The following is a 67,213-nucleotide window of genomic DNA, read 5'->3' as shown; positions in this document are numbered from 1 at the left end:
GTATTTGAGTTGACAGTGTTATCAAGTGCTAGTTTTCACTCTTGGCTCTCTGTTCCTTTTTGCTCCTACATCGTTCTCTGCATCCACACCTCTTTTCCCTTTTTCTTCTCTTCACATCACAACTTCTCACTTACCTCAGATTTCTCTCCCCTCGCCTGGCTGCGAACTCAGCCATAATCATGACCATCATCACACGACATCGTCCCTGGTGGCGATCTCTGTATCATTCTTAAAGAACCAAACACACAGAAAGTTCTGCCAGATGTTTCTCTTCGCCAACAGCAGTACACTTGGCGAGACTACTTGCCTGACCATGATCGCCTCGATGTCCCGCCTATGACTTCTCCTCTTCCCTATTTCAAAATCCACGGTAAGGACTTCATCACCTCAAGAAACATTGAAACTGATTTGAGAACACAGATGAAGAACCCGTCGAAATCCGCCTTCGCGTTTCTTCCGCTCATATGACTCTCGCTTCACCCGTGATCAAGAAAATGCTTCAAGGTCCATGGACCGAAAGCGCTGAACCTGGTTCTCTTGACTCTGTCAACGCTTCCTCTGCCCCGAGCACGTCAATTCGCGAAATTTCTACAATCGGATGGAACGCAGATGCTCTGGTCGCTGTTCTCAACGTCATCCATGGCCGCCACAGCGATGTGCCACAGGAAGTTCATCTCAGATTCTTTGCTGACTTTGCAGTCATTGTCGACTACTACCAATGCGACAGCGCCGTTCTGTGTCTTCCACTTCTTTGGTACAAATCTCTCTACGAGGCCCCCAAGCGACTCGGGAGGAAGCCCATCCTGTGGCTGTACATCAGCTGGGTCTTCTCCTGGCATGAAACCTTTGCCGATATGGCAATGTTGATCTGGAAGAATGGCGAGGGTCCGGACCTTGTCAAGACCTACGATCTCCCTATCGCTGAGATCCTCGGTAAGTAATTAATTCTAGATATAGCATAGCTTATGCGAGGACACTTCTAACATTGTGGATAGAGAATCTGGACAACAAAAGACAAGAGGCTATCAAGACAGTCTTAGAGGAGCTTGACAACATGATTGTTGAACTTCAAGAGGACCATGCCGACGACACAGTCTGGGATGGTTGGGGCCCTCTTCCAACTGACCACGCACGCCGTTGCATGGCTCTGGGCTCAGCGCTACGAGAGAAACGCCGACTGGACAAACTAAACCCCCCTCTCGCAGCTCCATACACGGGATACTCTTTTTCTAAGATCAACAGCATGGTCCATGGGTTTCGTTCACTAGGGAGGCACATGGAGCAACACGACACTTATGTATCCGATGGCGAAAATGAATGGGTTGCAGCGCCAGCAGAACAGGAAGACAGTCCCAAACAGCGACTGAAGAACAAAATCGACATCATCCTGAGTGATATCGAATGGCTCAACTTGGCAAACTTCAGAGATTAAGGCGGGAAATACAAATTTCATGGTTCACTACGGGTACATGCAGTTCTTTTTGGTAGATGGCCATCTAAATGAATGGTGAAATGGTTATGCGGTAGCAGTTACATCAATGATCAGATCATACTCAGTCTGTAAAATACTATCTAGCTTAGAGTCTAGCTAGACTCATACCGTCAATTTGCTGTTGTACTTGGTCTTTTGGTCTGGCCCCGTGATATGGATGCTTGCTTTTGCCAAACTGAGAGGCCTTGATTCCGTTGTCAGTGACAGGCAGTGGGCAGCTCACGAGGTATCAGAACCCGAACCACCACCCGGTGGGTTCTCTCCTTTTCCACAACAAGCCTCTCCTCTCACGCGCGGCTCATTTCCCCCCCCTTTACTTCTTTCCTTCACCACCCAACTTCAAAATTTTCAACCGCCTATTCATCATGAAGACTATCTTTTATGTCATAGACCCAGATGGCGATGTTGAGCTCGTTTTGAGAGAACCGAATTCTCACCAGATCATCCCTGAAATCCACTCCGATGATTCCTCAACTCACTCTGATCTGCCGGACTGCTGCTTTGACAACCCGCCTGTATCTGGCCGTTACAACGTCTTCAATGAGCTCTACAGCAAATCGACGACCGCTGTTGGTACTCAGAAGGATAAAGAGGATCATGAGCCGCGGGAAGTCCGCATGCGCATCTCTTCGAAACACCTGTCCTTCGTTTCCAGCACATTCCGCGATGATCTACTCGCTTCATCCAACAAAGATGCTCCTGTTCAATGTTCTGCTTGTTCTTCTCCTCCTTCTCGACCTTTTACCAGGGTTTACACGATCGGCTGGGATGCCTTGGCCCTCGCCATTGTGCTTGATGCCATTCATGGACGTCACGCAGAGATCCCTCGAGTCATCAACCTCGGACTTCTTGCCCGCATCACAACCGTAGTTGACCACTACAAATGCCAGGAGGTAATTCACGTCTTCTTCGATCATTGGCAGAGCGATATCTTTCGTCAAGCTGGTTTCCCTACACTTCTCTCTAAGACAGCTCTTCTGTGGTTGTACATCTGCATGGTCTTCCCAGGACTGGAGGGCATCTTCGCATCCATAGCTTGCACGGTGGTGTCGCACTTCAAAGGCTCTGCTCAAATCACTGCTCGAATGCTTCCAATCACAACCACTCTCGGTGAGTCGATAACGTATACATGATCTTGTACCGCAGCTAATAAATGAGCAGGAAAGCTCAACGAAAAAAGACTCGAGCTCATCAAACAGATCAAGGATGGTCTTCAAGACGTGCACAATTCACTCCTCCAAGAATCAGGATGTGTCCGAGGCGATCGTCTTTGCTCTTCGCTCACGCTTGGTGTGTTAGTTCACATGATACACCAACACGAACATGCCGAGCCTCCCTTCATCGCCCCCTTCGACGGGTACAGTGTTTCCACGGCGCTGAAGCTAGTTCAAGAGTGCTCTGAGCCGATGCCGCGACATGGCAATCCCAGACACATTGAACCCTACGATGGTAGAATCGACCCTTGCAGCATCAGAGGGAGAATGACGCCAGTGATTCAGAAAGTTGAAGCGGAGCTCTACCGTATGCGCCCGGCTGACTTCAAAGACTAGAGTTGTTTATGATAGGAGTCTGATGTTTCGCTGGTTGTCTGGCAATGTTTTGAGTTGCTTGCTTGGAGAGTTATTAGAGGATGTAAATGGAAATCATGCATAACACATCTTGTGGAACAAGAAACCAGAATGGGATACCTACTTAAGCAAACTTATGTATAAATCATGTAAAATTCTTTCACCTCTATGCCTAATGCTTCGCATTCCTTGGTGTGTCTTCAGACCTCTTGGTCCTGAATCAAGGCTGTAATTCAGAAAGCTTTTAGGAGTTTTACCGTTGGTTTCTATCAAACATCGCAATTCCATGATATCTTTTTACCTCAGTACATGAACTGTGATAAGGTTATGGGTAGTTAAAAGAGGCTTTAGCCCCCAGCGCACAAAGGTAAAGAACACCAATAAACACATACAGGCAAGATACTCATTGCCCTCACTGTTGCCTAGGATCTTGGTTTTGGCTGAAAAGTTATTCAGGACTAGGTTTTCAGTTAAATAAAGCTTCATTGAGCCACAAAGGTTTTGAACACAAAGCAGTACATGAGCTGTGCTTGGCCGAATGCTTCTTTTGTATCGATAATCGGTTACAACTATGAGTGGGCGACTTGGCTATCATCTGAATGCCATCACTATTGAACTTGAGGTAGATAAAACAGCTGTGTCTTTGTACTATCGAATCAATTTATCGGGTATGCATTCACTTGATCTTCTTTTCTGGTCCACTTGAACTTGTTGTGCCAGCCTGTGACAGGTCTGAGCTGTTAGTGACAGGCTGCGCTGAACTACAGCCATTTCGTCCCATCTCCAACGCACGCCCGAGGCGAGTTCTCCCTTTTTCACAACAAGCCCCCTCTCTTATCTTCACATCGTCTCCTCTCCTTCACATATTCTTTTCTTCACCTTCCTTCGCGCTTATAAGCACAGCGTGTCACCCCGGGCACGATCATGAAGTCCGTTTCATACGTGATAGATCCTGACGGGGACATTGAACTCGTGCTCAACGAGCCGAATACCCAGCGTATCCTCCCAGAAAGAGTCCTGTGTGTAGATGCATATGTCGCCAGCGACTCACCCACCACCGACTACACCGATTTCACCTGCTTAAACAACTCAGCACTCCAAGGACGATACACGGTCTTTGACAACTTCGATTCTCCTTTTCTTGATGACTACGGTGACTTGGACTTCGTAGAAGAGGCTCCAGACATTGTGCGCATGAGAGTGTCTTCAAAGCATCTTACGCTTGCCTCGAAGGTTTTCAGAGCCATGCTTCGAGGCTCATGGGCCGAGGCCTCCTCGTCATCTTCTTCTCAAGATAGGCCTCGCCAACTTGCGACCTCTGACTGGGACGCCAAGGCCCTCGCAATCGTTCTTGATGCGATACACGGGCGTTTTCGTCTGATCCCGAAGGACATCAACCTCGTTCTTCTGGCTCGTATCGCCACCATCGTCGACTACTATCAATGCTACGAAAGCATGGAGCTCATCAGCAACTTGTGGCTCTCTCAGCAGTCTGTTACGCAGCAAAACATCGATTTGTACACCGAAAACTCATTGCTGCTGCTATACGTCGCGTGGGTCTTTGAGAGTGATGTTCTTTTCACTGCCGTGGCCCGCCGGGTTTTGAGGTACGGTCAAGGACCTTCGGAATTCGATTTGAAGGACCTTCCTGTTGGTGGCGTCCTCGGTAAGGATATTCCACGCAGTCACAAGCCCAACATAATATGCTAACGTTGTGTTTTAGACATCCTGAATGACAAAAGAACGGAGCTTATCGGACGGATCTTGGACGGTCTCGATATCCTCCAAGAAACCCTCCGCACAGAGAATGAATGTCCAGGTTTGGGCTTGTCTGACTGCTCATCCACATTGCTTGGAATGTTGATGCGAGAAACCTTCAGATGGGAGGAACAATATGAGCCCCTCGAGCCTCCTTACGACGGATACAACATCGTCACAATGCGAGCCTTGGTCGATGGGTTCCCCCGACCCAAGCCATTGCAGCCGAAATACGATAACTCCGGGAGCAGTAGCTCTGGAGAACTCGACGTGTTTCATCGACGGTGCATGTGCACCATCCAGGGGCGGATGCAGAAATTGATGAAGGGGGTAAACAATGACATCAAGGCTTTCCGCCCTTCACGCATTCAGGGCTGGGGATTGCGTCAGAAGGAGGGTGACTAGAAGTTTGGGGCTTCATTTGTGCCGTGAAATGGTCTGCGGGAGACTGAATCGATTGCGAATACTAAAGATTGAAAGAAGCTGGGCTAAGTGGTGCCTGGACGTAGGGATTGGAGTCAAATTTGCTAGCTTTCCTCTATGTATTTGTCATGTAACTCCTTCACCCACGATTCCCCAGTCCCAGGTTCCTGTTTTCTTTCCTGTGACCTTGGTCTGTCTTTAGACCTCTTCTTCCTAAGTCAAGGCTGAATGTAGGACCAGTCCAAGGTCATCAGCGGCACCATTAGACTTCTCGAACCGATCATAACTACGCACAACCCGGCTTGAAGGTCAGCAACTATAACCTAAGTCCTAGCTAGTTGTCCAAGTATCAAAATGGGAATTCACCAAAAGCAGGTTTGAAGTTGTATCCTGTATCTTATCTGTTTGTCTATCACTGTTTCCCTACATACTCTAAGCGTGGGAATCAGCCATCAACTCCCAGGATTCTTTCTGATATCTCCCTAAGGATTATTTTCACTCTTCCCTGAACGGTATAGAGATCATGGACGCCGTTTTCATCGAAGCCAAAGGGTTCTTCGTCAAAGGTAGAGTGCGGCGGCAATGTGGTCCGAAAGCTGTCGATCTCGTCCAAGATTAGCCAAAGATTGATCAAAGTGTTTCCAAGAGATCGAAAGCACAAGATATCCTTCTTGCTTGGCTTCTAACCCATGACACCGACCAATATCACGGTATCCAGCCATCAACCACCTCGACCATCCATCTTCAAATCAAGAGTCCAAGAATCCATCTCAGCCTTGACTCTTCCAAGAACATGCCTCATTCTTCCCCTGACACTGCACACCGACACATCGTGATAGTGTTCATACCCCGGGGTCGTAGCTGCAATCGACTCAGGGATGTCATTGACCAGTTGAATCATGCTCGCGACAGTGTAACCGTTGAAAGGGGGCTCAAGGGGGCGCTTGCTTGCTCCAACACGGTCCAGCTCTCGCTCCAAAATGCCCAGTGCGATAGAGTGGCATGTCGGGTCATGGTAGTTGTGCCAGTCGCAGAGAAAGTCTGAGTTGGGAAGAGTGTTGCGAAGGTCTTGAAGTTCTGACACAATGGTTCCAATGAGCTCTTGTCGTTTGTTTTCAATCTTGGCTAATATCACGTTACTAGGCTTGATCCGAATGTGAAGGGGGATATGGTTACTAACCTAGAACTCCATTGATTGGAAGGTGATCGGTACTCAGCTGAGGGCTTCCCATGTGCTTAAGGATATTCCGGGCCACTCTGCCCGAGATTTCTTGGTTGAGGAAGACCGAAGAAACAGATAGCCACATGAGAGCCTGATTGGAATACTCGTCCTCAAACTCGGTGCCGATATTCTGGTACCATGTTTCGGAAAAGATCTTGACAACCTCATGGCATGCATAGAAATCGACTATGGTAGCGATACGAGTCATGAGCTTGAGATCGACGATGCGAGGCACCACTCCATGCCGGCCGTGGACGATATCAACCACGATAGCAAATGCCACCGCATCCCAACGCGAGGCCGTGACTAGACGGAGCGGTGTTCCGAAAAAGGAAGAAGTCGACGATTTCTCTTTCCAGGGCCCTTCAAGCATAGCTCGTAACATGGGGGATGCAAGAATCAGATGCCGGGAAGATACTCGCATGCGCACTTCACCCTCGAGAGGCGTTCTGGCCTTGGGAGGGCGTCGAGTTTTGATGGTGCTTACGAGGGCGTTGAATCTGTGGCCAAGGGGACTAGGATCTTTTTTAGCTTCAGCAGGAGAGAGAAGATCATCGAAGACGTGATATCTTGCAGCTAGGTCAGGATAAGCGACGGTTGGCTCATTCATAGGATCCTCATACTCGTCGGCATGCTCATCGGAGGGAACAAAGGGGATGAGTTGCTGAGAGTTTGGCTGTTTGAGGACAAGCTCGACATCACCACCCGGGTCGATGGTGTAGGAAACGTACTTCATCATGAATGAACGAGTAACCCGGTGTTGGACTCGGGATGAAGAGTGAGGAGGGGGAAGATCCAAGGGGAAGAAGAGATATGCAAGGTAGAAAGGCTGGTGGGGGCCTTGACGATATGCATCTGCCTACCCACTACGAGCAAGCAGAAGCAAACCACACTGGCAAACAGTTTATGCAGATACAGACAAAGGATAAGACTTCAAACGTATTAACAATAAAAAAATTCAGTTGGTCAAATGTATCTTGTGACCGGGGATACATATCACAATGTTACAATATCTTATGGAATCAGGGGCAAGGTTTTCTTCAGATGTGATAATTCACTCTCCATTTTGGAACAAGAGGCTAAACGCAGACCAAGGTCATAAATCCTAAAGCAAACCACCGAGCCTGGGAAATGTAAGTGAAGGAGTGGCATCATAAACACATTGAGGGAAACTAGCAAATTATGGCTCTGATCCCTGCACCACTCAACTCAGCTTCTCTCAATCTTCCATACTCGCCAACGACTTGGTCTTCTATAATCCGGTTTATGCCCAAACGCGATAAGATTCCTAGTCTTTCTCATTCTGGCGCAACCCATGTTTTGCAGTCGTCTACTGCGGAACTAGACGGTCTCGTCATTACAAAGACCCCTTTAGACGGCGATGATGCAGCCAAACACTGTGTTGAGGATGTGTATATGCCATGAGCGAAATTTGACGCTACAGGAGCGGATGGCCATAATAGTGAGCAGTTTCAATGGAATGGTTGAGGCATATGTGGTGTCGACAGGGGGAGACGCTGAGCTGTAACCATTATCACAAGTTGGAGTTTATGCTGTCAATAACTTGCTAATCTCGTACGAAATCTATCTCTTGTTACCAACATTGATCTCTCTGCCTCGCCCTCGCAGCATAGGTGTTGGGAACCCAACCCAAGTCCCCGAGGCTCCTTTTCTCCAGACACGCTTTCTCTGATCAACTTCGCAATGCTTGATGCCTAGCTCATTTCTTCGCCCTAACCTCCTTTGCGTCCTCTTCTCGAGAGAGGCGTGAAGGAAATGATAAGACCCTTTTCTTTTTGTGCCTTCCAACTCCATTCCCTAATACTCACTCATGATCGCGACCCGTCTTTTGCCGACATTCCGATTGAAAGGGATAACATCATAAAGGAACAGCTGTGACTGAAGATTCGGCACCCCCTCTCGCGAAACCTGGACCAGTTCGACGTTGTCTTTTCCTAACTGTAACTCAGTAAGACCTTAGACCAGTCGATTCTGGCACCCTAGGTGAATGAGGAGGAAACAAACAATGCTCTCGTCTCAGCTGGATTACTACCTGGTTGGCAGTGCCGGTCAGCTTTATTCTCCTTGGCAGTGACTCAGCCTGGTAAAACAATATACCATACCTAAAAACCACATTTGATCCTTTTCTCCCTTTCATCTTCCTTTCATCAACATCAGAAGGGCACGAAAGCAGACTCTTTACAGCATGAGGTCGATCTTCTACGACATAGACCCAGGCGGCGACATCGAGCTTATACTGAAAAGCCCGAACAAGCAGGACATAGTGCCAGAGGATACCTTTTATCCTTTCCCTTCCCAACAGTCCAATCCTTCTGAGTTTCTCAACCCGCCATGCCTTGGCCGATATGAGGTCTTCGGCGAGCTGTCGCCCGGTGACGAAGGCGAGACTCCAGAAGCCGAAGTTCGTATGCGGGTATCTTCCCGACATCTAATAATTGCTTCTCACACATTCCGAGCTATGCTTGAAGGGCCTTGGATTGAAGCAGCTCTATCACCTCAACCCATTCGGCAGATATCAACCGAGGACTGGGATGCCCTTGCTCTGGCTATCGTTTTGGACTGTATTCATGGGCGTCACTTCGAGATACCAACCAAGATCAGTCCTGGATTATTGACTAGGATCTCAACCATTGTTGACTATTACCAATGCCGTGAGGCCGTACAAGTTCATTATCACACATGGACCGAAGACAGTGTCTGCAGACTGCCAGACGAGGAAGATGATGAAGAAATAAAGGTCATGTGGCTGTTTGTCTCATGGGTATTCCATGATGAGATTCGATTCCGCAAAATGGCGGATATGTTTCTGCGTTACAGCAAAGGAATGTCCCAATTTGAGACCAATGATCTTCCTGTCAGCGGCATTCTCGGTAAGTTAATCAACATCGCGAATATATAATGGCTATTCTGACAATACCTTGGCAGGAAAACTCGACAACATAAGACAAACCCTATTACAGAAACTCTCAGAGGCCCTAGACTCTCTCCAAACGAAGTTGATGGTTGAGGAGGGCTGCGATGAAGAAAACAACTCCAACTGCAATGCCGTCCTGCTAGGTATATTAATTCGTGAAAGGTACCACATCGCGAACGAGTTCGGTCCTCTCGTTGCCCCATTCCATAAATGCACCTTAGACAAGATATTGGGATATATCGAGTGCGTGGATCGACCAACGCCGCAACACCATAAGGACTTCAAGAAGTATGAGGGCAAATTCGCCCCCTGCACTATTCAGGGAATATTGAGGCCAGTCTTGGAGGAGATAGATAAAGCGACAAAGGTTATTTGTCTGGCTGATTTCCAATCTTAAAGATTGCGACCACACAGGGGTAAACGGTGATGGACAAAAAGACTAAACTCACCGAAGTAGTTTCATTTCTTGGGAAGTCCTAAATTTTGTTCCCAGAGTCCGTTAACGGAGATGAGAGTATGCATTATTCATATAAACTATCCATCTTTCAACTGTAGACATAATTTCCTATATCTACTATTCAGCTAACTATACTGGGTATCTGTCCAAGAATGTAATCCCAGATTGAACACTATATCCAAACTTCGACACCTTCTGCCCAAGACACTCTTCAACTCAACGGTAGGTATCTCTCTGTCCAGCCTCGGCCTCTATCTGAGCCTTACGCGCAGCGTTGAGAGCCTTAAGCTTGGCAGTTCCGAAACCCAAAACACCATCCTCCTGGTTATCACCCAACCAAGGCTTCTTGGAATCACTGAGCATGCTACCAGTGACAAAATACACGAGCTGACCAATGATGATAAGAACAAAGGCAATGGGGTACAGGAAGTGAATTTTGTATCCAAAGACCCGGATACCAATGATGACACCCCAGAAGTTGGCAGTCAACAGGGAGATGTTGAGGAAAGCCGCACTTCCCATGCGGAGCATGACTGGTACAAGGATGTAGAAGATGTTCAAGCACAGAGTATAACCGATAATCCAGCCGATAACCTTACCGTTCCAGGTTGCGTTATCGAAAGAGTTTCGGTCAAAGATGGCAGCCTGGACACCGTTGATACACATACCAAACAGGCCCAGGAATGATAGGACGTGGTACAAGTGAGCCCTAGACACGAGCCACTCCTCGAATACGTTGGTAGTACCGTAGAGAGTGGCACCGAGCAGAGCGAACAAATCACCCTTGACCATATCAAGACCGCTGCCGCCATTGGTACCGCTGATGTGGTCACTGGCAATGAGAATACCCATACCACCACAGCAGACCACAATACCGATGATCTGAAAGATCCTGTACCGAACCTTGAGCAGGAAGAACGAAATGACAACAACGCAGACAATAGCCCAAAAGTTAATGAGCTGCGCCGACAAGACGTTCGTGTATCGGTAGGCCAGAACAGTAAAGTAGTTTCCCTCGACGTCCAAAAACGCCATGATGAGGTACTTCCACCCATCCTTCACTCCAACGCGCCACCAGCCCTTGATGCCATCCTTCCACAGGAAAATAGGCGTGTAGATGAGGAACATAAGGATGTAGTTGAAGACGGTCTGGAACGCGGGAATGTTGGTGCCCGCGTTGGCGAGGAAGCTGGTGAAGGTGTTGGTGGCCGTGATGCACAGCGCAAGAACTTGGCCCAGCGCGAGAACGATCCAGAAGTCGAGGGTGGTCAAGTAACTGTACCAATGCACGGACTTGACCTCGAGGGTGTGGATGCCCTGACTGACGGCGGCATCTTCGTTCGTGGCGATGGAGGCCTGGGTAGCGTTGGCGGTTGGACCCTTGGAGTCACCCTCAGAGGAGGGGTTCTCGGAGGTGTTGACGGCGATGGGTTGAGTAGCCGACATGATGAAAGGTTTATTCGAGGGGTATCGTCAAAATATCTATCTTCGGTTAGCGATCCCATCCTAAATTGCTGGTAGCGCATTCAATTGCGCTGGTGTCGCAACATACCTCGTAAACCAATCGCAAAAGTAATGAATCACTGAGTAGGAATAATTCTCTCTTCAGATGAAGTCTTTCTATCGTCTCCGGGTGCAGCAAGCGCAAAGACTCAAAGTCGCTCACTGATGTTCTTAAGAACTGACGCGGCACATGTACCAATGTGCCGGTGTATAGTTGTTGAAGGAAGCCGAGTTAACAGAGGTCAACATATGAAGTCGCAAAAGTGTATCGCGGGGGATGGGTATTTGAGTTGCGCAAGAATGTCTTGCTCTGGAGGCGAGTTTGTCGATCGGCACGGAGACACCGTTAAAGACAGCGATGATCTTTTTGGAACAGCGAAACAGATCAAGAGCTAGAAAGACTCGAGAGGTCCAGGTCCCTTTTATTCTTCGATCATCTGCAATTTTTTCCCTTTCTTTTTTTCACTAAAGCGAGTTCTAGCTCTCGTTATTGGATCAGCTTGGAACCGGGATCCACGATTTATCGGGAGCCAAGAGCACGAGCTAGACTTGGTCGGGTCAAACGTCCTCGATTGAGCTTCCAGTGGCGTCTTGTTCGGTGGGGGAGGACGGCGGCTGCCGGGGGGTCAAAGCTCCCGTTTACAGGGGATGTTACAGTGCTTACAGAAGGGTGCAGCAGATGGAGGAACATGTAAGGAAAAGGCATATCATGATTCTTGCCTACGAGTTCCAGATGTGCAAGTAAAGAAAAGAAATAACTCGTAAATTTGAAAGGAATAGAACTCAATTGTCGATCTTTACTAACTATCAATGCTGTTGTGGCGTTAGAGAGCTGGCCTGAAGGAGGGTCACCAAAGTGCTAGGCTTGTCCTTGTGGTTGGGAGACGGGAACGAGATGAGGTGAGGATGGTGGGTAACCACGTGGGGGTAGGCAAGACAAATTGGCCGAAACTATTTCTTTGACTCGGTCTCGAATCATTTCTTTTGTCTTGGTCATATTCTAAGTAAATATCCCCTTTCCATCGACATTTGACAGTGAAATCAGTGCTTGGATTCACTCAATATCCAGTCCATTAAAGTTATGCGGAACGAGCCGCAGTGTGTGTTGTCCGTGCGTGATGTTAAAGCGGCAGCCAAGCTGAAATTCCCCGACCAGTGAAGCGATTGCTGCAACCAAGTCGAGAACGTTCGTGGTTGATAATAGCGTGAAGGCAGTGGAGGCCGTATCGAATAACCAACATGCTGTACTGTAGATGTCGACAAGTCGTCTTGGTCCCTGCTGGTATTTATGGCTTGGACAGAGCGTCAGATATGGCTGCTCGTATTGTCTTTGCTATCCACACATTGGTCCTTGTTGTACTATCCGTTGCTGAACTTCTCTCTATTTCTTGTCAGCCCTATCTTGATTCTAGAACATTGGCATAAGAATGACATACGCGATATGAGCGACAGTTGAGAACCCATTGAAGGAGGAGCTGAGCTTGGCGCCAATACTTCACGCTCTGGCAAAGCTGTAATCTCTTGAAACAGAAGATCAAAACAGTCTTTCTCTGAGTTTACGTTGAGATTCCGCGATATGTTGGCCGCACTCAGCTTCCCTATACCGTGTTAGTGAGACACTTGTCATTATTGATGCGTATGCAGTTCGGTGGGCAGATTTACCAGAATTTATCAACGAAGACCCCAAAGGGTCGGTATTCGACATATCTCTCTATATCTTCTTCTTGTCTCGTGCCCAGTGGCTATGAAGAAGTCAAAGTTTTGGGTGATGCATTTGCCTAGGCCTGGCCGGGACATGCAGATGCTCCGATGTCCGATATGCTGACAGGACTAGACTTCAGACGGTTGAAGGGATACTCATCAAACAATCCCCAGAGTTGGATTTGGAGCAGAGTCAAAGATGCAGAACTATATGCTTTATAAGTTAAATACTTGAGACCCGGGCTTTGAACCGTTAACTTATACCGGCAAACGGGAGGCACAGCGGCCGGCGGTGGGGCCTCCGGCGCATCTCGTATTTCGTACCGGCGACCATAGATCCACTATAAGAAACCGACCTATCGTATGCTGCATTGTTCAATGGCAGCTTGGCCTCGCGGTATCATACCAGATTCGGAGGCTATTTAGTTTGAGCTGCCGATAAGGATGTGCGCGGTGCGGCCAGATCTTCCGGTATCAGTGAACCAACAAGCTGAGGACGAGGCTTGCCCGAAGGGAAACTGATCGACGAGAGTTCTTGTTCGTTGGTGTTTACAGCATTGCCTGGGTCCACAGGAGAAGATGAGTTCAATGGAGAGTCGAGTATTCTCATGAGTCTATGCAACTTGTTGGGTTGGATATAAGCCGCCACCTAAGCTTTTCTTATTCCTTCTCTACTAACTCAAAATCTCTAGACAATCAAGGAGACCTTGGGCTGAGTCCTCAGGCATTCTCTCATGACACCAGCTGAAACTCATGTCACGGGTTGAAGCCTCGGAATGCGCGTCCTCGTGGCCCAGGCAGCGGACCCGCTGATGTGCGCTATCGACTGGTCGTGACCCCTTGCGGGGAGACATCCAACGCTTCCTATTTGCTGATACGCTTCTATGCCAACGGCATCAACCAATCACGGCACTCGAAGCCTTGTTGTCCCTCAGGGTCCTCTCCAACGTCATTCTCCCGGGCGCCGACCTTATCATGCCTCGTCCATTCGAGCCGAACTCGGCCGCCTTCTTTCTTCTTCATCCATCAAAACAAGACGGTTTCACCCTCTTGTATAACCACTACCAGTCTCTGTCTTGTCGCATAACGCCACCATGATTCTCAGGAGTAAAACACTCGCCGCCGGCTCAGCGCTGGTCGCTGTAGCTTGTGCGTCGCAACCTGGAGCTATCGAGCCTATCCCTGGTCCCATGAGAGCCCTTACTTGGGGTCAGCTCAACTTTATCCATACAACTGATACTCACGGCTGGATTGGCGGTCATTTTCAGGAGTATGTCTTGCCTGGTCACTCTGATGAATTACAACTAACATAACAGGCCCCAATACTCCGCCGACTGGGGAGATTACATCTCCTTCACTAAACATATGCGCAAGCAGGCCGATGAGCAAGGAAGCGACCTCCTAGTCATCGACACCGGCGATCGCATCGAAGGCAATGGTCTCTACGATGCATCATCCCCCAAGGGCCTTTTCCAGTACGACATCTACGCCGAAGCTGACGTCGACATCCTCTGCACCGGCAACCACGAACTTTACAAGGCCTATTCGGCTGATAAGGAGCACAACACCACTGTTCCAAACTACAAGGGCAAATATCTTGCTTCCAACCTAGACTATATTGACTTCAAGACTGGCGATCGTGTTCCCCAAGCTCAGCGCTACAAGAAGTTCAAGACAAAGAACCAGGGTCTCGAAATTGTAGCTTTTGGCTTCCTTTTCGACTTTACAGGAAATGCCAACAACACCGTTGTTCAGCCTGTGGAGGATACTGTTAAGGAGCATTGGTTCCAAGAGGCTATCCGGGAGAAGCCGGATCTCTTTGTTGTCATTGGTCACGTTGGTCTTCGCATGGAGGAATTCAAGGTCATCTTTACCGCCATTCGGAAACAGAATTGGCATATCCCCATTGCCTTCTTCGGTGGCCATGCACACGTTCGTGATGCTGTTCAGTACGATTCCAAGGCTTTTGCGATAGCCAGTGGTCGGTATTTTGAAACAATCGGATGGATGTCAATCGATGGGATCAGCAAGGGCAGCACTAAGGAGGTTGAGGCCGCTGCTTCACCCACCTTTACTCGACGATACATCGACAACAATCTTTACGGACTGCACTACCACACTGGTCTGAATGAGTCAACCTTCCCCACTGCAGATGGTAAGAGAGTCACTCAGATGATCACTCGTGCTCGCAAGGCACTTCAGCTTGATTACAAGTTTGGCTGTGCGCCAAAGACCCTCTGGATGACACGAACAAAGCATACGGATGAGGACAGCATTTACTATTGGATCTCCAAGCAGCTTCTGCCTGATATCATCACTCGCAAGGATCGTAAAGATAAGGCTAGACTGGCCATCTTCAACACAGGCGGTATTCGATTCGACATCTTTAAGGGTGGCTTCACACGGGATAGCACATATGCTGTAAGCCCCTTTACCAGCGGTTTCGGCTACATTCCGGATGTCCCGTACAAGGCTGCTTCCAAAGTCATCGATCTCCTGAATAGCGCCGGGAGGATCTTGTCAGAGAACGGTGCAGATGTTAAGTTTTTGGCCATGCCCGAGCAGGCATTCCCCGCTCCAGCCATGAAGGCTATGTTTGAGGCTAATAAGGAGGATGAGGACGAGAAGCGTCTCGAACTAAGGAGTTTCCTTGACAAGCCTGACCTGACCTCTGGATACACTACCAAAGACGACATTGGTACTGACGGCGATGACACTATTCACGAGCCTCTCAAATTCTACGAGCAGCCCAACTGTATCCAAGCTGAGATCAATATGCCTGAGAAGGGTGATCCCGAGACAGTTGACTTTGTGTTCCTGGACTTTATCCAGCCTTGGATCATCCCCGCCCTCAAGTTTGCTGGTGCAGGTGATTACAGTGATGCAGATGTTCAGCGATACATTGATGGTACTTTTACCTACCATATGGCGCAGTGGATTAGCAAGAACTGGCAGGGTGACTGCTAGATTATTGTGCACATAGATGAATTGGGATGCCCCATGGAGTTTTGACATTCGGGATAGCATAGTTAGAGCATGCCTTTTTGGTCATCATTGAAATTAGATTGAATACAAGTAGTCATATACACCGCCCTCTCATTCCAGCCTCAGCCATGTCAAGTGGAGGATTATTGGGGCTCAGACAACGTACCGGCACCTACATCTAGGATCAGAAATTCTCTTGCCCCCTGAAGCGCCAGTTAACAAAGGCCAAGCCAGGTTATATTTATTCACAGTCGTAGTCCGAGCAAAGGTCAAAGGCAATATAGTAGATTTCAGATCCATGCTAAGTGCCTATATATGTATGTATACCCAACCAGCTATGTCCCATATCTAATATTTGTTCTAAGGAAAGGACCTCATGCAGGGCATGAAAACAGAAAAGACCAAATGCACTACCTCAATCCCAATCCAAACCCAACCTCAAAAGCCAGTATCAGACCAAGATAGAAGATATTGTCGAGAGTCTCCAAGCGCCCAGTGACCCCCATAGCTATCAGGTCATAGATCAAAAGACCACTTAAGCCTTGGGGAACTTGAATCCAGGGGGAACACAGTAGGGGCTACCGCTAGGCTTGTAGAAGACACAAGAGGTCTTGGGGGGGCAGACACCGGCAGCCTTTTTGAAGGTTCAGTAACTTTTGTTGCAGGTATAGAAGAGGGGAAGAGTGGTGATGACTTACAACATACTTGCCGTTGACATCGCAGACCTGCCAGCCAGTCTTGTCAGGGGTGCAAGAGTAGGTTCCGGGCTTGCAGCCGGTGCTGGAAGCGTCGAGGGGAGTGGCAGCAGCCAGGGAAGCGAGAGCAGCGAGGGCGATGGTGAACTTCATGTTTGCGTTTGGTGGTTCTTGTAAGAAGAAAGATGTAGTAGAGCGAAAGTGTTTTTTGTAGTGAGAGATGAAAGTGTTTGAGTTGATGAGGGTGAAGAAGAAAGTTTGGGATCTGGAGGTTAGGAAGGGGAGTTTATATACTTGATTTCACCATGTATGTTGCCCTCTTCTCGAGTACGCGGTTTCTATTCTTACCTCACAAGTTTAACTTGACTTATACGAGCTGACGGTGGAGGCCATGCCCGGCCTCAGTCCTAGATTCATGCTATTTTGGTGCCTTTTCCCCGTGGAGAGACGGGAGATCGTCTTGCTATACGAGGCTTACTCCAGAATGTGACGATGCACAAGGCAGTCAGTCAGTCACTCTGTTGACTTCCATTATTCTAGCTTGTTCGTACTAGACAAGAATGGCTCCTGTCAAATGGCAACGTTAACTTGTCAAGGGAGCTAGACCGGGAGTGGCATATCGGACTCGCTTCTGGGCAAGCCACTTACACAACATCACTAGATAGTCACACGATCTGAGCTACCAGCCCTACAGATGTGGTGTTACAGGTATTTTTACGAAGATACAGTGTTAAAACTAACATCAAGTCTACGTCTGTATATCATTAACAGCATGATATGATACCGTGTAGTGTTGTTTATGATATCATGCTACAATAACCTCACAATACAATCTCATGAACTGGCATAATACAACGCCAAAAGAGTCGATATCCAGCGCCCATCCAACCAGAATCACTCCCCCCTAAAAATAAATCCCGAAGCAACCTCCATCTCATTACCCCGCAAAAAGCAAAAGCCCAACCGCTCACAGCTTATTCGTCCTCAAAAGCCTCTTCTCGTGTTTCCCGAGGGTCCGGAGGAATTAATTACGTCCATTTCCAAAATGTGATTGGAAAACAAGAATAGATGCTCGTTAATGTGGTCGCACATTCAGCCTCGTGATCTTCTCAACCAGGAGGGGAAATACATGATTCGCTTGGGTATGAAAGTGTCAAAAGTGCATTGAGTAACCCGTGTATGCAAAATACGGTACTTCCTTTCCCATATCTCCCCACCGTCAGCTCAAAGTCCTAGACTTGCGTGAGAATAATCATGATCATGTTATACGAAGCATATGCAGAGCAAGTATATGTCTAGATGCAGGCAGTGATACGAGGAACAAAGCAGGACAATCCATGTGCTTACTGTTCACCAATCACTTGCTGTCACCACCAACTTTCGCGATATAATGAAAGCACGGCTTGTCGGCTCCCGCGTCTCTGTCTTGCAGTCCCGACGACGCCGTGGCGCCAAGCCCGGCGATGCTCCGCCTACCGGGACCTACGGAGATCCCGATCTCGGCCGTTTAAGCTGGCAGATATAGCACGTGGTTTCTCGAGTTGGGGCATCTCATTTGGATCGTTACATTGCGAGGCTGACACATTTGGGCAAGCCACCGCCATCTGTCAACGGAGAGAATCGTTAAAAATCACCGGCATGACGTGGGTTGGTAGATACTTCGTTTCCATTTACAGCTCATAACCAAATATTCTCCTCCCATTGGCCTGACCGTCGGCCAGGTCTAGTAATTAGCTCCAGATAATGATATGCCTTCTCTTTTTTCATCCCCTTCAGCCCTCCCACGTCCTGTTGATCTGTTTCCTCCTCACCTAGAACTTTGTTAGCCAGATGTCATCATATTTGCGAATGCGAACGTGGATATGCTTACCATCGGTGAGACAAAGAGTACGCCGCCCAGCAGCGATACAACGGTCAAAACAAGGGTCACCTTGTTGAAGCCGTTTCCAAGAATATCGAACACACCGCTCGGCGCGACGCGTGTTCCAAAGACATCCACGCCGTAAGCAACAACCAGACTTGTGCTCTCCACAATAACTGGTGCTGTGAGAATGTCCTTGACACCCACCACGTTTCGCTGATGAGAGATGACTGACCGAGGGTCAATCTCGATGCTGGGAGTGTATTGTATGAGACCTTCAGCTTCCTTCTCAGCTGGAGTTGAGTCACGGCCAACCGGGCGTCGGGCGTCGAGGACCTGGCGAGCCAGGCCAGCGATGGAGTGGGTTTCGGGCAGGTAGCCAAGAACCTGTCGGTTTGAAATGCCTTGTCGCGTTTGTGTAACCGACAGCTTGTCGAGTGGCTGAGACAAAACATAAGCTTGCTCCTCAACCCAAGGCAGGGCGGGTCCAGTTGGTGTGTCAACAGGCTTGAGAGACGAAAAGTTAACAGCGTCACCAAGAGGGCCGCGGTCGTTGGGAGAAGAAGACTCGTAGAGGTCAACGATGACAATCTGGTAGCCTTGGATGGATCGCTTGGTGCCATCCTCAAGGGTGTGTCGGCCAAAGAAAGTGCAGGTGTACCAATTCTCAGCCATAGCACAAGAGACAGGCTTAGTAGCGTCGACACCAGCATAGGACTGGGCAGCCAGAACCTGACCTGAGACAGTGTCGAGTAGCTGAACGGACAGAGACGACTTGGCCTCGTCGATAGCAGCCACAACGATTGTGTTAGGGTTGAGGTACTTGTAGCTGACACGACGATCAGCCAAGACACGGCCAATAGAGGCCACAGGGTCGTGGTCAGCATGCTTAGCAATCTCCACGATCTTCTGACCACGGAAGAGCTGAAGTTGCCAGACCTCTTGCTCGGTGACCTTGTTGTTCTCCTCCACAAACTTGACACCCTTGAGAGTCTCTCCCTCACCACGGACAACGACGGTCTCGCTGGGAGTGAAACCGGCGGGAACAGGTCCAATCTCTCCGTTGACACCAACAGGAAGCAGCCACTTGCCAGCAGGGCTGTCGACAACGACAGTGCTAGAAACACGGGGAAGCGAACCGGCAGGCATCACCTCGACAACATCGCCCGTGTCGCTCTTGATGGCAACGTACTCGCCCTTGGCGCCACGCAGAGTGACCACACCCTCATCCTTGGCATAGATACCCTTGATCTCGAGAGACTCGCCAGGAAGTTGGGGAAGTACAGACTTGGACCAGATGACTTGACCCTTGTGCTCAGTGCTAAGACCGTACACACGACCACGGCGAGTCGCAAGCACAATAAGCTTGTTGAAGCCGAAAGTGTCGCGGTGCAGGCCCTCCTTCTTAGCAGCGGGCTCGCCACCAAAGATGCTAGTGATGATTCGTTGAGGGAGAGATGCGAGGTAGTCAGGAAGGTATTGAAGGTCGTCGATATGTCGTGTAACACGGTGAATGTAGGCAGAGAGAGGGTTGGTGTGAGCCTCCTCCTCAAGAACCTTGGCAAGGTTCTCAGTGCCAGGAATGTCAGCCCAAACAGCAGCGACAGCGCCGGTCAGACCCTCAGGTCGCTTCCAGTCAATCTCGCCGTTACGGACAAGAACCCAGTCATCTGACTTGGTCACAGCAGCAGCTCGGATAGCAAAGCCTTCAGTGCCAGGCTTCTTGAGGACCTCAGCAACGGCGTGAACAGCCTCGATATCGCCAGCAGGCTTGAAAGGCCAGCGAGCCAGAACAGCGTGAGACTCAGATGAGACAACAAGAATCTCATCCTCAGTGACGCGGGCGAAGTAAACATTGGCTCCGTCGGAGCTGGTGGAAAAGGCACCAGGGCCTGAAAGGTGAGGAAGTTCGTAGGCCTTGGTGACCTGGCTGCTCTTCAAGTCGGTATGATAGACCTCGGCCTTGTTTCCGGTCTTGGTTCGAGTGTGGACCAGGAAATGAGGCAGCGACTGAACGAGGTGAGGAGCGTGAATAGTGACAGCGACAGCATCGGAAGGCAGCTTGAGCTCTTGAGTCGTCTTGCTTCCCAAGACATTGACCTTGAGCTTGGTGAGGGTGCTGTCGGCCCATGCGAGGATAGGGGCGGCAGAGTTGCCCCCAACAAACATGACGTCCTTGGGTCCATGGACGTCTCCCTTAGTGCCAATGGCAAAGTCGTCCAGTCGTCCTCCTGTAAGGGTATCGAGCGCAGTAACCTTGAGGCTGTAGGAAGCAGGCGATCCGTGAAGGCTGATGACGTAGATCTTGGAGATGTCGGTCGAGACCTGAAGCGGGATGTTCTTGGCAACCTCGCGAAACTCCCAGATGACATTTCCCACAGTACCGTGGATACGTCGCAGAACCGTAGTGCCGTCCTCGTCATAAAGAACCAGAACATCCTTTCTCGAGCTCTCAGTAAGCTCTAGAATCTCCAGGTCCTTTACCTCGCCTTTAAACTCATTGTGCCACACGTTTCGCCCCGTTAGCGCATCCCACGCCTGAACTCGCGATCCATACGCCGCAGCAACCCAATGCTCACCCTCAGCAGCGCGCAAGAAACCACCGCCATTGGTTATATCATCCGCGATCTGCTGACGCCAAACAACCTGGCCATTGCTGGGGTTGACGGCGCCGATGAGACCGACGTCGCTGAGTGTGTAAAGGAGGCTCGCCTTATCTTGCTTTCGTGGGCGATGGAAGAAGGTGGTTTCGACTTGGGGGACGCCGAGGAGCGCGTGGTGGAAATCGATCTCGCCGACCTCGTCCTGGAAGACAGCGGCACCGAGGGCCGAGAGCCCCAGGAGGAGCAATGGTTGGAGTGAGAGCCGCATGATTATGGTTGAGGATGTTGTGCGGCTTCACGCTTGGGAGCTTCAGAGCTGCTTGCATCATGACGGCTAGCTTATCTGTTCGTTGCGCAATGATTAGTCATCGAGCAAGCTTAGGGTAGGTAATTTCCCGGTGTTGTCTACCTGACGATGTAGACTTACAAAAAGGAATAAATTTATTTGTTTCTGGGTCAAATCTTTACTCTTATTCTTGCTATCCCGTATAACGAATTGTGTTTTTTAGTGATCTTGGTTGTTGTGTAAAGCCAAAATATGATATGAAAACTCGGTTCACTGGACTTTGGGGGCTTTCATGTCAAGCATCCGATTTGAGCTGTAGATATCTAAACATCTTATGATCATATCATAGTCTCAGAAGAAATCAAATCACAATCTTATGGTTGTTGGATCAAACAGTCTTGGTAAGTTTGCACGCCAACCTCAATCATGAGACCGCCCCCCGCGTGTAAAGATCCCGTGCCACTCAGACAACCTCATGTCTCAAACCCACACTCTATCACTTCTACTATCTCCAATTCTCTGGCCAAAAACAAGTCTATAGAGACTGTCTCGGCAGTTTCTTTGTTTCAAACCACAGCTATGTCTTTCGATGCGTTCTCATGTAGTTGTCATGCGGATATACGCACAGAGATGCCATCATCGATATATCCGCGTGCAGACGACAGGGCTTGTGGACTAGGTGTATATTAATCCCCGAGCGGAAGAGAAATTAATAAATAAGGTCTATCAGTACTTGTCTCGATATAGTGCTCTTGATGATCGAGGCGCAACTAATGGTATACACAATGGAGGTCTGTCTTAAATCCCAGTGTCTTCGCACTGACTTACAAACAATAGCCGAGATCCCTAATTCCTTCATGGTCCACTACTCCTCTTCCCAACATAACTCTATCAGCCAGCGGTCTTCTAGTCCTAGCCGACCTTCGTACTATCTCCCGTCGTACTGCTCTCACAGGCGGCGCCTCATGGATCGACTCCCTAGTCCTCGCCCCCGGCTTGCATTACCAACAAGCATGCGATGACCTCGAACGTGAAGCCCCAATCGGCTTAATAGCGCTGTCTTCTCAAACACTCGGCGAGATACAATATGCCGTGAAGAACACTATGACTGCGAGTTATCTCAAGAGTCTTGTCAAAGATGGCGCTGCGAACATCATCACTCTCGATGTTGGGCTAGACACCCCTTGGGATGTAGTCAAAATCGTGGGCAAGGTCATTAGAAAACACAGGATATCAGATGAAGAAGACGATGATGAGGATCACGAAGATTGGGCTTCTCTCTCTGATGTCGACTGCCTCAGCCACCTCCTCTACCTAGTCAGCCCCCTCATAACATCAACTTCTATAGCCTTCATGGTCATATTCGAAGACTGGTGGGGCCTCGCCATTCTCCTCACTCTCGTCAGTTCTCGCATCCTCAACATCTGGGCCATAAAGCAACGCATGACGCACTCAGAATCCTGCCCCGAAAGTCTAACCATGACAGAATACACCGTCGATCTTGGCGGAGGACACAGCGTGCGTCTACGCGGCCCAGATGCAGACTTACAAGCTCTTGTTACTCATGCTTGGCTACGTACACAGTCGAGTCTGGAGGGTTATCTTGAGGCAGCGGCTAAGTTGATGGTGTACATGTCTGCCGCACTGGGAGGAAACATGACACAGGCTGGAGCGATTGTGCTCATTGGACTACTCCTTACCAGCGCCGCACTATTGGGACTCAGTAATGCACATGCACGGGGGTTCCGCATGCATGGTCGCTATGCGATGCCTCAGCAACCGAAGATGAAGGCTGTGGAGGTTCGCAGTAGTAGTCCTTCGGTGGGAGACGCACAAACCAGATTGGTTTAGTAACTCGAGTTGAAACAATCAGAGATCGAGCCATAAGAAAAGTTCTATACGGATATGTATAGTGAACCATATACTTTATTGCCTGTTGTCCGTGAATTCATTAGAACTGTCTCCCCTACATATTATACAATCTCCGACTCTTTCTGTTTGAGAGTTATACGGCCGTTGGCTCTTCTAGACCCTCTGATTTCTTTCAACCAGCATATCACTGGACCCATGCAAACCGTTCTAATCTTGCGTTGGTTCTTGTTGTGTTTGCTGTCCTTCCGTCACTGAGAATTCAGGAACTGCCGGGGCATCGATAGCAGGAGTCTCAACAATAGGAGGCTCAACAGCAGGCTCCTCTGACTTTACCTCTTCAGTCTTAACTTCCTCAGTAACCATGGGCTCGTCAGATGGTTCAGCTGGTACTTCAGGTATTAATGCTGATTCAGTGGGAACATCAGCCGCTGGTTCTGTGACTGGTTCCGCAACGGGGTCTGCCAGTGTTTCCGCAGGATGCTCAGTAGTAGATTCAGGAGCAGCCTCGGTGATAGGGTCTGCAGCAGTTTCAGGGGCAGATTCAGCAGTTGGCTCAGCGATTAGCTCGGCCATGTGCTCAGAGACGGGCTCAGTAGCTGGCTCGATGACAGCCTCTGCCGGCACATCAGCAGGCACCTCGGCAACAGGCTCTGGCACTGATTCGGTGGCCGGTTCAGCTGATGCCTTTTGCTTCATACTCTCGATCTCTGCATGCTGCTCATCAAGTTTATCCATCAAGCTGGAAAGCAAATTAGGCGATTCCTCACGAAGAACTTCTTCAACTGCAGGAGGAGCAGACTCTTCCTTGATTTCAGGTTGAGGTGTGGTAGGCTCCTTGGTTTCTTCTGGGGCAGGCTCGTCAACAGCCTCTTCCATAGTGGTATCTTGCACAGTGGTTTCAGCAGGCGGCTCAGGCGGAGGATCAACAACTGATGGAGCCGCTGTCGGGACATCTGTGATATCAGAGATGGGAGCAGTGACAGAGGCTGAATCATCGGGTTTGATACTATCCTCTGTCAAACCAGTCTCAGTTGTGATCAAAGGCGGCCGCTGTGAGACTGTCTCTTCGCCAGCGTGGATATCTGCTGAAGGCTTGACTTCGCTGCCAGGGCCAGAAGCGCTGGGCTCCCCAATGCTTCCAGGAGGCGTGGTTGCAATATTGCCAACCTCTTCGGGTGGAGGAGGTAATAGTGCCTCGCTGTCGGTCGGCTCCAACATGGGGACATCGCGATCAGTAGCAACCTCAGGAGCCTCTCCGACAATTGTAGACGGAGGCTCGGCTATGGTCGAATCCGCAGGTTCAACTGCAGATGCGGCTGCTAGTTGTGGTCCTGGCCCAAAGGGAGCATCTATAGCCGCCTTCAGGAGCTGTTCCTCCGCCGAACCATGCGGTTCATCATCCTTGGCGGGTGGCTCCAGCAATGCCCGTGCAATGTTCTCCTCAGTCAGTTCAGGCTCCGTAGGCTTTTCATCTCCCGCAGAAGGTGCATCTATCGCCGCCTCCAACAATTGCTCTTGATCCACCTCCTTGGTAGGTGAAGGCATAACCACGTTCTTAAGGGGGCTGCCTTCGAGTCTGGATCCACCAGGTGTGAGGGTGGTTGGAGGTGCCAGGCCCATAGGGTTCGGTGGTACAGGCACGGGCGCAGATGAGTCGGTTTGCATGAAAGTATCAGGCTCGTTGTGTTCAACAGGAGCTGGGAGAGTCGCTGGTGCTGGTTCTGGTGTAGGGGGTGGGATGGGCGCTGCTTCAGTAGCTGTTGTGGGAGTCGCATCTGTCATCTCGTGATCTTGTGACTTGCTGTTTTCACCGTTTGCTTGACTCTCCGTAGCTGGTGTTGCCTCGCCCTCTTCACCCTCGTCGCCTTCGTCATCATCCCCATCTTCATCGTCATCGTCGTCATCTGCATCTGGCATTGGACTATCCTGATTGGCAGAGTCTTCGCGTTCTTGTTTGATGGCCTATTAAAAATTAGCGATGGAGAACAGCACATCCAGAGTTTCCAACGTACAGCTTCTGCAGGGTTCTCGGGTTTAATTGGAACAGCGGGCACGACACCATCTGCTCCAGCGACGGGCGCCGCCACAGGAGCACCAGCATCAGGAAGAGGGTTTTTGATCTTCTTCTTTCCTCGGCCAGGACCAGCCTTGGCCTTTCTCTTCGGCGGTGGCGGCCTTCGTCGGTTGGGAGCAGGTGTTGTAGCAAGTGGTTCAGAGCCAGCAACAGGTGCTTGCTCAATCCGTGTTGAAACGATTTCGCCCTGAACTTGTTGACCATCAGATAGCGTAACTTCTTCTGTATACGGATTTCCGGCGGCGTCAATTCTCCTGACAGTCGCCCTTGTGACTGTCGGTCCTTGAACCTTCTCTTCCACCGTCCGACTGGCGATCGTCACGGTGTTCTTCTGTCGTTTCGCGAGATGTGATGTACCAGGCGTGTCGATATTACGAGGTAACTGCTTCCATACTTTCACGCTGAAACCTCGAGCGCTCGTGTCCTCTTCCTTCTTCTCTGGCTTCTCGGGAGCTGCATCGGCATCGGCCTCTTCTTCCTCAGCCGGCGCAGGTCTTTTATATAGTCTTCCGGATCGCGCAGCCGCCAGAAGTTCCTGGCTATGGGCTGGTAGTAGATGCGAATCTTTCGGCATGCCATGAGGTAAATCGATCGACCAGATATCATTCTGCTGAGTCTGTTCCTGCTGTTGCGGCGGCGCAACTTTTATCCATTCTTGTCGCCATTGTCGCACGGGAAGACCTTGGTTTAATTAGTACGCGTCGTAGCGTGCGATCAGTATTCCGTACCTTCGAAGTCATCGTGCTCGGCATATCCTGATCTGTTGGCGCGTCGCGTCTATACTAATTAGTCGATGGTTGCACAAGGGAAGCAGTGATTCACTCACTCCTGGCGCCATCGCGGCTGACTTAAGTGCGGTGACTCTTATGATACTATAGCAATGATATAAAGCTTTATTTAACGCGGATTGGACAGCGCTGTGGTCTTGTAATAATGTCGCCGTTGCAGCTTGGTTTACGAGGCTGAGTCGCGAGTCGCGATGGGCTTTCGAAGGTTGTCAGTTGGCCAATTGAAATTGAAGAGACCCGCTGACGTAATCTAACATCGAAAAGAATTGATGATGGCCATTGAGGTATAAATTAAGACATGAATACCTTACCCCATTAAAGCAGAAAGACATTATATGATTTTGACTTCCGAAACCCTGAAGTACTGGCCTATAAGGGTCTCACTGTTTGAACCTTTATGGAAATGTTAAAAGCTCAATAGCCTCATGTGAGGCTGACAGTAAGGTGTAAAAAATACAACAAGAGTATGGGTAAATATATTATGTTTAGGGAGACGAAAGGTTATTGATTGACCTACAATTCATTGATACCGTCAGTTTCGAAGTTTTAGTAAGAAATTCCAGTGGATGGTGCTACCCAAGCTCTGGTTGTAAAATGCTTGAAGATATGCAGGCTGACAGCATTTGACACAGAAACCAGATATTGAGAGCCAAATAGAATCAGAATTGAGATTCGCCATCTAGTATTCGAGCCGCATTGCCCATTCTCCAGTACCTCGAGACACCCCCGGGGCTCGCTGACGCCTTTGAACCTTTGTGGTATCCGATACATATACATTTATCCCCGTAATCATGCTACTGTACACACGAGTTGTCTCTTTTATCCTTTATCCAGTTATTTCGAGATCGTTATGGTCAAGTCGTTTAGTCGTAACTGTGTCAACTGTCAGTGGTGAATGGTGGCGATAGCAGCTTTTTACATACCCCTGCTCCTTCTGCCTCAAAATCTCTTGATTGTTGCCCGTCTGCTTGCCCTGATGCAGAGGTCAGTATGCTACATATGTGATCTCACTGGACCTGACTTACCGAGATTCCTCCCTCAACAACTAACCGGTCCAGTTGGTAGAACTGGCTGATGACTGTTTGGCGCTAATTTCCGTCAGCACTTCCCCTCACGATGGCATCGTTACCACGCACCTTCAAACTCTGAAGCTCCTTGATCCCATGCTGCACCAACTCCTGCACCTTTCGGCTATCCTGCTCGCCCTGATGCTCCCTGAAAGCATCTCTCGTCCGTCGCTTCGCATACTCTCGGAAGTTGTACGCAGCGAACTGCGAGCCTTGCCGTAATAATTGGCGGTACTGGTTAAATTCCCCATCAGCAATTGTCGATATCAAGAGTGCACGGCGATCTCTGCAAATTTGGGTGGCCGCAATGAGGGGCAGAACTCACGAGTGATCTGACTTGTTGCGGCATGTCGCCTTTGAGTGTACCAACGACAGACATTTGGTGTATGTTGTAGGTTGGGGAAATCGACTAGATTGTAGATTCGCGACGGCTTAGAAAGTATCCGATGATGCAAGGCATTTGACGCTGCGAGCTCGGTGTTAGTCGGCGCGGAGAAATTTGCCGCTCCGGCCGGTCTTTCCGTCAATCTAATTCGTACTGTATTGAGCCAGTATTTAGCGGTATCGAGCACAGTGCTCGAAAGGCCACTGCTGTTCGGCATCATGCTCCGTGGATATCGGTGTATTATCAATCATTACGACATGCATTTATGATAGAGCTATTGGCGCATTCATAAGGAAATCAACCTTGGTTCATGTCACTTTACAAGTGATTTGCTTACCGGAGAACTATGTATCGTGGTACGTATGCCAATAACCCGGCATATTGAACAACATATAGAAATACAGGAAAATATGATCAAATCGGAGGTGATCCCTACCCTAGAGCATTGACATTTCACTTGACTTCTGGAAACATGCAGGATTGTATGATTGTCTTCTGTCTTCTGCACGGCAGAAACAAGTGGTTTGGCTGCTATGTGCTCAGTAAACAATACCAACTGAGGCTGAACTATCATTCAATGAATTCCTTGTGAATGTAGGGAACTTGGAACATAACTTTCAATCCACTCCATCCAGTACTCATATAACTTGTCCTTTTGGACCCATTCAGAACCTCAAAAGCAAAGCCATCTAGGCCATTCATGCAAAATCATATCATTCCAACTCACATTTCACTGATGCCTCACTGCTCACCGCAACTACTCCTATCCCTCGTATCCAATCCCTACGGGCATATCCGCCACCTGTTTTAAACCCTGAAGCTGAAAACACTTCTCCTTGCAGCGGGTTCTTGATCATGTCCGAGAATAACTGCAAGCAATGGGCTAGAACGCTGAATGTAAGCATAGAAACAGCACCGCAGTGATGATCTCTTCTCTCGCGCGTGTTGTCTCGGGCTTAGGAGCCGTTCCTGTCGGATGGACTATTCCGCGTCGTGGCGGTCGGGAGGTACGATAACAAGACATATGCAAGGGAATAAGAATGAACTAATGTCAAAAGCATCAGCGGTTGCATATGACGAAAAAGTTTCAATTTGGATGACGATAATGTTATGATCAATCAGAAAACCTCAGCTGGCTCAGTATCGGGTAGTGTCATTTCCCCAGCAAATACACTGCAAGTCCCTCCCGATATGGTCAAGTTTATTTAAACGACAAGCCCGTTTATCGGATCTGGGAGACGATTTTACCTAGTGAAGTGGCAGATGTTACACTCGCAGAGAGTCTCGGAACCCCTTGCATGAGAACCCAAGACTAGTGCCCACAGCATTTATCATCTGCATGAGAGAATCCCTTGCGTTAAGCAAGAAACGAAACTGAAATGCAGCCACACTTCGCTGCAAGAACTTTTTCACTGAGATGCACGTTACTCCGAACCGGTGAGATGCAACTCCAAGTGCGGGTTATGGCAGCCACCACGAATTCAGTCTCCAAACAGGGAAGTAAAGTTGAAAATGCTTCTCCCAAGAGAATGTGAGTTGTGACACATGTGCAACCTGCTGTACGCTTTGACATATTTCTCGGGAGGACCAAGTTGGAAGGAGAAGAGTGAACGAGGCCAGCAACGTGAGTTGTACAACTTGTAACATAGGACATGCTAACATATTTCACCACCACCCCGTACACCCCCCGACCCCGCATACCTTAACACTATTAACGCGTTATTAATATTAGCTACTTTATTTACTTCTATAAAATTTAAATTAAATCCTTTTTTTTTTCTATTAATAGAAATAAATTTACAAGTATTAGATTATAAATATAGAATAGTATTAGCTATTAAGGACTAAAAATTAATAAAATTATAACCTTTAGCATAAAAATATTTAATTAAGCTATTAACTTTAAAGGATTGTTACGCTAGAGCCTAAGATATTAGAATAGTATATTAGAAAGACTTATTACTAATAGTTATATAGAAGGAAGACCTTATAAACTATATTATTAAAAGAGAATATAGTTTTTAGCTGCTAATAAAGCAGGAAATATATAACTTTATATAAGCTTTAGTAACAGTTAATAGGGATATCTTATATTTTAGTAAGAACTAGGTTAATAGATTTGTATTATGCTATAAGATAATAGAAATAAAGCTATTAAGAGTTATAGATACTGTAAGGAAGTATTACGTTATAAAGGAGATATTTACAGAGTACTATAATAGTCTTATTTATATTATTAAGTTTAAAAAGATCTTATAGTCTAATTTATATAATGTTAATAAGACTAGGGTTTAACTAGGGGAAACTAATAGCAAAACTGTAATTAGGACTGTTATAACTTCTAGTTTAGAGTGTATTAAGTTAAATAATTTAACCTAGAGCTTGGTTTTAGAGTTTATATTAGTAGACGGTTAGTATCTAACCTTAACTGTTGTTTTTACTAGTAAAAACCTTTAAAGATAGTGGTTTTTAAGCGTTTTCCCTGATTAGAAATATATTATAAGTCCTTTAGGTTAGTTTAATACTAATATCTTCCTTAAATAGTTTATAGAGGTATTTATACCTAAGACTATACTATTAGACCTATCTTAATAAAGACTTCTAGTCCTAGACTAGTATAAGTTATATATAATAGTAAAACTAATAAAAAAGGCTTAGTTAAATAAGATTTAGCTCTTTTAGTTACCCTTATATTCTTTATATATTATATAGTTACTTAATATTGCTATATTTAGGCTATTAAAATAGTACTATTACTAGTTAACCCGATTTTAGGCCTTATATAAAGTAATATTATTATATTAGTAATAACTATTCTTAAAAGCTTATAAAGAGGCTTCTTAAAAAGCCTTAACTTAAAGGAATATTTTAAGTAGCTTTTTAGCTACTAGTCTTTTCCTAATTAATAAATATTAAAAAGGCTTTAAAGTTATTAAAGCCTAAGGAGAAGAAATGCTAGTTATTTAAGGGGCCTATAATACTAAGGAAGTAGCAGGTAGTTAAGGAGACCTTATAGAGAATGCCTTAAGGAAGTTAAGATATTAAAAAATAGCTTTAAGAGGCTTAAAAAAACAGAATTTCCTTAATCTGTGACTTTAATTGTATTATAAGGAAGGTAATAAAGTCTATTAACTAGAAGAACAGTTAAATATAATACCTAGAAGAGAAAAAAGCTATACTTAAAGTATTAGTAGCAGTAAAAGCCCCTATAGGCTAAGTTCCCGTTTAATTTAACCTAAACTAAGCTTTTCCTGCAATTAAATAGATTATTATAGCATAAGATTAAGCTAAGAAGAATGTATTATATTAGGTTAAAGAAAATATATAAAAACTATATAGAAAAAAGCTGCTAAAAATACTAATAGTAGAGAGGATGTTTTTTAATTAGTATCTAAAATCTTAGAATAATTAAATAAATACTTATTGCTGTGTAATTAATTGAAGTTATCTACAGATTACGTTGTAAGGTTATTACAGGTGTGCGGGGTCGGGGGGTATACGGGGTGGTGGTGAAATATGTTAGAGCGTTGAGGCTGAGAAAAGAGACGGGAAGCAATATGAACGAATCCAAAACGAGGTTCGACTGTGGAGGGTTTATGCGTGCTCTCAGGAGATTACACATTAGAGTATTTGGGAAGCTAACTGTTGTAAGGGTGTGCGCTTGCGGCAGATATCTAACTAATCGGGTCTTGGAGTAGGTTGCAGCTGTTTATGATGGCCCGGAACTGTGCGTCCTGCCTAGCAAGTTCTTCGTCTTGTTGAGTCTCCGGTGGATTAGTTACAGATGAAATTGCTGTCTCAAGAGTTTCCGATGGGATCCCATTGGTCTCAAGCAGCTGATCGAGCTTTGTATGCTCCCCCAGATCCGTGGTAAGCTGGGCCGTAAAGTTGTACCGCTTTAGGCTCTGGTTTGGTTTCACAATGGATACCGTCTTTGTTGGTTGCTCAGTTGATAGCGGAGGTATGAAACATAGGTTGGTGACAGAAGCATTTAGATTCGCAACGTCTGTAGCATGGCCGTTTTCGGCCAGACTCCACCGTAGAATCTTGCCCTTGGTGTGTCCGGACAATATCGAAGTGCCGTCATATGTCAGAGCCAGGCATGATGGCTGTCCAACTTCTGGATCCGAAACAGCAAGCGGGGTGTTGATTTGCACGACAATAGACGGCAGCTCTGTGCTGCGGGAACCAAGCAACGGCTTGTCGCCACCGAATAGCTCGACAAGGTAGACAGCACCGGCCTCAGAAGACACGAAGAGTGCCCTGGCACTTGGGTCCAGACGGGCGCAGAGAGGGAAGGCTGGGAAGAGCAGTGTACGGAGGAGCTGACCGGTCTGGTAGTTCCAGATGATGCATGTCTTGTCTTTACTGGCGGACACGCATATGCTAGTTTCCGGGTTGGTGCCAGGACCGACAGTTAGACTTGTGATAGCACCACGATGGTTGGAGAGGGTTAGATCAGGCTCTTGTTCTGCTTGAGCATCGAGCTCCAGAAGTCGTGATATCGACCAAACGTTGATGTTTGAGTCATCAGAACCGGACAGGATGTGATATGGCGTCACGGGACATGGCAAGGTGGTGTTGACACTAGCCGGCCTGTACACGTCTATATCACTTGTCAGTATTCACATTCGACGACAGTATCACGCGTATAAGGTAGCACTCACAACGGCGTGAGTGAGACTGAACTAACCTCCCAGAGAAATAGTCTGCCCTCGGTAGAGCCCACGACTAACACTTGGCCAGCAAGGGCCAAGCTGCGGATCCTCTCAGGGAACGGCACGAGAGCCTCCTGGTTGCCGCGTATACGCGAGTAGACGTGGACATGTGCCTTTTGGTCTTGTGCCGCGAAAATATGAGACTCACTGACGGCTAGACCGTTGACAGGGGTGGAACTCTTCTTGAAAGATGCCTTGATGGTGTGGGATGGTGTGAGGGAGTGAGAGTAGATGCCGACGTCCTTGGAAATGGCTGTGTTGGCAGCGAGAGGAGGACCGCAGATGGTCGAAACGAATTCTTGGGTCAGCATTGTCTTTGGCTGCCGTTGACGAATGTCTTTTTCGGATTTAATGAGATAGTTTTCACCAAGAGGTCTGCTGGGCTTTTCAACTAAGGAATGTTTGTTGGCCCCAGAGTCGTGGTAATGGTTGCTGGAAAGCGTCCGAGAAGCCGGGATCAGCCAATTCGCAAAGACAGTTGGTCCTAAATCCCGCAATGGACCATGCGTTTGGGAGACTAGAAGTGTTGTAGAACAAGCAAACAAAGATGGTGCTTGTGGTGGTGTACTCCGTAGACTGAAGCGAAATAGCGAGCAAAACCAACAGGCACTTACAACTGCACCTAAAAATCTAGGTGGTGTTGTTTAGCTGACCAATCAGAGCTCGTCCTTGACTTTTTTCTCCTCAATGGCTTTTTTTCTCTTCGTATTGTGAAGGGTCCAGGTTGGTCCAGGTCAAGTTCTAGGTCTAGGAACTTTTCAAGACGAGACCAGACGGGATCTTGGATGAAGGAGATCTAATGTCTCTGGAAAGGCCGAAACAAAATTGCTGGGATCGTTGCAGAAAGAACTTTTCTTTGTCTTTGTTTGCTCAGTCGAAGCACACAAGCTTTGACCCTTTCTTTTCTTTTCATCTGCAGCCGCAAAGTTTTGATTGCTTTTTTGGTGGGTCCCGCCCGTTCTATTTGTGCCAAATGCAGCCGCGGGCGGTGAGCGCCTGATTTAAGAGACTATTAGCGCGGTGGACAGTGCACGAGTCCCCTAGAAATGTCACCTTGTATCCATAATTCAGGTACCATCAGCGATTGATAGATCCTATTCTCCGGCTTCAGCTTGAATATTGGCAATATTGGCAGTAGCTCAAGTTGGAATCGATTAAAGGTGTATTGAATTGTTGCTATCGAGGCTAGATCGAAGCCAGCTCACAAGCAGTCAGAAGTATCGACTCGGCTGAGCTCCACTGTCTTACCTGCCACCCACTAACTTCCAGCTGTTTCCTCTGAATCTGTACTGAAGCTCCCCAAAACAGTCCCTGTCTGCTCCAAACTTAATTGCTTTTTGCTTCTCGCATCATCATCGACCATCTCCTCTCCCTCGACAGTTGACATCACTCCCTTGCTTACAGGTGCTCCACTCTAACTACATGTCTTGCCGACCGTTACCACAGAGCATGGTCCTCTTTTCTTGTTCTTACTTCTGTTCCTCTCATTGAGAGTTAGCCTGCGGGCACTTATCACATACCAGACTAGCCCCCATTGTTTACCGGGTGATGATTTCAGGTTTGATCATTAAATTAACATAAACAACAGTTACAAGCAACGTTCCTAATAACTTAAGTTAGCTTATTCAATTCAAGCCCAACCCGCCGACTTATAAGTCAGGAAAAATCGCTATAACTTAAGGCTATAAAGGTCCTAACTTATAAGTCTATAAGTCTATATAGTAATATTAGTAATATATAAATACTTCTTATTTTTTCCTATTTTTTAGCCCTTTTTAGGATAAAAATAGGTTATTTAAAGTAGGATTTTTAGTATTAAAAATTATAATTAGTAAAACCTTAGTAAAACCCCTTACTTCCTTATATTAATCTCCTATAGTATATTAAAGAAGCTAGCTTTCTTTAATTATTACTAAATTACCTTTTTAATCTCTTTTTTAACTATATTTTTTTATAATACTATAAAGATATTAATATTACTATTATTAGTATCTTTTTTAGTATTATTAAAAATATTAGTAGCTAAATTTTTAGTTAGTTAAAGGCCCTTTATAATTACCTAGTAGCTAAGTAAGATTTCCTTACCTAAAAAAAGGTATTACTTTTAGCTATTAAACCTTTTAGTGCTTTACTATAAAAAATACCTCTTTATACTAAAGAAATAGGTATATAAGTATATACCTTATTACTCTTAGGTTCTTAATTATAGTTATACCCTTATATTAACTATACCTTATTAATATTACTATATTAGTATAGCCTTTTAGTTCTATAAAATATATAATATAAAGGGTAACTTTAAAGATAGATTATATAATATCTTATAGGCTTTTTTATTATATACTAAATACCTAAGACTAGCCTATAGGATCCTTAGACCTATAGGCAGTTCTAAAGAGCTATTTTTACTATTACTATAGCTTTTATTATAGCTATTTATACTATAAGCCTTCTAAAATACCTCCCCTATACCCCTAGTTACCTTATCTATTAAGAGCTTTTATTATAGTCTTTTTAACTAAATTATTACTATAGCTATGCCCCTTAATATTATTATATATAGCTATTTTTATAGCCTTTTATTAATACTACTTAAAATTATTAAAGTAGCCTTTTTAAAAAGTAAAACTATAGTTTAAAATTAGCTCCTTATATAATATAATAAAAAAAAAGCCCTTATTATAAAAAAGCTCCTTATAGCCTTATCCCTTATTAGCTTATCCTTTAACCTATAAACCTCCCTAAATAGCTATACTATTCTAAAAATACTTACTTATTATATTATAGTAGTAGGATTCCTAACCTATAATAAGGTTATTGCTTTCTAGAAGCTTAAAGGAGCCTATTTTAGTAAGAATTAGGCTATTATTATTAATAATATATATAGGTTATTTAAGCTCCCCTTATATAAGCTTAGCTTCTTTACTCTTAATAATATTAAATTAAATACTATATACCTTATAGCCCTTTTTTATAGGTAGCTAAGTTACTTCCTATTATATTTAATTAATAAGTAAGTATAAATTTATTAGCTTTAGTATTAAGGTTATATTATTAATTTTATAGCTAAAGCTTTACTTTTTACTTCCTAGCTTTCTACTTAATTTACCCCTAACTATATAAATAACTATAAGAAATTACAGTATACTCTAAGGGCAATAAAAAAGCTATATAATATTATTTAATTTATATAAAAAATACTATAATACTATAAGCTTTAATTATAATATATATATAAAGCCTATAAAATAAAAAATACCTTAAGCTTTAATAATATATTCTCTTATATTTAGCTATAGCCTAACTAGTAAATAAAATAGAATTTAATATTAATAATAATTAACTATACTCTTTACCTATAAACTATTATTAACTAATTCTATATTTATAGTTTAAATAACCTTAAACCTTTAAAAAGGATTTTAAAGAAAGATATTCTATACCTAAATAACTAGGCTTATTTATACTAAATTATAAGTATTTGCCTAACTAGTAAATAAAATAGAATTTAATATTAATTATAATTAACTATATCCTTTACCTATAGACTATTATTAACTAATTCTATATCTATAGCTTAGATAACCTTAAACCTTTAAAGAGGATTTTAAAGAAAGATATCTTATACCTAAATAACTAGGCTTATTTACGCTAAATTATAAGTATTTTATATCCCTTTAAGGAAAAGACTAAGAAGCTTAAAGGCTATAAGGAAGCTATAATTTTATTTATTATATATAGCTATATAAAGCTATATTAGTACCTTTATAATTACTACTATAGTCTTTTTATAGCTATAGCTTTACTAAGCTTTTTAAATCCTTACTTACTAAATCCCTTACCTTTTTATTCTTTTTTAATAAATTAAGCCCTGCCTTTATAAGTAATAAATAGTTAGGCTTATAAGGCTATTACTAATACTATAAATAAGCTATATACTTATAAAAAGAAAATTACCTTATTACTAGTCTATTAAGTAGTAATAATTCTTTATCCTAGTATATAGCTAAAATTCCTTACTTACTTAATTAATAATAAGATTAAGGTTAAAGTAATAATTCTTTATCCTAGTATATAGCTAAAATTCTTTACTTACTTAATTAGTAATAAGGTTAAAGTTAAAACTATTTATATATACTTTACCTTTTATACTAAAAATTAGGAAGTTAGGAACCTTTAATTTCCTTAATTACTTACTATATAAGACATAATCTTTTAACCTAATAAAATTAATAGTATTTTTACTGCCTTTTATATAAAATAAGTAAAGCTATATAGGATACTTATTACTAAGCTATCTTAGTATTTAATAAAGAAGGTTAAGTAAATTAGCTATAGACTAATTAAATAGTAAAAGTAATATAAATATACTTATTTTATATTATTAAAGATAGCTTATAATATCTTATATATACTTACTAAATTAGCTAGGGTAAAAAGGTTATTTAGTTAAGCTAGAATAATATTATTAAATTAATATTATAGGCTTAATTTAAAAGTAATAGAAGTAATACTTTACTTAAAAAGCTAGTTATAGAAAATAGGTAAGGCTATTTCTTATAGCTATCTAACTAAGATCCCTTAAGTTAGCTTATTTAATTTAATCCTAACCTTTAAAATATGCCCTAATTTAATTTACCCCCCTCCCTAACTCAAGCCCCTAAAAAAGCCGGCTTGAGTTAAGTTGTTAGGAATGTTAGTTGCGAGAGCCACTTTTACCTCATTCGATTTCCTGCATGAGAACGCATGGCCTAGGCTTGAAAGTGATCACTTATCGCCCAACTCATCTCGTCACCTTTCGCTTCCAGCACGTGCAGACGATAACCATGTGGTGACCGATAAGCGTAACGCATACACGCATACCTGACCCAGTTCTGATGATCTCCCTTACATCTGCGGACCAGGGACCCTCTCACACTACCCTGACTGTCTAGGGAAGGAAAGAAAACTCAGGACCTTGACCACAAGCGGTAAAAATGCTTAGGTAAATCTGGCCTAAGCTTAGAGGGATCTTTGCTCACTCTATTTTGACACCCTCTTTTCAGGTCTTGAGTTTTCTTGCTCCCTGAAGGCCTGTCAAGTCTGTCATGATCTGATCCCGGCCTGCTTGGGTTCTCCGCATCTCCATCCTTCCCCTGGCTATTTCTCATTATCGTCTTCCTGCTTACAGATCCGAGTCTTCCCCGGCGGAATCGCGTATCAACGGCAGCTCAGAGGAGAGCACTGCTCTATCTCGACCATTTCGGGGCCGAGACCTCACAATGGAGATCAGAGTTTAGCTTGCATACCAGTCTTTCGTTTCAGCCACGGTGCCATTACAACAATGCTGCTAAACTGGCCAAGGTGCTTACTGACTGACTATGATCGCGTCCGGTGATGCTTCGCGATAGGGGGAATAGCTCTGATTATTCCCGGGCCTTGCACCAGCACTAACTCACCCGCCATTAAGTAGGATCTAATCATCTCACTGACGCAAAACTGTCTATCCCATGGCGTCGACGAGTTCAATGCCCAGCCGCTATTTGCGCCCTTGTTGACAATGTCTTGGCACAATGGAACACCATGTCCAGTGCTGCTTGCTGAGACTCCTTGTCTCGACGCTAAGTGGAATTCAGTTGTCTTTCCCTACTGATGGCAGCTTCAAGTGAAAGTTCTGTCTTGGCGTGGATTCAGCTTCCCCGGCCCTGCATAGTTACCGTTCGCGGACAGTAGCTCGCGGCATTTTCCCGCTTGAGCTTTTTGTGAGAGCCGTAGGCATGTTCGCGTTCTTCAAGTGGAGATGTGATGTGATATGTAGGCATGTCACAACAGATTCCAGCAAGCAGCCTGCATCCCGAGATGGAGGTAACAATGAATGAAATGCTCATGGGCAACACAGACAGACAACTCCCTTCTTTGTCCTCCCTTGCGCTTCTTCCTTGGGTTCTTCGTCCAAGGATCAGCAACTTCCAAACCTTCAGGTCGAAAAGAGTCAAGGCCCATTAGTGCCCGCGGCGCTTGGTGATGGTCTACCTATACGAACCTGTCTTGGTCTGTCTTTGATTTGTTTTGCTTTTTCGCGGCACAACCATTGCCTCCCCGACAACGCCACTCAGATTCCCACCTCATTCCTGTCGTCAGGGCGTGGCCGTTAGTTACATTCATCTCTTCCGCTACCAGTGCCAATGTCAGTATCACGTCCTTGGTTACCTGGCCTGTGCTATGTGCGACTGCAACAGACCCCGCCCGTCCATTCTTTGACTTGCCTACTGCAGCCCAATTTCTTGCTTCCATCTTCCATCCCATGGTTGTCGACGTTTACATACAGTACGTACTTTTACACGGTCTCGTCGATCTGTCGGACTAATAAGCCCCTGCCTCCCTCGATCGCCGGTGTCTCGCCCTGCATGTCCACTTCTAGCCACTCTTATATCCACTATTCCCCGATGACTTGCAATTAAGTTCCAGTCCGAGTCAAATCATATAAGTCTTGTCGTGCCCTTTGAGATCGCCCTCCTCTAGATGCCAAGGCAGTGAATCACGTTGAGTCGTGGTCTGTTCCTGTTGTTGGGCCTTGATCGTCCCTGCATCAGCCTCCATGTCTGTGCTCGCTCCTAGGATTCCAGTGGCTATATACTTATACAGACAAGATCCAAATTCACGCGAGGCTTCACCTTCGCCCTCGGCATCATCTACTCCTTCGAAAAGACGTTCAGTCTCGAGTATGACAGGCTTGCTCCCGCTTGCATTACCAGCTCCCCGCACAGAGACACCAAGTATCCTCGACGAAGAAGTCATTGACGACATGATGGATTGTTTTCCCGAGATGCTAGCTAGAGATCTGGAAAGATCGAGCTCAGTGTTCATGGCAAAGAACATGACTGCTGGTATGCCGGCAGCTCCTGTGTGGTTTGCAGAGGACCAGGCCACTCGGGGCATAATAGGACCAAGTCGAATTATTACTTCCCCATATCAATCTGGATCCGTGCGAGTACAGAATTTAGGGTCGATAGAAGAGCGTCAGTCAATGGTGTCTTTTCTTGAACATCGTGGGCGAAGTGTCGATGAAATCGAATCTGACGAGGAGTCCGAATCATTATCGGAGTCCTCTGAAGCCATTGAGATGCCTTCTATCAAGTTACGCGAGCAATCCATTGTCACAACAGCGACATCTCTTACATCAGCCAGTGGAAACCCACCATCGCCCAAAGATCTCTTGTCACCCACGCGAGGACAAGAGTACAGTTGGATTGATATTGATTCTGACGATGATGATGATGATGACCTTGAGCCTCAAGTTCGGGAGCAATTGGCCACGCCAAAAGAGACAGCTGCTTTATCACCACGACCTCCTACTCCACCAAACAACGAGCCCACCTTTGACATCACTGTCATGATGGAGGCACCTAGACCTCGCCTTCACAGAGCCTGCTCCTGCATTGACGAGTCTCCCAAGCAGAGCAAACACAAGAGGCAATTCTCAGTAAAATCCATGGACGCGCCGACTATCCCCCCCAGAAAAGCATCCCTCACAAGTGCGACAGATCCATTGGACACAACTCCTCGGATCGTAATACCCAGTTTTGATTCGCGGATAGGCCCGGACAGTCAAGGTTACACCAAGCAGTCACCCTCTTACACCCAGCGCTTTCGCGATGAGACTGACAACAACACAATCCTTCTCAAATCAGACTTTGGATCAATTGAGCTAGAAATCGAGGACGAAGACACATTCATGGATCACTATCCACCTCCCCCACCACTGTCACGACCTGACACAGTTTATATCGAACAAACTCCACCTCCATCACCACTACCCACAGTCGAATCTTGGCTAGACGACTCCAATCCTCCATGTCTTCCTCAAATTCCCGTTGACGACTTGGCCAAGGCCGTGCCGCTGCCGCCTGATGTTCTCGAAACACTACGAGTGTCAATTGCTTGCTTCCCAGAAACAATGCTCTTGTCATCTAGCTTGACAACAGAAACAATCCGCGCCTACTCAAAGAAAGTTCGGCAACCGTCAGTCGACGCTTGGTCTGAGCCAGCTACCGACTCATCGACGCTGCACCCACGAAAGTCAATCTGGAAGAAGGTTGTCTCACATGGTCGCGACTCAGCTAGCACTAGACGTCAGCGGTTACACTCGTATGATAGCAACACACATTCGGGCGCCGCCGCATCTCCAGTGCCTTGGGCCTCGCTGCGACATGTGTTTTCCGGCTGCTCAGATTACATCTGTGATGCCCTGTATGCGCACATCGTCGCCTACAACTACGTTTCACGAGTTCCCCGCTACCAGCCAACAGGACAGCGAGCGTCGACCTCGGATTCGAAACAGCAGGGTGAGAATATCCCCAAGAAGGCTGCATCGCTTCTAGGCCTGGGCACACCTCAGGTCAACCCCTCACCTAGTGTTGGTCGGTTCGCCAAGAAGTTCAGTGCTCCCCTGACTGTCATTGGATTCGGCAAGGAGGAAACATCTACAGCAACTGTTCAAGACAATACGACACGAAACATCGAATCAGGTCTTCTTCGCTGTATCTCTAGACTAGTGGCTACAGCCAGGATGATATCTGAAGGAGGCGCTGGGGAGGAGAGATTAATGGACACGGAGCCGCCACAGGAGGTTGATATGATTTTTGTGAGGAGTATATGTGAGATCGTCAGACTATCAGAGGAGACATCATGAAGCCTGGTCATTGAAGCAGCACAAACTTCCAGGGCATTGACCCAAAGCGCTCTTTTCAGCAGCCTTTTTTTTTTTATGTCGATATATGGGAATGGTGTTAATGGTTGTATACCCTGATTCACAGGTTGGGACTTTTTACTTGGCCTGTGAACCAACGAACTCGAGATAATGCAGTCACGTCGACTCTGAATTGAAACATTACACCACAAATCTTACTTAGTACTCCTCTGCTATTGTCAGCCAAGTGACGTCTGACTGTTTCAGCCCTTCCACCAACACTCTCATCTCCCCGTCTAACGTTGCACCGAGTCCATGGATACTGCTCGCCAAGACCGTCATCCCAGACCAAGGGATAAGAGGCTTGACGCTATCGAGGACAACAAACTCGCGGGATAATGAGGCTTTCGAACTACCAACAAATTCACTCTAACATTTTTCAAGGTTCCCCGTACGGGCGCTGGTCCCTGATTCTGAAGGGAGTTTATTCAGGTTGAGCTATGGCGTTTTAGATCGTAGAGCCAGATGGTTCCCGGAGCTAACAGTCTTACTAGGAGGAGCTATAACCGACTACTATCTTAGCTCGGATCGAGAAAAAGGTCATGGTACTGTAGTATTCATCCTCTCGGGTCCGAGGCTTGCCGTGATTTGTAATGCGTCATGAGACGACGCCAAGAGATCTAGGGATTCGTGTGTGTGACCCATGCCTGAAAATAGTATTTGTGTTTACTGTCAGAGCATTTTATTCTTTCCTCTCTAAATCACGGACTATGACCAATTCGCCGAATATACAGCCAACGGGCCTTTGTCGTCGCCAAAAAGCTCATCGTGCCACTTGACAGCGTGACCTGGCTTCTGGCACACGGCATCCCAGTCTATAGGCGTAAAGTTTGGCTCCATGGGAGAAAACACACGGGGTTTGCGCAGCTTATCTTCTTGCGGCGATTTATACGCGATCTTATCTCCACCAAGATCGATCTCTGCGAGTGTGTGAGACGAAGGCGTTTGCTGGAGACGTTGGGTGATGAGATGGCGGAGGTGAGGATGGTACCACATCTTGTGCCACCAGTTCTTGAGTCTGAAGCCTTTAAGCCCGCTTATGTAGGCGTTGTGATGGATTGCTACTGGTGTTGTGCCGAAGAAGAAGTCTGTGTAGAGGGGGATTGTACCCCAGTTTGTAGAAGAGAGTAGTTTGTCTTTTATGTTGTGTAGTTCGGGTGGTATGCCATGAATGCGGATATCTCCTGGAACACCGGCTTTGTGAGATTCTTCGCGGATGTTGTTCTCGTTGGAGAGATTGACGAAGTAGCCGTCTTCTTCGGAGGAACATGTTGGTGGTGCCGTGGTGAAGTTGTAGTCAAGACCGATACCAAACTCGAATCGTTTCCCAAGGAGGGAAGCATCTGCGACATCACGAACAGTACGATCAAGTAACTTTCTGTCACTGAAAGCAGCAGATCCATTCCACGAAGGTCCAATATGTCTCATCCACTCTCGCCAAACCTCCTGGTCTCCGATAACCTCTCCAATAAGCGCCTGGTCACTCCAAAGTTGACGACCTTTCATGGCCACTGTATCAATCTTTTCTTTAGATCTTTTTAGAGCATCTCTCAACCCTCCCATAGAACCCATGATAAGACCGCTATTTACACATCGTGGTCGGACCCTTTTGTACTTGCGCGCGGGATCGAAAGACCATGGGACTTTATCTGTGTCTTGTCCATACATGTCCTTCGGCACGGGCGATTCAGGCCAGTGCTCATAGTGAGGATCAGATCCTGAATAAGCATCGGGAAAACAATCTTTTGCTGTAGTGATGATTATGTCTTGTCGAGGTGGTGATATAGGAAAGTCAGCGCCAATACCGAGATCTTTCCACTGTTTGCGTATCCTTGCATCTGCTTCTCTGTTAAGACGATGATATCGTTCTAGCAAAACAGACGGTGGAAGTTGAAACCACATATCATACGCATCAACCAACACTGCTACATCATCCTCTCCTACATCGTCACTTTCTGATTCAAGGAGCGTTTCGATAGCTGCGAGGAGACTTTCGATCTTGGCGATGTGACTGCCTGCAAAATGCCATGCAGGTCGATTATATTCACGCTTCCAGTTCAGGAGAATGGGCATGGGATAGCCCATCGCGACGGCGGACATTATGGTTTTGCAGAGATTGATGTGCGGTGAGTCTGCAGGCATGAAGAGACGCATACGCCGTGATGTGCTTGGTTTAGAGGATCTTTGAGGGACCGCGAGAACTTTGATCTCATTGGCTGTGAGAGTCGATGAGCCATGATGATCGGGAAGAGGGTGGCTGAGTGGTTGATAAAACTGGCGTTGCCATGTTAGTTGAGTTTGTGGTGATGAAGAAGTATGGTTGACTTGCAAGTCTCGTATAAGTGATCCACGAGACAAGGATGAATGTGAGGGTGATGAATACCCACCTGAAGCTCTTGAGGTGTCGTGGTATGAACCATGATGGCTTCAAATGAGCAAGAACAGGTCGAGCTGACTGGGCAGATGGAAATGATGCATCTTCAGGGTCAGCATTTGGAGCTCTTCTCATCGTGGAGGACGAGCGATGTGATATTGAAGACGAGGTCATTACAGATTAGCTGGATCATGTTGATGGGAGTGCTATAGTCATCCTGACTACTCCGTGGATATGAAATACTATGAGACCCTCGTGATCCATGATGATCATCTTATCTCTTCTTACTCATCTCCTCATGATACTGTAGTGTACTTTATCTATCATGACTCTAGCCTCTGAACAATCCATCATGAACCCACTTTTCACCGCTGATCTTTAGCGCTCAAGCGATACGCTACAGCCAATCACTCGACATCGTGCCCTTGAAAACAGCCCCACGTGGTCCAACAAGAGGCTCTACATCAGCTTCCTCTTCCATCCAATCTCTGTACGTCGTTTTACGCTGGTGATGAATCGATTCGTAACAAGATGCTCTATAATTCCTATCAAGGTATTAGTTAGAGTCATGTCCTCTCGTATTTATCCGCGCGGTGTTTTGGCCTCCGTAAACCGTATTCGGCCAGAGCTGAGGGTTAAATAATTAAATAAGCTTACATTGCATTTATTGAGTTCAGGCTACTTTAAAGTATTGGTTGATTTGTTCTTTGTTGAAAAGCCTCTTTTTTTTTGTGCTTCATTTTTATTCTGACTCTTTCATGGAGGATTTGAGGTGATGGAGTTCAACATGGCTGCTCAGAAGAGCTCGAGGTTGAGTGTCACAATGCTAGCATACCTCGGTTTTGCGATTCTCGGTAATTTCGACTGTCTTCATTCACATGAAGCCTCAACTGACCACTCTCAGGCCTCCTGAATGCGATTGTACCCTTCATCGTACACTCAGCGAATTATCTCATCATTCCTTACCCGCGATGGGTCGTTCTTCTCATCGAGACTCTTCCAGCTTTGGCGACGAAACTGTTAATGCCACATGTTCTTTATCGTGTTCCCTACTGGATGCGTCCTCTCACTATTGGCGCAGGCTGGATCATAGTGGCTATTGTCACAAACGTCACGCCGCCTAATATTGCACCGCCACTTCGAATCTTGACATCAGTGCTGGCATCGACATCCGCTGCTGCAATGGAAGTTTCGTTTCTGGGAATGTTGCGATATTACGGCCGTGTTGGACTCGCAGGATGGGGCGCGGGTGTTGGAGCCGGTGCTGTGTTCTGTGCAATCTTACCATTTGTCTTGACTGTTTGGCTGGAGTCGTTTTTACGGGATTTCATTGACTGCATTTATGCACTTACAGGCGCCATGCTCGTGGCATTCTTTGTCGTCCTCCCTGGGGCGCCTGTCAACTATCCTCATGCGCAACAGGAAGTGTCAAAGGCGGATGTAGAGAATCCTTCTCTGCTAGCCCAGGATCCCGTTGAGCAGCTCTCACGTATGCTCAGCACGAGAAACCGACTCACCCTTACTAAAGCCATGATTCGACCATTCATGATGCCTTTATTTGGAGCATTTGCTACTCAGGCTTTGGCATACCCAGGCATAGCTCGAGCCTTGCCTCTTCCTACATCGTACACGTCATTCTTCTCTTACTTCACCACCTACGGCCTTGCTTTTCAGCTCGGCAACTTTATCTCTCGAACGCACACGCTTCTTTTCCGACCCACTAGTACCAAGGCCGCTTTTACAATCATTGGGGCTTCGACATTCATCTTACTCGCCAACTCGATGTTGCTGGTCTTCTCAACAGAAGTCCTTGTTGGATTACTGGCGTTCGGGGCCGGTCTAGGCGGAGGAGCAGTATATATGACTATTTTCGACCGAGTGCTACAAGATAAATCCTTCGAGTCAGGAATCAACTTGGAGTTTGGTCTTCAGATAGTAAGTGTTGGCGAGACTGCTGGTGTTATAGTCGGTGGGTTGCTGGGCGTGATGCTCGAGAATCTGATGTGCGGAGGCACGTTTACAACGACAAAAAGATGGTGCCACACAAGGCATTGATGAAAAGAGCTATAGATGATGAACATGGCCTGGATAGTAAGATTTATGATTAAATGAACAACTGTATTCCGTCAAGAAAATCACACCCAACTTACAGCTATCGCGACCTGGGGCTCAATAGGCCGAGATCATATCCATCTAATCACGCATTCATATTCTATAATCTCAAAAACGATGCTCACTGGTTAGATATAATTTCTTGGCATACACTGTTCGTTTCGTTCAAGTAGAGCATTCTTGAACCTCATTCGTCAGCTTCACCTATACCCATGAGGGGACTAGCCATAAGCACAGCCACCTCACTATATCCCAGGCTTCAGCTTTAACCATCAGCTCTTATACCAGCTCATCGATCCTCTTGACTTTACATGGAATCGCATTCACTTATCTCATGACAATTATTCACTGCCATTGTTACTTAGCACAACCACCGTTACACTCGTCAACTGGCATTCCTCGCCACCATGATGAAACGAAGGACTCACAACAAGTCTCGGCACGGCTGTCGAAACTGCAAAAAGCGCCATGTTAAAGTACATACCCTCACCAAATTTCAGAATACATCACTAATTCTCCCAGTGTGACGAAGGAGGTCCTCCCTGTACCAACTGTCTTGCCCGCAATCTCGAAGGCTGCTCATATCTCACCGAGCCACCAACACAGCTCCCAGCAACAGAGACCAGACGCAGAATAGAGCTTGAACTCATGCACCGCTGGACATCTTCAAGCTACAAAAGTCTAGCCAGTATCCCAGAAGATAACCAATGGCTCCAGGAAGACATGGCTCGTTGGGCTCTTAAGCATGAGTATCTCTTACAAGGCATGTTTGCCTTCTCAGCTCTCGAAGTCGCGCTCTGTGGGGGTGCTGTAGTTGTTGAAGAAGACTATGACACATATTACGCCAAGTTGGCGGTGGAGTACTACGACAAAGCAAGTCGTTCGTTCAGAGCACAGCTTGAAAATGTCAACTCTGAGAATGCTCAGAAGATCTTCATGTTCTCATTCCTTGCTGTTGCTGTAAACATGGCTCTCGGCCAATGCAGTGCTTTCGAAGAACTTCATGAGGGTGTTTTGGAACGCATGGTCACATTGTGGGAGCTACTCATGGGAAATGCCTCCATCGCCAATCAGCACTTCGACGCTTTGATATCAGGAGCTTTATCACGGTCTACAGAGGCTTTGATGCTAAGAACACAACTTCAGACTGAGACGCCCACATCTTTGAGCAAGGAAACCGAGGAAGCTCTGGAGAGTCTAAGCACTATCATCAACACAGCCTGCCAAACACCTTCTGGTTCAACTTCCAACGACCAATCCGAAGCCGGCGTCCGAATCAGCTCTTACCGCACCAGCTTCTCCGCCATACAAACGTGTTTCGTTCAAGATTCCAAAGACGTCTTCAAAGGAATAGCTATAGGATTTCCAGCTCTTGCTGGGCGAGAATTCGGGCTAGCGCTCAAGAGTTCAGACCCCGTTGCTTTACTTCTGATGGTCTTCTGGGGCGTGCAGCTTGACACATTGGGCAAGATCGCTTGGTGGGTTGGCACGTTTGGAAAGAAGATGGTGGACGAAGTCTCAGAGATGCTGTGGGAACCTGATCCTGAGTTTGAGGTTATGGATATGTCTGAGTGGCGAGAGTGTATTGCTTGGGCAAGGGCAGAGGTTGGTCTGACACCCACCGTCGAGGCTACAGAGGAACCATGATATATTGCTGCATTTTGTAATATGTGTAGAACTATGCGGGTGAGAATTGGATTCGGTCTCACCACTCATTCGGCTTTACAAGGCCACGCAGATACCCAACTTAGTTTAATATGATCTTCTGTGATTGAGCGGCGTTCAGATCTAATCCAATATTACGGCATAACCTATTGGCCTCAGATCATTCAAGCTTGCGCTGTTTCCCGTCTCTTTTCTGGTGCTTATGCGGCCCTCCCTTAATCAATCGGCAATGTTTGCCTGGTATCTTAATCTATTTTCCCCTTATTCCTTACCCCATCGTGAGGTTTCGTCACCCTCCTTCCACTCACGCTCGACATATCCAAGCTCCTTCTTGACCTTCTCGACAGTGTCCTTATCACCCGTGTTCTTTCCAATGTTGTCACTATAACATGTTAGTCGATACGATTGCGAGTCTAGATGCGGAGAACTCACCTGATCTTGACAGCTGGGCGGCCTGCCGCCGAGCTGATCTTGATGACAATGTTCAGAGGCACAGACTTTTTGCCAGTCGTGAGGTGCACAAAGTCGTTGGTAAGGTATGTTCCCACACCAAATGTTGGCTGGAAGCCAAGGTCCTCAGCAATCTTCTTATACTCGAGACACCTCTCAATGTTCAGTGAGTCAGAGAAGACAATCAGCTTCTTGTCGGTAATACCCTGCTTATCGTAGAACTCTTTCATCCACTTGGTGTACTCTGCAGGGTCACCAGAATCTTGACGAATACCAGCGAAGGTCTCCGCATATGTCTTCATGGTACCGTCAGCCTTCTTGAAGGTCTCTGCTGGGAAGCCACCCTCGATAGGTTGCACAGGCTGAGTGAAGGCTCGCAGGAACTCTTGAGTTCCAAAGGTGTCGGTCAAAGCAATACCGAGCTTGTTGCCGAAACAGGCTACCCAGTGTCGCAGCGCGACCTCGGTGGCTGACCTGTAGTCACCAATAATAGCAGCAACGCCCATGAACCACTCGTGAGCGACAGTTCCTACAGGGGGGATGTTGAAGCGCATAGCCAGATGGACGTTACTGGTTCCAGAGAGCTTGCCAGGGAATCCCTTCTTCTCAGCTTCTTTGGAAGCTTGCACCAATCCTCGGAATACAAGGGCCTGGGTGTGGTAGTCGCGGCGTCTTCGTGTGCCGAATTCTGATGTGATGCATCCTGCCTCTAACAGCTTGAGTCCCTTCTCAAATGCCTGCTTTTCTTGGCCATCATAGTTCCAGTCTGTGTCCATGAACTTGAAGTACGCCTCGGATGTCAGAGCAAGCATGGGGATTTCGTAGAGGATCGTGTCGACCCAAGTGCCCTTGATTTGGATATCAACGTCGCCAACAATCGAATCATCTCCATTATCCTCGCCTACAGGAGTGAAAATAGCAACAACTTGTTCTCGGGGGCTAAGTCGGAACTCCTTGAGGAAGTTGAGGTAGTCGTCGGAGAGGTAGTCGCAGTGCTTCTTGAGGAAAAGGTATTCGTCGGTAGAAAGAGAAATGTTTCCGAGCTCTGTCCATCAGGGTTAGTCCGAGATTTGGAGGTAAGATCACCAAAAGCCGCGTTTCATACTTCGAATTTGCTCTTCAAGCCATTTGAAGGCAGTACGCGACAGCTTCTTGTCTGGAGTTCGGTTGGTATAGGCGTATGTCACAGGCACATCTTTGAAGAACTTGAAGACAGCACATTGCATCGTCAACTTGTATAGATCAGTGTCGAGGAAGGAGATGACGCCCTCCGGGAAGGGCGAGGAGCTGTTGAAATCCATGGCGGTGTTTGTGGGTATTGTTATAACGAGGTCGAACTCGGCGGAGATATTCTTTCCTATTTATATCTGGTGATTTATAGGGTTTGGGGACCAGAGTTCGGAGATGCGGAAGTAAATCGAGGAAATCGTGGATAACGCGGCTCGGAAGAACGTGGATGAAGGACGAGAACGATATTGAAAAGACAGGGCCATATACGACTTATGTGTTGTCGTTGAGCTGTAGATTATGACGTTTGCGAATTTGCGAGGTCCCGTTGAGTCATGAGAAGAGGTCTAAAAACGACGGAAATGTGACGCATTCAGAAGAGATCTAGAATAGCACGAACGAACCCGCAGAAGAAGGGAAGCAGAGGGGCACGCTCTGAGGGAAGGTGAGGGGTTGGTCGCGGCTGCCATAGCGGATTATGGAGGGGCACTAAGAGCGCTATGACCACATCTTATTTTCTTTCCAAAGAAAAAAATTTGGTCGAGTTCGCGAGGCTAACATTCATTTTTCTTCCTGAACTGGATCTCTACGCCTGGCTACGCGGCGTCAGAACAACGTATCTATTTCTAGTCGCGCAACATTTGTGAGCCGATTCTCGTATCTCGGCGAGTTAATACCTAATTCCGAATTATCACGCGACCGAGGACTCTTTTCAGAGCCCAGAAACCGCCGTTGCAATGGATATCCATCGATGTCGATTCGTTCCCTACAAACCTTCAGCCATTAACGCCATTGCCTTCTCACACCCCAAGACGCGCTCAGCAGTACAGGCTAATCTTGCGCGGCTCGCTATTGGCCGAGCTAACGGCGACATCGAAATCTGGAACCCTACAAATGGCTCTTGGAACCAGGAGCTCATCATTCCAGGCGGTAAAGATCGAAGCGTTGATGGACTTGTCTGGGTCAATGAGCCCGACCAGGACCTTGGTGAAGGGCGCGTTGCCGCTGGAAAGTCCCGTCTATTTAGCATAGGTTATACCTCCACTGTAACCGAATGGGATCTCGAGACAGGAAGGCCAAAGAGACACGCTAGCGGTCAGCATGGTGATATCTGGTGCATGGCTGCTCAACCTGCTGGATCCGACAAGGTCACACTCGGCGCCGACCCTCAAGATCCCACCAAGCTTATCGCTGGTACAATCGATGGCGAGCTTGTCATGTACTCCATCGAGGACGATGATCTGCGATTTCAGCGAGTTCTCGTACGATCGCCTACCAAGAAGGCTCAGATGGTCAGCATCACCTTCCAGTCGCGCAGGGTCGCCATCGTCGGCTGCTCCGATAGCACAATTCGAGCGTACGATATCACAAAGGGCCACATGCTGCGTAGGATGACTCTGGGCTCCGATCTCGTTGGTGGCTCCAAAGACATCATTGTCTGGTCTGTCAAATGTCTGCCAAACGGTAATATTGTTTCAGGCGATTCAACCGGCCAGGTTTGTATCTGGGATGGCAAGACATACACACAATCGCAACGTATCCAGAGCCACAAGCAAGATGTCTTGAGTCTTGCGATAAGTGCTGACGGCACATCCATCCTTAGCGGAGGTATGGACCGACGAACAATCCTGTACAAGCAGAACAACGGTGCTGGATCTCGATGGGCCAAAGCTTGGGGCCGAAGGTATCACGACCACGATGTCAAGTCTATGGCATCTTTTGAGAGTGGTAGAATCAGTGTTATTGTCTCAGGAGGTTAGACAAGCTCTCTCTATCGCTAAACTCTAGCTAACTCGGATACAGGACCTGATGCTAACCCGGTTGTGGTTCCCCTCAAGGAGATGGGACGTGAAAACCACCGCATGATGCCCAGCTTGCCTCAACAGGCTCCTCTACTGAGTGCGCCCAAGGCTCGATTTGTTGTCAGTTGGTGGGACAGGGAGGTTCACATATGGCTTCTCCGAAGATCAGCCAACGACATGTTGAACAGCGCAGGCGAGGAAGTCGACATCAACCAGAACCGCAAACTTATCAAGACTATTGTCGTCAAGGGAGATTCTAATATTACTTCAGCAACTATCGACGACGAGGGTTCACTTCTGATTGTTGCTACTGCTATCGACGTCAAGGCTTTCAGATTAGAACATCAAGAACCTATCAAGCCTTCAGACGTCAAGGTCTCTTCTTCTGAGCTCCCTTCGAAGCTTGCAGGTGTGGGCGCCATCAAGGTGCAGCTCTCACCTAACGCACAATGGCTCTGCGCGATTCAGGAAGGCTCTCGCGTTGTTATGGCCGCACTCGACCCCGTCAGCCCCAGAACATCTCTCATCTTCTCACCGCATGTACAAAGACTCACACGCTTACGACGACAAATTCCACGCTATATTCTCAATGGAGGTCTTGGCAGTTACGACAGGACCATTACACAGATCGCTTTCTCTCCAGACTCCAAGATGCTCGCTGCATCTGACATCGCGGGCTACATCGACACCTGGATTCTAAGCGATGGTGAGAAGACCAAGCCAGAGGATGACGCGTCCTCCTCAAGTGAGAGTGACTCTTCAGACGAAGAAGAGGAGCAGTCATCGCAGAATGTTGAGAAGTGGGTTCGTAATCCCAGTGCTAAACTACTACCCAAACTTCATTCTACAGCTACGGTTCTGTCCTTCTCAGCCGATGTCCCTCGGACCAAGATCTCTCCCAGAGCTTCGCCTGATGGAATAAATGGCTCATCCGATCATGTGGACGATTACACCCTCCTCGCCATCACCTCATCGTGGAACCTGCTTACCTTCCACCCTCTCCAAGGCTCTCTCACCCCCTGGTCTCGACGTCATGCCCGAAAGGACCTACCCGCTCCCGTCCAGGATCTCCTAGACCTAGCCAAGGGTGTCTTCTGGCAAGGCTCTCGTGCTTGGATCTATGGTGTCTCGTTCCTCCTTATGTTGGACTTGGCTCAAGACCTTCCTAAGCCTGTAGATGGCGAGATTAGTGAATCCACGGCCCCAGGCAAGCAGGGCCTTAAGCGCAAGAGAACAGGACCCTCAACCGGAGCGGGAGGCAGAATGGAGGTGGGTGCCATAGCACCCTCGCAAATTCGCAAACATACAGCTGGTCAGTGGGATGACATCGACATGGAGGATGCCCCCCGACCCGAGGACGCCAATAGCGACGATGAAGCGGATCAGCCTGAAGGTGAACTCGCCCAGCTACGGAACCGTCGTGATGTGGGCAAAGATCTCGAAGTTGCCGAGACTGGCGGTGAACGCAAGAGCTGGTGGATGACTTTCAAGTACAGACCCATCTTCGGCGTTGTCCCTCTCAGCACCGCAAGCCAGCCTCTCGAGATTGCCCTAGTAGAGAGGCCAACATGGGATGTGGACATGCCCGAGAGCTACTTCAGCGTTGAGCAGTGGAGGAAGTAACGGAGTACGAAAAATGTAGATATACGGCGTGGGTGATAAGCTCATGGATCGTAGGGCCATGTTGAGCCTAGTTGCAAGGGTGATGGCTGTCAAAAGGGTCTGGACTCAAAAAGCATGGTCCTAGTTTGTAGATTTGGATGTTTAAACTGGCTACGTAGACTAGCATACGGGCTATCGAATAAAAATTTTGGTATATTGGGTTTCTACTGCATACGTGTACCCATGTCTGAGTTGTGACCATGAAAAGATTTTGTCATTCAACGACATCACTCCTCGGGAACTACCGTATCATTGAAGGGTAGCGTTTAGGGTTTGAGGTCCCTGCTCCTGTCGTCCAGTCTCTGTTTCAAAAGGCTGAACATGTCTCGCATATAGGAGTGTTATGGATCAGACGAACTATACCTGAATCACGCCACGAGAGCACCTACAAGATGAGTGACTTCTCTCAACTTACAACTTAGACTAGAAGTCTAGACTTCTACGGCCAGAAGCAAGGGTCCGAATCAAGAAATAAGATCCCGCGGGTTTATATGTACACTAGACTCTTGCACAACTTACCGAAATCGTCCAAATATTATTAACGAGGCCCCATTGCTCGCCCGTAGAACGCGCGTCCTGGGCATCAGGAGGACCAAGACCGTTAGCCTGACCAATTCGAGCCTATTACCGGAATAGCTTCATGTAAGAGATACCATGTCAAGCCTTTCAAGGCATGTGCAGGAGTGTCAAAGTGGGTGGAGAGATCCATCCGTAAGTGGCAGATAGATGAGATGACAGGATGGTTCATGACTTGGTTCGCGAGGCTTCGATGGTGAAGTGTACCCCAAGATCCCTGAATCCTTAACTCATGAGAAGCCCACCCGATTCATACTTCTGATGAATCACTGGCTGCTTGATTGTAATTATGGGTAGTTCTCAAGGGATACGTATCGACACGGGTAATCCCCAGTCGTGGCTTCGTCATGCTTAAGTATTGAGTTACCGAGAAGAGAAAGAACTTGGAAACCACGGCAAAACTAAGTTGATCCCAGGGAAGATCTCAGTAAGCTGCCAATGAGGTTGTCGAACAAACGATGAGTGACTGACATGAAGAGCGGCATCCAGACGTTGAGGCGGTTTGACAATCAGCTTGGACCACGGTTGAGGTCATCCGGACATCTATCTCAAGACTCTATGAGAACGTACGTAGCACAGACTTCCCGGTAGCGAAATTCTTAGCTTCGTAATCTGATCCGGCCGTTGACTTTGGCCACATCGCTTGATATGTCTCTTGTCCTCTTGGCAATACTTATCAAACAGTCCGTGTAAATCAATCTGCATAATGAGAAAGACATCAAACATTCACAAAACACCAAGAGTGCCTCTGGGAAATTGTTGGATCAGGAGGTGGCGATTGAAGAAGATCGCGTTGCGTAGACTCTCTGATGGAGTTGAGATATTGGTGTTTGTATGTACGCAAGCAAGCCAAAGTCAAGATGACGCGGCCTTTGGCGGTGTCTCAGACCACACCCCCCGGTCGTAAGCGCAACAAGATCGACGGACCACAACTGAGAATGATTGGCTGTACATGGCTGAGCCTGAAGATGCAACTCGATTGACGATTGGGTGTCTTTTTCGGGCGACAGTGTCACACTGCTAAAATTCGATGTGGGAAACGGTGAGTAGATCATAACTCGACGTTAGGTAATTGAGAAAACGGACAGAGTCGAATTCGGCTCCGATTCGACCCCTGTGACTGAGTGTTGACGCGACGCTGAGAGAACGTTCCCGCTGCCAAGAAGCTCTAGAGACGCAGGGTTAATTCCGTTCAGTGGTAACGTTGCCAGGTAAGCAAATAGTCGTCCCTCGAGTGTGTGTTCTCTGTGAGCGCCTGTCAAAAGCGATGACGGGATTGGACGAGGCCGCTTTTTCCAGGGGCAGGCGCACGCGATGCAGACGCCAAAGCCAGTTAAGCTTCTTTCCAAGCCCGCCCACTGAGCTGTATCAAGATGGTCAAGATGGTTTGTTTGTATTGTTTGTTGGTTGTGGTTTGATATTGAGGTGCCTTGAGCTGTGCCATACAAGCAAGGCGTAAGGCAGATAATTCCACTCAAGATCGACGAGTATCAGGTATAGAGATAAAGAAGCATGTTGCAGATCGCTGTGGAGTACTGAAAACCGTACTGAGCATCTTGCTCTGCGTTGTCTCTTTCGATACTGTACTGCACAGATTGTCATCCCCATCAGCCATGTGGAATAGCTTCACTTGTGAACCACATAAAATTTGCGAATATTGGGTATCGTATCTCGGAAAATACTAAACGTCTTCGTGTTTATCTGATATGTAGGTATCCATGTCCTCATAGGGAAATCATTGAAACAGAACCAAACTTTCTGGTGGGTTGTGATGCAAGTCGATGGAGGCAGTGGAATTACAAGGGACAAGAGGCCGCGAGTCAAAGTGGATCTAGTGGAACTGGAAATAGCGAGCACCGCCACTGGATAGATGTCTCTGTGGCTAGTGAGATCCAAGATATAGAGGCCAACCCAGAATGAGAATGCCTCAGAGGCCTACAATTGAAACCATAAGCGCGGATAGTTACTATGTCTCGTCGACTATCTTGGATAGATATTGCTGCGCACGCCTTGTCCTACGTATTGCGAAATAGGATTGCGGGCAGCGTGGCTCAGTATGGGCTGTGCCACGATACTATTTCTTCGGGCGGCTTTTTAGAGGGCCTAAGGACCTCACCACTGCCTCGTCATCGCCCACCAAGACGAGGGGCACGTACCCAGTAAAGTACCGATACTTGCTAGTCCAGGGCCCCAGGGTCGAGTGACTCGCAGAAAACTGCAGCGGTCTTTGGTAGCCTCGAGAGGTTTCTGTGCTGGATTTGCGCCATATTACAATAGAGGAACGATGAAATGAAACAGTACTCAATATTTGATTTTACATATAGCAAGTCTGTGATTGCACAATGAAGCATCTACTAACTAGAGCTGATCTCAAGTTTAGGCATTTTTATTCAAAATTTAGAGTACTCCGTAGTCCGCGCGGATATTACTACCTATGTCGAATTAGTGACTGCTCACTCCAAAGACTCAATGGAATTGACTCTATCTTTACACTTTACAGCGGCCGATCGTTTTTAACGCGAGTCGACGGTTTCCCCGCGCTTATCATCTGCTGGGTTCAGTTAGAGGCTTCACATTGCCACAGCCAGCACAGATACAGATTGTCGCTCCTTTCCCATTATTCTCATACAGATTCCCATAATTTATTAAATCATTTTATCGCCTCTTGTAGTTCTTTTCTCCATCTGACCTTATCAAAAAGTACATGTAGCACAAGCAAATGCTGACGCTTGCTAATTCGCTGATGACGAGGATCTAGGCCAGGCGCCACTTCGCTTTTCGGTGTTCCCTAGGTCGACATACGTACGCACGCAATTCAAAAGTGTATCACTCACTGGGAAAAGACTACGTACACTTGCCCTGGCCTGCTGAGATTGGCCCTCTAGGTTCGCCTCTTGATGATGAAGCTGTTGCGTAGACTTGAGAATAGTTGACCTGTTCTCACTCAATTTGAGTCGAAAAGTATTACATATTCGGGAGGCTCATTTAATTGTTCACGATCGCGACACGCATCAATATTCGTAGGCTTCAGAAGCCCTAATATTAAAGAACAATCGGACTGCAAGCACTGGATTAACCGTCCAACTCATCACAGACCAATCATTTCAGCCATTTTATAAGGCTCAGTGGGCGTTCTCTCAGTCCCCAGTTCCCTGAGCACTTGAACAAGAGTACGAGGCAGCTGTACCGGTACATGTCCCTGCGCCCAGCGGCCCCCACCTGGAGCAACAGTCGGCTCCCCCATTGGCCTGGCGCTCACTGCTGACGCGTAAACTGCCATCGTAGGCTCTGGCCCAGAGTGGGCAAGAGCGAACGAGACGCACACCCTCCCGAGACACCCCGTCCCTTTCCCTTTATTCCCCTGGTCCACCCTCGATTCTCATCGCCGCCTGCTCCTGCCTCTCCTCTTTTGTGCTGTCTGTCTCTCTTACCTGCCTGCAGTGGTCAGCCATTCGCGAGCCGTCAACTCCTCTCCTTTAACTCTTCCCTCTCGGCGACGACGAACAGAAGAAGCGATTCAACTTGTTTATACGGCGAAAGAGTATTCGACGATACTCACGACGATTGAGAAAAAAGAAAAGAAACGATTCTGGCTACCTTAGTCATCAGCTGGTCAGAGCAAGCGACACTTTCCGCGGCAACAGTCAGTTGGTCATTCTAAGGACCAAAAGGATTCATCTGGACAACGCGTGTACCGTGGCAATCAGGCCTACCATCACGCACCTCTCGTTGCTTACGACAGCAATTTACGATCAATATTACGACGACATATCTCACTCCGGGGTTTCTTAGGCCTCGTAAATAGCAACAATTGAGCCATCAACTACCTAGTCCCGGTCACGCATCTGGGCAACAACATATACTGAAACATTTATCCTCAACATCTTCATCCACGAACTATCCACTTACAAAACAACATATTAGCAATTATGGCGGGCCAACGTACGCCTGCGGGCGAGTATGGCGAGGAATGGGCCCGAGACCTTCGGGTCCAATTCGAAGGCTTGTTGCGTGACAAGCGTATGAATGATCTCCGTGCCTCATCGCGACAAGGCTCTCCGAGCTTGGGGGAGCAGTCTCCCCGTATGCGAAGCTCTCCGTTCCCCAGCGATAGCCGACCCTCGACATCCCAAGGACCTGGTCTTCCCTCTTACTCCGCCCTGCGCCATCTCCCCAAGATCCCTACACCTCCCGCCGCTGGTGATCGCGATTCTCAGAAATTCCGAAACCTCCTCATCAGCTTATCGTTAACACCAACCAAATACGAGAACCCCGGTCTGTTGGACGAGGCATTGCAAACCATCCCATTAGATCGTATCTATGGCGAGGCCGAGGAAGAGACTCAGGTCTTACAAGCTCAGGCTGAGAGTATGGGTGATGGACGACGACCCGAATGGGGTTATCAAGACTGTGTCATCCGGGCATTATTAAGGTATGTCATTTTCCATCCGATCTCGTTTGGATGGATTGACTAACACGGTTGATAGATGGTTTAAGCGATCGTTCTTTAGCTGGGTCAACAACCCACCTTGCCCCGTCTGCTTATCTCCCACTATCGCTCGAGGCATGACTGCTCCTTCACCCGAAGAGAGTGCTTGCGGCGCCCTCCGTGTCGAATTGTATCAATGCTCTGCTCAACATTGCGGAGCTTTCGAGCGCTTCCCTCGCTACGGTGACGTCTGGCGGTTATTACAAACCCGACGAGGACGTGTTGGCGAATGGGCCAACTGTTTTAGCATGCTTTGCCGAGCTGTTGGAGGCCGTGTTCGCTGGGTCTGGAACGCTGAGGACCATGTCTGGACTGAAGTGTATTCAGACCACCAAAAGCGATGGGTTCATGTGGATGCTTGTGAGGAAGCATGGGATAACCCTCGCCTGTATGCTGAGGGTTGGGGCAAGAAGATGTCCTATTGTATTGCCTTCTCGATCGATGGCGCTACTGATGTCACTCGACGATATGTACGCAAGAACCAGCATGCCGCTGAGCGCAACCGGTGCCCTGAAGAGGTTCTTCTCTATGTTATGCAAGAGATTAAGAACATACGCCGATCCAACATGAACAAGGACGAACGATTCAGATTAGAGAAGGAAGACAGCCGAGAAGACAGCGAACTTCGAGGCTACGTCGTAGCCTCAATTACACAGGCCGTAACTGATTTGGTTCCTGGATCACCTAGCGGATCAAACCACACTGGCGCAAGTGGAAGCGATACCAAGTTGCCTGCTGAGCAACCTGGTCGACAAACTGGCTCTACAGAATGGTTGACTGCCCAGCAGCAACAATCTGGTCGATATCAGCAGCCTCGCGATCCCGCCCACCGACGCCCATTGCCTTGAAAGCCGCGCGCATATATCTTGCGACACTTTCCTATGCATCGCGTCACAGCTGCGTGAACGTTGACGCTTCTTGATGACAACCATAGCCATATCAAATCACCGCCCGGGCCAAACACAATAATACCCGCGCCTGTGGTTTAGTACGACGAACAACCGATACCTCGATGACAGTATCACGGCCCTCAACCATACGACCTGCATGATACTATCACTTCGATGACCTTACGGCCACACACACTTATTCCCTTCATGTCTAATACTATACACCTTTGACAGCCATAGCATAGACTCGGCGTTGAACCATTTCAAAGAGGCTGCCGTCTTTGCGGCACAGCCTGTACTTACTACATCAACCTGCCTTTCGATTTCTTTTGTTATTTTTCTATGTATAGGGGGCGCATTACGGCGGGGCATCTATGTTCCCTCAGGAGAGCAGGGGCGGGTTTAGTCCCTTGTTTCGGGGCGTTTGGCTATGTTACTTTTTGGGCTATCATGAGCGGTATGAAGCCAGTCAAAAGAGAGGGATCAGTGGATGAAGAAGATAGGATAAATCAATGCCAAAGAGCAGTTCCTTTCTAAGTTGATGTATTTGTTGAATTGTGAAGTCTGTGAATCGCATATCAATGCACAGTGACTGAAGTTGTATGCAACAACCCGATTAAAGAAACCACCAATCATCTCTTTGCGGCTCAATCGACATCCTTGAATGAACTCAATTGTTTTTTGAAACACTGCATGATTCACGGGGTTTTCGAGATGACGTTGGCGTTGACGTTTGACGTGGAAAGTCCCAGACATGAAGTACCTGCCCTTGTGCCATGAGGAAGGAGTGGCACGTGACCATGCAACTGCCACGCCACTGCCCAAGTTCAAAGGAGCCTGCCATACCCTGGAGGCAGTCGCGACGAAATCACATCTTCCATCGTCCACAAATCTCTCTCAAATTATCACAAGACAAACTGAAGACTCATCAGAATGGGGTCGGCCAGTGTGAAATCAACCAGAGTTTTGCGTTCTGCTGCTCGTGAGAATCTCAAGACGCCGTAAGAGCCAGTCTTACCAGATCTGATTAACACGGCCTAAGCGGGTCAACCATCCCAGAAAGCAGCCACCAACGTTCAGCAAGATAACACTTTTGCCACCAGCACCAATGAAGCGCAAAGCCTATGAAATCACAGAAGAAGATGTATCGTACCAAGCTGAGAAGGAGAGAAAGGTGAATAAACCCAAAGTCACAAATGAGGAAAAGCGACTTCGCAGGTTCAGACCCAAGCCACCTCAGTCTTTCCATGAGATCTACGACCGGGCTCTTTCTCAGCGCTTTTACGTGCTTAATCGCGTCAGAGGAGGAACTCAAGATTGCCCCGAGGAGGATGTTGAGATGACAGGATCGACTGGAAACATCTACACTGTTCATGTTGGAAAACAGCCGCGATGTACTTGCCCTCATCATGAGAAGGGTCATCAGTGCAAGCATATCCTCTACGTAAGTACCACACCTGACTCTTCGATCGCGTCATTGACAAAAGTCAGGTCATGAAACAAGTTCTGAACGCGCCTTTTGATCTTGTCTACCAGCTCGCGCTTCTGAGTACTGAACTTCAAACCATCTTTGCCTCAGCGCCTCCCATTTCCGCACCCGGACAAGCAGAGTCCGACAAGCGCAAGCCCATCGATGGCGATTGTCCCATCTGCTACTGTGAGCTTGATGAGAAGAACCAAGAGTCTATCGTTTGGTGCGCTGCCGCCTGTGGTCAGAACATTCACGAGGAGTGTTTCAGAATGTGGGCGCAGACAAAGGCTGGCGGGAAAGTGACTTGCCCCATGTGTCGCAGTGCCTGGAAGGGTGATGAGAAGCTTGTTGCGCGCGTCCAGAAGGATAAAGGCGCTGTGGAGGAGGGGTATGTCAATATTGCGGACCAGCTTGGCGTTAGTCGTGAGAGAGGTATATCAACTTACATGTCTGAGTACTGTTGTCATACTAACTGTGGTTTAGATGAGTCGAGCTATTCACGATGGTATGGAATCCATCAGAGACGTCGAGACCCAAACTGGGAGGGTAACAGTTCTTGGCATGGAGGGTGGTGAAGACCGTAGTTGTGCGGTACAGACGCGAAACGAGTAGGTCATTCACTCTAGTATGCGACAGGATCAACGTCACGTTCATGTTTCCTTCGTCGAAAAGTATGATGGTGGGAGTTTTGCTCTGTATTTGTAAGGTTTTTGCGGTAGCAAGGGTCACCCAGGTTTGTTACAGCCATTGTAGTCGATCGCAGTCTGGCGATAGGGGATTTCTGTGGTAACGGAACCTCCTCTCAATAATGTATGTATGTATTAGGTTGAAAATCGAGGTCACATGTAGTCATGCTCCAGATGAGCACCTGTTAAGGGATCTGGTTGAAGTCTGACATTTTCAACACTTGACTTGGGGTACCTAACATCATTTGTCGTACCAAATCGCTGTGCCAAAAGCCTCAAAACCAAGGCGACAGGGCTTTCATTCTGTTCAACATAATTCCTTTTATTAAGCAGAAGACACAACGGACAATATACGTCAAATCAAATATGTCGCCACGATACCCTAGATCCACGATATAACCATCATTACGGACGACCAGATAGGAATTATACACCCGCCTCAGCCTCTTCAATACTTGGGGCTTTGGTCCAAAGTCTGCTAATTGGAAGTTCATATTTATTTTACGTATCTAGGTACTTGGGGAGGCAAGAAAACCCCGGACCTTGATCCTAGTCACTCTGCCTCGCCCATCAATGATTCACTGAAAGCTACTCCTTGGGGGCACCACTGCGCACTGTTCATAGATTATATCCGAAAGATGCCCCATAATTCTTCTCAAGCTCTCGTAACGTTCTCGAGGCATATCCTCCCTCAGTGTTTCATCTCCATACTGTATCGACTCGTCAACAATCCCCTTGCAGATGCTGGCCATTCTCTCGGCCTCGTTCAGCATGTACTTAAAAAAACGCTCGAGGTCAGCTAAGACCAGGTTGATACTTCCTGGTGTATGTTTAATCTCTTCTTCAGCTAAGTATGTTTCAAAGTGAGCTGCACGTAGATAGAGACAGAATCGGGTGTATCCACTCCACAGCAATCCGGCCCTGGTCTCGATCTCTTTCCATTTCTTGAATAATTCGTACCATTTGTTCGAGCGTGTGAGATTAGATCGGCGTTCGATCCACCGAGACATATTCCACTCGAGGCAAGTCTCGTCCATCGGGCGTTTGAGCTTGAAGTGGGCAGTCATGTTATCCGTCAAGAACGCCATTGACAGCCGAAAGTGCACCGCCGTTGCCAGCATAGCTTCCTTTCTCATTGTCTGCAGCCACGACTCCCCGAGATGCCCCCTCATGAATCGTGATATTCTGTCCTCGATTAGGGCGGTACCATCTGTGTCTTTGGGGTATTGTCGAATCCAGAGCGCAAGCTCGTCGTGGTAGTACATGGCTTGCAGTTCCAATCTCTTGGAATTCCGGTAATCCAAGGCGTCTTTTTCGGTAAAATATTGCTTGATCAATGTTCCATCCGCGCCGGCTTGTCTGTAAGCATCTGGATAAGCCCTCTTAACTTTATCAAGCTGTATTCCTTGCAACGTGTAGATATGTGCCCAGGGGCGCGTAGTAAACATGCGCATGACTAAAGTGACATCTCGGTCTGGCGGCAATTCCTTCAGAATCATGGTAGGGGTGATTATTGCATCAGGATCAGCGAAGTCTTTGGTGCAATCCATATGACAGCCGATTGCAGGGTTTCCGAGGCCGTAGAGGATAACGAGGATCTCGGTGGGCAAATATGTCTTCTTTGCTTCATCACAAGCCTCCCGGATACGCAGAAGTATTCTGCCTATCATCTCGCTTGAGTAGGTTTGGTCGAACCCCTCAGCATCCTGAGGACTAAGCCATGTTTGGCGGTGACCGAGTTGAGCGAGACGTTTCTGGTCCATGCGGGCATCATTCCACTAAAATTGGCCTATATGAGGCCTACTGTCATCGCGAGGAATCACTCTATAAGCTCCAATGATGATGGTTGTATCGTAGATCTGGGGTATCGTGGTGGCATATTTGATTTGTCGCATGATTAGTGCTGAGTGCCCGTGGTATGTCTTTTGCCTGAGAAGAGGAACAATGACGTATAAGAACCAGCTTATAGTACGTACTGTTCAACAAATGATGTTATCCAAGTTCGTGTTACGAAGGTGAAGAATAGAAAAGTCGAGAAGGTTGCTACCTTGGTGGAGGTCAAGTCTTTGAGGTAGGTACCTAGTGAAAAGTACCTTAGAAGGAGTCACTTTCACAATGGAAAGGTTAGTAGGTACTAGGTAGCATGCTCATGTGATCTTTCCGAATAAACTTGATGCCTTCCATGATCACCGAGGACAGGCCTGACTTGCTGATAAGACAACTGAAGAACGGCAAGTCTCTTCGATATGGAAAAGATGAGCTACCTTATCTAAACTTAGGAAGCCTTAGACCAAAATCCTAAGTATTTAAGAGGCTTAGGTATACCTTGGGGCCAGTAATTTATGATAAACTTGTCTCCTTTCAGCAGCTGGTTTTATATCTTGTCACCCTGGCCAAGTCAAAACGGACACTAACTAAGGTACCCGAGGAAGCTTCCCTAATCAGGAAGAAACAAAAGTTCTGATTGGTTCTTAGAACTCTCCCCAATCTTTCAGATTATCCCATTCGCTCGTTCTAACGATGCCATCTCCATCGTCAACTTTAAAACCAAGATCAAATTTACAGCCTCAGCCTCATTAACTACAAGCTTTGGTCCCTAGGATCGAAAGAGGGGAACTTGAATCAGGGAGTTGATGTTAATTTGTTGGAGGACCCGCTAAGTTTACTCCGGAATCATCTTGGTATTTTTGTCACTCAACGATTGGGTCCACGATGAGGCAGTGAATGAATTTTACTACATCTCGTGCTCAATATCAAGCTTTACCACTCTGAACTAAGATGAAAAGGTTGTTTCAACTCATTGAGGCTTTTCAGCATAAATAGGGTCTTCCCACTGAATCCGTTCTGTTCTGTCCCTTCACTCGACACCTTCGTCACCTCAGACCCTTCTTTGCACATAACTCGACTCCTACATCAATCATATCGCCATGTCGAGTGGAGAAAAGCCAGTACCTTTAAGTCAAATGACTCCTCCAGGCTCATCAGAGGCCTCTAGCGGAATCAAACCTCCGCCACCCGTCGCGTTAGCTGTGCTGTCTCTCCAGCCTATGCCAGAGCCAGTGCAAGTAATCGTCCGGCCCACAACGCCTGAAGAGGAAGAGTCGTGGCGCGCACAGAAAACACGGAAAAGAAAGGAACTACTCATCAAGATTCTTTTCTACTCTGTCCTCTTCCTCATCCCAGATGCTATCATCTGCCTCATTTGGATCGCCTCTACCAAACACACCTCAAAGGGTTCGTAAAAGGACACGAGGTTTGATTCTGTAAGTCTACCTTAGGGAGAGACTTCCGGGAAGATCCTGACATTTTTCGCAAGCACGTTCAAGTCAGGGATATTTAAGTGGAGGAGTCCGATTCTGTGTTCCATCTACTTACCCAGGGGTCATGCACACTTCACCTTACCTAGAGGAAAGTGTTGGTTACTGGAGCCAGTCGACTTATGAGACGGAATTATGCCTTCGCTAGAGGGGAGCCTGGGAATGTAGTTACGTGAGCTCATATGCTCAACTGAGATCGTGTCTAGACAACGCTTCTTTGAGAGTCTTTTCTTAAACACACCTTTATAGTCAATGATTTAAGATTTTTCCTTCATCGTTCCTTTTCGCTTCCTGCCCTATTACACATAGATCTGTTCGGAATTATGTCCTATGCTTCCCCAGTAACGGACTTCGACTTGACCAGTTGCATGAAGAACTCAACAATGAGCTTTTCGAGCATCGTATTGGCACAATCTTGAATTAGAAGTGTACTAGAGATGAAATACCCACACATGATCACTTGTCCAGTCTTCCCGCAATGCTCCCCAGACCATAAAACTTGATGCCCCCCCCTAAGGACGAACAACGAACTTCCCAATTCCCCCCTTACTCTTAAGAGTCTTCTCGCATCCCTTCCTCACCTCTTCCAAATCATCCATGTCCACCGCCGTGTGAACAGCCTTGACAATCCCCTTGGCAACCATGTCCGCCACAACCTCCATATCTTCTCGAAGCCCTGGATGTCCCGATATAAACTCATACTGAATCCTTGTACCGCGCAACTTCCACGTGTACCAGATCTGCAAGAAATCGAGAATCCAGCCAAGCCATCTGGGGAACTTGGGACCGAGCATTTCTGCCATGACTTCACTTTTGGGGATGCTCGCGATGCTCATCAGGATACCGTCGGTTTTGAGGACGGAGATGCTTTCGTTGAGGGTGGAGAATTGAGTGCTTATTGCAAAATCGACGGTGCCGCGGCCGATGAGCTTGACGATATCTTGGGTCTTGTAGTCGTACAGTTGGGTGACCATTCCGGGAAGATACTCTTCAACCAGGCCCATCTTTGGCGTCGAAACAGTCGAAATTATCTTCTCAGCGCCGAAATAGTTCCGTGCGATCTGGATTGCTGTATTACCAGAAGCACTGAGAGCAGCGGGTATGTAAACCGTCTGCCCTGCCAGACTATCTCTACCCTGAAGCTGCAGTCCACGCTTGATGCCCTGGTATGCAGTTACTGCGAGAGCTGGGGCAGCAGCGGCTTCCTCAAAAGACACATGATCTGGTTTCTTGTGAAGAAACTGTGGTTCTGTCAGGGCATATGTCGAGGCCCAAGCTGCAGGAGGTCTACAGAGATGAGGTTTCTCAAACTCCATGCCGTAGACTGCATCCCCGACTTTGAACTCTGTGACTGCAGAACCAATTTCTACAACTACACCAGAGCCTTCGATTCCAAATGGGATCGGGAAGTTCCTGAGTATATGTGAGCTTGTAGTATGAATGAAGAGTGGTTGTCGACTTACGAGGCCTTGTAGAGCAAGTCAAACTGGCCAGCTGCAAACCCTGTTTCACCCGTATTGATTGCAGCAGCTTTCATACGAAGAAGGAGCTGATTTGGTTTGGTGATCTTGGGTATAGGTTGCTCTATGACTGTGTACTCTGCTGGGAGACACTTCTTTGGTGCAACAAGAGTTCGAGTGGTGGATGGTAGTTTCGACATTGTGGCGTTTAGGGATGTCAGTCAACTAGAAGTGGAAGAATGAGTGGGTTTGGCTTCATGATATCAACAGCGGATGCCAGTTCTTTAATCATGCGGCGGCGGCGTAGGTCGGTGCCTCGGCGGTCTGTGGAGACATTTCGGGGAGGCCCCACCGAAAGCGCCGAACTCCACCGCCGGGGACCTTTCGGTGCCTCGACTACCCAATATGAAGAGCTCATATTGCGGACTTTGCTTTTGTTAAGATTACACGGCGGAGAATTGTATGGCTTGAGATAGGAAAGGCATACCCCGGAATAACATCCGAATTCATTTGTTCCTCAAATATTTACTATTGTATTATATTTGGCCAAATTCTGCCTAAACTACACCAAATCTTCTTAAACAATAGTTAATCTTCCCAAGTATCTTATTTCCTTATGATAAACGCTCTATCAGAGTCTACTTGCCCTCCGTGTTTCGCTCTGTGCAACCGTAGAGGCTGGCAGATGTGCAACTCGTGGCACATACTACTGCAGCACTGCCTCGAGGCAAAGGGCCCCCAAAGGAAGAATAAGGCTCTGATGAGAGCAGGGAGGATACCAAAAGAGAAATCCCACTGGTAGCTCAATCGATGAACAGTATGGAGTAGGATAGCCCTAATGTAGTCATACACATACAATCCTTTGTGTCCTGAGGCCTAGGTATTTATTTCATCCGTTACACGCCGATTTCGTCTATCGTTTTTGTCTCTTACAACGCTTCTCTGCTCGAGTCCTTCCAATGTCGACCGAAGTAAACGTCACCATCGTCTACTCCACGCTTGGCTTGGTTGTGTCGTGTGTTGGATTGTTCTTTGCGTATAAGCTGTATCAGTCCAAGAAGTGGCCTCGTGTGAGGAAGACTTTGAGGTGGATGAATCCGTTCTCCTGAGGTTCCCAATGTGTCGTTGCAGGCCGGTAATAGTCCATAAAATTGAAATCATTCCTCCGAGAGCTAACTCATAGTGGACAGTTGTATCGGGTTGGTTGGTGAGTGTGTGTGAGCCGAGTGAGAAAGCCTCGTTTGTTGGTGAGGGGCAGTGGCTTGGGGACACCAGTTGTGTCGTATGCACCACGGCCCGTGTTGAGGTATCGAAAAGCAGCGCATTCTCATATTGCATCGCATTCTTGGTCGAAACGGTATGATACACGCTCAGCATGTTCAAGCACTGGGGAATTGCTAGGTCCAATACATTGTTGACTTGTTGCGGGCGGTAGTTGTAGGGCATCACCATTCGTCAATGTCCTCCCGGAATCTATGTGGGACAATGCGCTGAAAAGGACAAACAAGTCAGGCTCAACTCATTAAAAGGTGATGAAATGCAAATGCGAACCTAGGAGGAACAGAAAATGTCTTTGGGATCATGAAAAGCATTGCGGTTGTTTCGGCATCACTTAGGGGGATGGGTCTTCGGTGTAGTGCTAGGTAAGCGAACCAGGCACTCAGACAAGAGACAATGAGTCCAGGGATTGTGCTGACGAGGGTGATGATAGCATCTGTTGATAATTGAACCATATTGAAAGAATGTGATTTAACTGGAAGGATATTGAAGTTGATTTGAGCAAGAGTGTAAGGACCGTGTTGGTAGTTTCCTCTTGAGGCACAGATCCAGGGCCATTCTCTTATATACTGTACCTACTTACCTTAACTGTGGATTGAGGGGGGGTGTCGTGTGGCAAGGGAGGCAGGGGGG

General features: G+C 47.2%; 23 protein-coding genes across 23 annotated transcripts in view; 12 read left to right on the top strand and 11 right to left on the bottom strand.

Annotated features, from left to right (window-relative positions):
• Positions 1 to 1,432, top strand: part of FSUBG_4213 (uncharacterized protein) — a gene marked incomplete at both ends in the record, with an annotated part of 2,874 nt that extends 1,442 nt beyond the window's left edge. Inside the window, 3 exons of the mRNA XM_036682179.1 lie at positions 250 to 370; positions 421 to 933; positions 996 to 1,432. Coding sequence (XP_036540226.1) covers positions 250 to 370; positions 421 to 933; positions 996 to 1,432 — 1,071 coding nt within the window. The remainder of the gene's footprint in view (positions 1 to 249; positions 371 to 420; positions 934 to 995) is intronic.
• Positions 1,433 to 1,857: 425 nt separating this feature from the next.
• Positions 1,858 to 3,042, top strand: FSUBG_4212 (uncharacterized protein; the record flags this gene model as incomplete). The annotated part of the gene is made up of 2 exons (XM_036682178.1): positions 1,858 to 2,602; positions 2,654 to 3,042. The coding sequence occupies 2 exons, from the start codon at positions 1,858 to 1,860 to the stop codon at positions 3,040 to 3,042; spliced, it is 1,134 nt and encodes a 377-aa protein (XP_036540225.1).
• Positions 3,043 to 3,984: 942 nt separating this feature from the next.
• On the top strand, positions 3,985 to 5,223 carry FSUBG_4211 (uncharacterized protein; the record flags this gene model as incomplete). The annotated part of the gene is made up of 2 exons (XM_036682177.1): positions 3,985 to 4,726; positions 4,784 to 5,223. 2 exons carry the CDS (start codon positions 3,985 to 3,987, stop codon positions 5,221 to 5,223), a joined length of 1,182 nt encoding a protein of 393 aa, XP_036540224.1.
• Positions 5,224 to 5,962: 739 nt separating this feature from the next.
• Positions 5,963 to 7,199, bottom strand: FSUBG_4210 (uncharacterized protein; the record flags this gene model as incomplete). The annotated part of the gene is made up of 2 exons (XM_036682176.1): positions 5,963 to 6,366; positions 6,422 to 7,199. 2 exons carry the CDS (start codon positions 7,197 to 7,199, stop codon positions 5,963 to 5,965), a joined length of 1,182 nt encoding a protein of 393 aa, XP_036540223.1.
• A 1,470-nt stretch (positions 7,200 to 8,669) lies between these two features.
• FSUBG_4209 (uncharacterized protein) lies at positions 8,670 to 9,795 on the top strand (the record flags this gene model as incomplete). Its single annotated transcript, XM_036682174.1, has 2 exons — positions 8,670 to 9,354; positions 9,410 to 9,795. The coding sequence occupies 2 exons, from the start codon at positions 8,670 to 8,672 to the stop codon at positions 9,793 to 9,795; spliced, it is 1,071 nt and encodes a 356-aa protein (XP_036540222.1).
• Positions 9,796 to 10,071: 276 nt separating this feature from the next.
• Positions 10,072 to 11,301, bottom strand: FSUBG_4208 (solute carrier family 35 member F2; the record flags this gene model as incomplete). Its single annotated transcript, XM_036682173.1, has 1 exon — positions 10,072 to 11,301. The coding sequence occupies one exon, from the start codon at positions 11,299 to 11,301 to the stop codon at positions 10,072 to 10,074; it is 1,230 nt and encodes a 409-aa protein (XP_036540221.1).
• Positions 11,302 to 14,153: 2,852 nt separating this feature from the next.
• FSUBG_4207 (5' nucleotidase) lies at positions 14,154 to 16,026 on the top strand (the record flags this gene model as incomplete). The annotated part of the gene is made up of 2 exons (XM_036682172.1): positions 14,154 to 14,329; positions 14,376 to 16,026. 2 exons carry the CDS (start codon positions 14,154 to 14,156, stop codon positions 16,024 to 16,026), a joined length of 1,827 nt encoding a protein of 608 aa, XP_036540220.1.
• A 553-nt stretch (positions 16,027 to 16,579) lies between these two features.
• FSUBG_4206 (uncharacterized protein) lies at positions 16,580 to 16,892 on the bottom strand (the record flags this gene model as incomplete). Its single annotated transcript, XM_036682171.1, has 2 exons — positions 16,580 to 16,678; positions 16,743 to 16,892. 2 exons carry the CDS (start codon positions 16,890 to 16,892, stop codon positions 16,580 to 16,582), a joined length of 249 nt encoding a protein of 82 aa, XP_036540219.1.
• Positions 16,893 to 18,511: 1,619 nt separating this feature from the next.
• FSUBG_4205 (uncharacterized protein) lies at positions 18,512 to 21,471 on the bottom strand (the record flags this gene model as incomplete). Its single annotated transcript, XM_036682170.1, has 2 exons — positions 18,512 to 18,550; positions 18,610 to 21,471. The coding sequence occupies 2 exons, from the start codon at positions 21,469 to 21,471 to the stop codon at positions 18,512 to 18,514; spliced, it is 2,901 nt and encodes a 966-aa protein (XP_036540218.1).
• Positions 21,472 to 22,274: 803 nt separating this feature from the next.
• Positions 22,275 to 23,340, top strand: FSUBG_4204 (uncharacterized protein; the record flags this gene model as incomplete). Its single annotated transcript, XM_036682169.1, has 2 exons — positions 22,275 to 22,280; positions 22,327 to 23,340. 2 exons carry the CDS (start codon positions 22,275 to 22,277, stop codon positions 23,338 to 23,340), a joined length of 1,020 nt encoding a protein of 339 aa, XP_036540217.1.
• A 228-nt stretch (positions 23,341 to 23,568) lies between these two features.
• FSUBG_4203 (uncharacterized protein) lies at positions 23,569 to 26,273 on the bottom strand (the record flags this gene model as incomplete). The annotated part of the gene is made up of 4 exons (XM_036682168.1): positions 23,569 to 25,323; positions 25,374 to 26,116; positions 26,164 to 26,212; positions 26,262 to 26,273. The coding sequence occupies 4 exons, from the start codon at positions 26,271 to 26,273 to the stop codon at positions 23,569 to 23,571; spliced, it is 2,559 nt and encodes an 852-aa protein (XP_036540216.1).
• Positions 26,274 to 27,086: 813 nt separating this feature from the next.
• Positions 27,087 to 27,639, bottom strand: FSUBG_4202 (LYR motif-containing protein; the record flags this gene model as incomplete). The annotated part of the gene is made up of 5 exons (XM_036682167.1): positions 27,087 to 27,096; positions 27,147 to 27,196; positions 27,249 to 27,311; positions 27,360 to 27,494; positions 27,616 to 27,639. 5 exons carry the CDS (start codon positions 27,637 to 27,639, stop codon positions 27,087 to 27,089), a joined length of 282 nt encoding a protein of 93 aa, XP_036540215.1.
• A 3,710-nt stretch (positions 27,640 to 31,349) lies between these two features.
• FSUBG_4201 (WD-repeat CRB3) lies at positions 31,350 to 32,704 on the bottom strand (the record flags this gene model as incomplete). The annotated part of the gene is made up of 2 exons (XM_036682166.1): positions 31,350 to 32,271; positions 32,343 to 32,704. The coding sequence occupies 2 exons, from the start codon at positions 32,702 to 32,704 to the stop codon at positions 31,350 to 31,352; spliced, it is 1,284 nt and encodes a 427-aa protein (XP_036540214.1).
• A 6,266-nt stretch (positions 32,705 to 38,970) lies between these two features.
• Positions 38,971 to 41,064, top strand: FSUBG_4200 (uncharacterized protein; the record flags this gene model as incomplete). The annotated part of the gene is made up of 1 exon (XM_036682165.1): positions 38,971 to 41,064. The coding sequence occupies one exon, from the start codon at positions 38,971 to 38,973 to the stop codon at positions 41,062 to 41,064; it is 2,094 nt and encodes a 697-aa protein (XP_036540213.1).
• A 765-nt stretch (positions 41,065 to 41,829) lies between these two features.
• Positions 41,830 to 43,221, bottom strand: FSUBG_4199 (uncharacterized protein; the record flags this gene model as incomplete). The annotated part of the gene is made up of 1 exon (XM_036682162.1): positions 41,830 to 43,221. One exon carries the CDS (start codon positions 43,219 to 43,221, stop codon positions 41,830 to 41,832), a length of 1,392 nt encoding a protein of 463 aa, XP_036540212.1.
• A 1,061-nt stretch (positions 43,222 to 44,282) lies between these two features.
• FSUBG_4198 (nicotinate phosphoribosyltransferase) lies at positions 44,283 to 47,254 on the top strand (the record flags this gene model as incomplete). Its single annotated transcript, XM_036682161.1, has 3 exons — positions 44,283 to 44,349; positions 44,400 to 45,430; positions 46,130 to 47,254. The coding sequence occupies 3 exons, from the start codon at positions 44,283 to 44,285 to the stop codon at positions 47,252 to 47,254; spliced, it is 2,223 nt and encodes a 740-aa protein (XP_036540211.1).
• A 279-nt stretch (positions 47,255 to 47,533) lies between these two features.
• On the bottom strand, positions 47,534 to 49,023 carry FSUBG_4197 (nicotinate phosphoribosyltransferase; the record flags this gene model as incomplete). Its single annotated transcript, XM_036682160.1, has 3 exons — positions 47,534 to 47,654; positions 47,705 to 48,767; positions 48,828 to 49,023. The coding sequence occupies 3 exons, from the start codon at positions 49,021 to 49,023 to the stop codon at positions 47,534 to 47,536; spliced, it is 1,380 nt and encodes a 459-aa protein (XP_036540210.1).
• Positions 49,024 to 49,686: 663 nt separating this feature from the next.
• Positions 49,687 to 52,374, top strand: FSUBG_4196 (UTP4-u3 snoRNP; the record flags this gene model as incomplete). Its single annotated transcript, XM_036682159.1, has 2 exons — positions 49,687 to 50,704; positions 50,753 to 52,374. The coding sequence occupies 2 exons, from the start codon at positions 49,687 to 49,689 to the stop codon at positions 52,372 to 52,374; spliced, it is 2,640 nt and encodes an 879-aa protein (XP_036540209.1).
• Positions 52,375 to 56,918: 4,544 nt separating this feature from the next.
• On the top strand, positions 56,919 to 58,326 carry FSUBG_4195 (PNG1 with de-n-glycosylation function (n-glycanase); the record flags this gene model as incomplete). Its single annotated transcript, XM_036682158.1, has 2 exons — positions 56,919 to 57,421; positions 57,477 to 58,326. The coding sequence occupies 2 exons, from the start codon at positions 56,919 to 56,921 to the stop codon at positions 58,324 to 58,326; spliced, it is 1,353 nt and encodes a 450-aa protein (XP_036540208.1).
• A 1,150-nt stretch (positions 58,327 to 59,476) lies between these two features.
• Positions 59,477 to 60,451, top strand: FSUBG_4194 (e3 ubiquitin ligase Zswim2; the record flags this gene model as incomplete). Its single annotated transcript, XM_036682157.1, has 3 exons — positions 59,477 to 59,812; positions 59,860 to 60,255; positions 60,323 to 60,451. The coding sequence occupies 3 exons, from the start codon at positions 59,477 to 59,479 to the stop codon at positions 60,449 to 60,451; spliced, it is 861 nt and encodes a 286-aa protein (XP_036540207.1).
• A 652-nt stretch (positions 60,452 to 61,103) lies between these two features.
• On the bottom strand, positions 61,104 to 62,288 carry FSUBG_4193 (ORF20; the record flags this gene model as incomplete). The annotated part of the gene is made up of 1 exon (XM_036682156.1): positions 61,104 to 62,288. The coding sequence occupies one exon, from the start codon at positions 62,286 to 62,288 to the stop codon at positions 61,104 to 61,106; it is 1,185 nt and encodes a 394-aa protein (XP_036540206.1).
• A 1,164-nt stretch (positions 62,289 to 63,452) lies between these two features.
• Positions 63,453 to 63,767, top strand: FSUBG_4192 (uncharacterized protein; the record flags this gene model as incomplete). Its single annotated transcript, XM_036682155.1, has 1 exon — positions 63,453 to 63,767. One exon carries the CDS (start codon positions 63,453 to 63,455, stop codon positions 63,765 to 63,767), a length of 315 nt encoding a protein of 104 aa, XP_036540205.1.
• Positions 63,768 to 64,170: 403 nt separating this feature from the next.
• Positions 64,171 to 65,502, bottom strand: FSUBG_4191 (zinc-binding dehydrogenase; the record flags this gene model as incomplete). The annotated part of the gene is made up of 3 exons (XM_036682154.1): positions 64,171 to 64,256; positions 64,393 to 65,255; positions 65,306 to 65,502. 3 exons carry the CDS (start codon positions 65,500 to 65,502, stop codon positions 64,171 to 64,173), a joined length of 1,146 nt encoding a protein of 381 aa, XP_036540204.1.
• Between the last annotated feature and the right edge of the window lie 1,711 nt (positions 65,503 to 67,213).

This window comes from Fusarium subglutinans, assembly GCF_013396075.1.
Source record: "Fusarium subglutinans strain NRRL 66333 chromosome Unknown NRRL66333_c0000038, whole genome shotgun sequence".
NCBI classification, from domain to species: Eukaryota; Fungi; Ascomycota; class Sordariomycetes; order Hypocreales; family Nectriaceae; genus Fusarium; species Fusarium subglutinans.
This window is presented reverse-complemented; position numbering and strand designations above follow the sequence as displayed.